At 34.7% G+C, this 72,089-nt stretch overlaps 4 protein-coding genes and 1 pseudogene across 16 annotated transcripts; 2 read left to right on the top strand and 3 right to left on the bottom strand.

Moving 5' to 3' along the window:
* Window positions 1–22,292: 22,292 nt before the first annotated feature.
* Window positions 22,293–22,646, bottom strand: LOC138337474 (uncharacterized). The gene has a single exon (XM_069287387.1). It carries the CDS (start codon window positions 22,644–22,646, stop codon window positions 22,293–22,295), a length of 354 nt encoding a protein of 117 aa, XP_069143488.1.
* A 3,273-nt stretch (window positions 22,647–25,919) lies between these two features.
* Window positions 25,920–26,699, bottom strand: LOC109120699 (uncharacterized). The gene is made up of 2 exons (XM_019214714.1): window positions 26,329–26,699; window positions 25,920–26,259 (listed from the first exon to the last, which is right to left on the bottom strand). Exons 1-2 carry the CDS (start codon window positions 26,697–26,699, stop codon window positions 25,920–25,922), a joined length of 711 nt encoding a protein of 236 aa, XP_019070259.1.
* A 22,194-nt stretch (window positions 26,700–48,893) lies between these two features.
* On the top strand, window positions 48,894–56,619 carry LOC101267625 (uncharacterized). 11 transcript variants are annotated; one of them, XM_026031960.2, is made up of 8 exons: window positions 48,894–49,774; window positions 50,607–50,676; window positions 51,183–51,301; window positions 52,768–52,850; window positions 53,495–53,616; window positions 54,125–54,289; window positions 54,867–54,960; window positions 56,032–56,619. In XM_026031960.2, exons 2-8 carry the CDS (start codon window positions 50,661–50,663, stop codon window positions 56,213–56,215), a joined length of 783 nt encoding a protein of 260 aa, XP_025887745.1. In that variant the 5' UTR covers window positions 48,894–49,774; window positions 50,607–50,660; the 3' UTR covers window positions 56,216–56,619. The 11 variants fall into 11 exon arrangements, with proteins under 11 accessions (XP_025887745.1, XP_025887747.1, XP_069142973.1 ...); XM_026031962.2 differs by having other exon boundaries at window positions 49,395–49,774; window positions 51,186–51,301; XM_069286872.1 differs by having other exon boundaries at window positions 49,523–49,774; window positions 51,186–51,301; window positions 53,534–53,616.
* LOC112941906 (5S ribosomal RNA) lies at window positions 53,756–53,874 on the top strand (annotated as a pseudogene).
* A 462-nt stretch (window positions 56,620–57,081) lies between the features above and the next one.
* LOC101267912 (CRM-domain containing factor CFM3, chloroplastic/mitochondrial) lies at window positions 57,082–67,258 on the bottom strand. Of its 3 annotated transcripts, none has more exons than XM_069286868.1 (12): window positions 66,251–67,258; window positions 65,606–66,062; window positions 65,377–65,507; window positions 64,622–64,972; window positions 64,374–64,530; window positions 64,001–64,293; window positions 63,837–63,896; window positions 63,649–63,735; window positions 62,646–62,728; window positions 62,017–62,510; window positions 57,400–57,450; window positions 57,082–57,307 (listed from the first exon to the last, which is right to left on the bottom strand). In XM_069286868.1, the coding sequence occupies exons 1-9, from the start codon at window positions 67,124–67,126 to the stop codon at window positions 62,702–62,704; spliced, it is 2,439 nt and encodes an 812-aa protein (XP_069142969.1). In that variant the 5' UTR covers window positions 67,127–67,258; the 3' UTR covers window positions 57,082–57,307; window positions 57,400–57,450; window positions 62,017–62,510; window positions 62,646–62,701. The 3 variants fall into 3 exon arrangements, with proteins under 3 accessions (XP_069142969.1, XP_019070437.1, XP_010324059.1); XM_019214892.3 differs by having other exon boundaries at window positions 62,374–62,510; XM_010325757.4 differs by lacking the exon at window positions 62,017–62,510.
* Between the last annotated feature and the right edge of the window lie 4,831 nt (window positions 67,259–72,089).

The following is a 72,089-nucleotide window of genomic DNA, read 5'->3' as shown; positions in this document are numbered from 1 at the left end:
ACCCTATATTTGTCAATCACTGTAAGCTCCAATCCCTTAAAATAACAATTTCCTACACTATATTTTATAATCATTAACTTCTAATTCTTGGCCAAATTTCATGCCATAAATATTCCTACCATTAATTAACAATAACTAGGAGAATTGGTTTCACGCTCTTTCAATTCAATATCGTACTTATAATAATATTATCCCTACCAATATACTCAGTACATGATATATGCTTTGTTACCTAATGCAGCCTGATGTTTTTCACATTACTCCTACGCAAGTTGAGTTTCTTTCGTGCGACTAGAGATTAATTATACCCTAATTATTATATATAACAAATTATAGAAACAGGAAAAGTGACCCACTATCAATTTTAGTATTATCTTTTTTAACCACCAACGAATTCAAATATTATAACTACCCCACTAATTTCATAATTATAATTATGAATAGTTCAAAATACTCATTTAAAATCTATCGAAAAATACTTTATCAAAGAAAAATTTCTAGTGCTCAAACCGACTAAATGGGTTGTTACAATAGATACCAATTTATCCGTCGTTCGTCCTCAAACGATCAAAAGAAAGGCGAGGGCGATAAAGAGTAACTGAATCGGTAAAAAGATGTGGATATCTTTCATGCATATCAGCCTCACTCTCCCAAGTGGACTTTTCAATTGGATGATTCTTCCACTGAACCTTGATAGAGGCAATCTCTTTTGATCTCAATTTGTGGACCTCCTATCTATAATAGCAATAAATTCCTCCTTATAAGACAGATTCTCATCAAGAAGAACTGAATCCCAACGAATAATGTAGTTTCCATCACCATGATATTTTTTTAGCATGGACACATGAAATAGTGGGTGTACTCCTGCCAACCCTGGAGGCAAGGCCAATTCATAAGCCACCTCCCCCATGCGCTTCAGAACTTCAAATGGGACAATATACCTCGTACTAAGCTTACCTCGCTTGCCAAACCGCATCACACCTTTCATGGGTGAAACCTTCAGCAAAACTTGCTCATCCTCCATAAACTCCAAGTCCCTAACCTTCCGATCTGCATACTCCTTATGCCAGCAGCTTCTCTTAAATGAATTTCACTTTCTCTAATGATACCCTCAAAAGATCAGTACCCCAAAGTCTCACCTCAAATGCATCAAACCAACATATAGGAGACCTGCATCTCCTCCCATATAATGCCTCAAATTGGTCCATATCAATACTCGAATGATAGCTATTGTTGTACGAAAACTCTGCTAAGGGTAAGAATTTATTCCAATGACCACCAAAACCTATCATACACGCACGAAGCATATCCTCCATCACTTGAATTGTTCGCTCTGACTGCCCATCGGTCTGAGGGTGAAATGCAGTACTAAGATCCAGTTTAGTACCTAATTCAGCATGTAATGTCCTCCAAAACATAGAAGTAATCATTAACTTCTAATGGCCAAATTTCATTCCATAATTATTCCTACCATTAATTAACAATAACTAGGAGAATTGGTTTCATGCTCTTTAAATTCAATATCATACTTATAATAATAATATCCCTACCAATATACTCAGTACATGATATACGCTTAGTTACCCGATGCCCCTTGATGTTTTTCACGTTGCTCCTCCGCATGTGAGTTTCTTCCTTTCCACTAGAGATTAATTATACCTTAATTATTATATATAACAAATTATAGAAATAGGAAAAGTGACCCACTATCAATTTTATTATTATCTTTTTTAACCAACAACAAATTCAAATATTAAAACTACCCCACTAATTTCATAATTATAATTATGAATAATTCAAAACATCCATTTAAAATCTATCGGAAAGTACTTTATCTAAGAAAAAGTTCTAGTGCTGAAACCGACTAAATGGGTTGTTACAGAACTATTCCCCTTTTACTATGGTTCTTTTGCTTCAAACCTGATCAATTGCTTCTACTAATGTCATCTAGTTCAATGTTGCTGACATAAGTTTCAGAAAGGAAATTGTATGTAGTGCTACTTTGACATAACTGACGTTATTTTCACCAATGCTCTTGAGCAAAAATAGTATGTGTCTGAAATCATCCAAACAAAATAAGTGAATAAAACAGTTGATGTCAGTTATTAATTAATTGAAGAGTTACATAGTACACGTTGTTGGTGGAAGGTGGTAGGTTTTATCATCACTTAGTAGAGATAGTTTCAACATTTGGCGTGCAAATAGGGAATGGGGACATCATTTGCTGTGATAAATTTGCCGGAATCTTCAAATTCTATTGCCAGGTTTTATCATCACTCAGGATTATTATCCTTTTGCACTTGGAGGGACTGATTTCATTTTTGGTTTCAAATGGTTAGCTTCTCTCAATATTATTCAAGCTAATTGGAAGTATATGTTCATAATTTTCAATTAGAAATGGAAACATTACGAACTGCAAGGAATGAGATCAGCAAATTCCACCACGAGTTCCCTCCAATCTTTTAGTTTTGGTAATTTGTAATTCATGGTGGAACCTAAAAAGTTTTATTACATCAATGGGACAAAGAAGCTGGTCTTCTTCTTTGGAACTGCTAGTTCAATGGGTTGACTATTGAAGAAGCTAGCTGGGAGAACTATGATCTCATTGCAGATCAATTTCTTTCTTTTTGCCTTGAGGATAAGGTGAATTTTTAGAGGGGATGCACTGATACGACTTCTCCTTTATCTTAGTTTCTTTGTTTTAAATTTGGATAAAATATATAAGCAGTCGTTATCTATACTAGTTATAAGCAACAATTATTATCTGCAGTTATCTTACTATAGTGACTATTTCTATGTGTTAGGAGTTATCTTTATGTTAAGTATAAATATATATGTATCTAGGAGAATTCGATAGGAAGAAAAAAATTATTATCATTATCTTTGTATCTAGATATTTGTCCACTGTATACAGACATAGTTATTGTTTAATGCAGTGTTTAAGATTCTTATACTTTATTTAACTAGTAAAGTTTCATTCTCATCTCGTTTCATCTTAGTTTCCATCTGAGATCTACTCTCTCCTTTCCTCTTTGTCCTAGCCATGGAGGCTATAATAGTATGATGAGAGTAGCTATCCAAAACATTTGACTACAAGGCTTCAATGTCAGCAACTCATTCAGAGAGGAAATGCAGATTTGTCATCTGCACTATGCAGATGACACAATTATTTTCTGTGAAGCCAGGATTGATCAGGTCAAGAGTCACTTAGGTGGTTTTAAGCAGTTTCTAGCTTATCAGTAAATTGGAGGAAATACATCTTTCCTATTAAAGAAGTCCCTCAACTTTGGCAAGGATATTGGGCTGTAGAATAGAACAATCCAGAACTTACTTGGGCATGCCATTGGGACATAAAAAAAACATAAGGATTTAGAAATTTTGTATGACATAATTGAAAACACAGAAAAATTGACCAATTGAAAAGCTCAGTATATCCTAGATATATCTCTAGTAGAAAGAGTCACTTTGATAAGATGAGTGTTGGACTCGCTTCCAACTTATGTTAGGTCTCTATTCTTTATACGACTATACCTGCCAAAGTGGATGAAAGACTTGACAAACCGACAAGAGATTTCTTGTGGTTAGGGAATAAAGAAGGGAAGGGTTTTCATTATGCCAAATGGTAGACTGCACATTACATAAACAAGCTAGTGGACTTGGAATCAGAAACTTGGGGTTACAGAACAAATACCTCTTGTCAAAATGACTATGGAGGTTCAACACTGAGGAACAGGTCTCGTGGAGGGAGGTGATAGTCAACAAGTATGGGTTGAATTGAAACTGGGTCTCCAACTATGTGCATATCACTTAGGGGATGTCAACTTGGAGAACAATAAGGAATTTTTGGCCTGATCTAAGTAGAAACATAGTGTACAAGGTAGAAAATTGGACTAAATCCTATTATGGAAGGAGAATTGGAATGGAAATGAGACACTGATAGTCTTATTTCCAATCCTATTTTCCTTTAGCACCAATCCGGAGGAATTAGTGGTTGAGTTATGGTCTACTCATGGTCTATGAATAGAATAGTTCGGAATGCATTGAAATGACTGGGAGACTGTGAAAGGGGTTGATCTATTACAAGTTCTAACTGCAGATTGGAGAAAAAAGATCCCAACCAAAATAAAGTGTTTCTTGGTTTGTTGCCAGAGAAATAGAAAACCATCATGCATTTGGTAGTCTAGCTAGAAAAAAAATAAATAGCAAACGCTTTGAAAACAAGGCTAAATCAATAGGGAAAGTCAAATTGAAGTTCTTGACTAATTTTTGTTTTTGGTATAATTATAAAGAAGGGACATAAAAAGCTACACAAATTTTAGATTTTATAGGCACTTCATAAGCCATTAGCCTTTTTTGTTTTTTCTCTTGTTCGAAATCAATTTTTGGAGATATCCAGCATATCCTTAATGCAGAGAAATACAACATTATCTTTCTCAAATAGTATTTGCAATTGATGGTCTAGAAAACTATAGTGAAGTTACAACTGTGATGTCGTTATAGTTAAAACTGAACTCTGAACTATTTCATTGAGCAAATTATCTTTCTTGACTTTTCGATACTGTAAAACCCTGTAGCCAAAACAGACCAAAAACTAGCTTTATAGAAAAAATCTGCAGGTGCAACCAATGATGGCATCGACGTTCCGTCCTACACAACCTTCGATGTGATCAGAAATTCCTAAAAATTTCAGCCTAGAAAAATGGTTAAGTCTAGGACGATGGACGGAATAACGGTCCGTAGATCAGATGACGGTCCGTCCTGCACAACCGTCGATGGGATCAGAAACTAACAAAAATTTCAGTATAGAAAATTGATCAAGTCTTGGACAACGGATGGACATACAGTCTATAGGTAAGACGATGGTCCATAATCCATGACCGTCGATCGATACTCCCATTTACCCACTCTCTGACAAGAGATACAGATGACCAGCACGACCCGTAGGTGGATAATTTGCAGACGGTTAAGGGGGAACGCAATTGGGTCAACTTAAAATGTTCATAACTCTTAGCTTAAAATGAATTAGGTGTCCTATGACCTACCCACAGATAGATAATTGAATCAGCTTGTCATAGCTACAAACCTTGCAAAAACTGACCCCCGAGTAAAGAGTTATACCCATTTTAGTAAAGGTCTGTCGAACAGGCCCAGTCGACGGACCCAACAACGGGGTGTCGGTCATACGATGGACCATTAGTCCTGGCCGTCGTTTGATCCAACAATAACTTATCCAGGGGTCTTTTCCCATATCATTTAAACCTTAAGTTACGTCATTTTGACCCTAAATAATCAGATTTTAGTCAATTTTAGCCTAGAAACATAATTAAAACATATCTAAGTCAAATCATTAAATCAAAAGTTAGCAAAAATTAGAAGAAAGAAAGGAGAAAAAGCTCAAGAACCCTAGTTCAAGAACGCAACAATCTCCAGAAGTTCCAACATCGAAACCTAAGTATTTTTTCGTTGATTTCATCACCAGGCATGTGGGATTTCACTAGTGGGTTCCTTTCACCCATTGCGTCACTAGTTTTTAGTCAGATTCTTGATTCTATTATCTTGATTAAACCTAGGGATTCTAGAACTTTGATAGAACTTCATGAACCTATTAAATACATGTTCCAAATTAGATTATCATATTATTACACATATTATCTCTTGAATTTTAGAACCCTAGCTTTGTAATTCTTTAGTTCTTGAATTACACATGCTAGGTCAGATATTTTAGATACTTCAGATATACATGTCTCAATTATAAATGCATAATTACCAGATTAATTGTTGCATTCTCAGTTTGCATGTTTAGTTTCGAGCTATCCGGTATTTACATAAACTCAGACATACTCAGTAAATTTAAAAAATCCATGGGAGTAGCATAATACCAAGTTGGACTAGGGTTTAGCGTACCCAATAGTCCCAGAACTACTAGCCAAGTAGTTTTTAAGTCTTTTCTATAGGCAATTAGTTTAGAAGCTCCCACAGATCAGTAAGACTCTCTGCATTGACCATTTATCAGTATATTCAGTATTCAGTTTTAGCATGTTATAAATTGGTCATTGCATTTAGTTAGCTTAGAATTCAGTTTATTATGTCACATTATTATATTTGCTTTTATGCTTGTTCAGTTATGTTTTATTTCAGCTTTACTCTATCCTACATGCTCAGTACCTTTAAAGTACTGACACATACGTGCACTACATCTTCACGTGACATATGTTTAAGTTCTCAGCATCCAGATCACGCATAGATTGATTTTCCGATCACCAGTTCAGCAGATTCAGTAGTGAGTCCTCATTATCCGAGGACAATAGTCATGAGTTCATTTCCATCTTCTTTTAGTTATTTAGTTTCAAATTTCTCTAGATTTAGCTGGGGGCTTGTCCCAGTATTTCAAGTCCAGTTTAGAGGCTTATTTCAAAATAGTTAGTTTCAGCTTAATGTTGAGTTAGTAACTTCATTGTATTAAACTCATTAGTTTTCTTATATATCAGTTTTAGCATATGGGTATTCCCCATCTTTTCAGATTTAATTATTTAGCTTCTGCATCAATTTATTATCTTTAGTATTCTCATGATCATGCTAGCAGGGTTAGCTTGGGATCACTTGTGGTATTAGGTTCCGTGTCCGCATCTCAGGGGTAACTCGGGGCGTGACAAAACTCTATATCTGAGCACTAGGTTTAAGTGTCCTTGGATGTCTGAAAAGCCGCACTAAGTAGAGTCTTTTTTATGGGTGTGAAGCGCACCACATCTAATGAGAGGGAGGCTATGAAGTGTTTTAGGAAAAACTTCATTTTCTTGGTATTCTTATTGTGCGTGATGTATGATCTTACTCCATTCTAACTTAATGTTCTATGTTTTAGATCATGCCTCCTTGTAGAGCTAATGCTAGGAATGTGAACGCCAGGGATGCAAACGCAGCTCCTCCAGTCCCAGTCCCAGAACAATCGGGTTCATGCTCATGTGAATGCAAATGGTGGATCAGTAGCAGTAAGGGTCCGTGACTTTGTTAGGATGAATCCACCTGAGTTCTTAGGATCACAGACTAATGAGGATCCTCTGAGGTAATGCAAGTCACTGGGAATGATCGGGTCGAGTTGGAATCATATCAGTTGAAAGATGTTGCTCATATTTGGTACACTCAGTGGAAGGATGTTCCTCGACATATTTTTCCCAATAGAGTTGAGAGAAGCAAAAGCCTAAGAATTCATGAACTTAAGGCAGGGTAACATGATAGTCCAAGTGTATGGACTCAAATTTAATCAACTCTCCAAGTATGCTCCTCACATGGTTGTTGACTCTAGGGCTCAGATGAATAAGTTTTTGTATGGAGTGTCAGATTTGGTGAAAACTGAGTGCAAAAATGCAATGTTACTTGGAGATATGAACATCTCTAGGCTTATGACTTATGCTCAGCAGGTTGAGGGTGATAAGCTTAGGGAACAGGCTAAGGAAAATAAGAAGGCTAGGACTGGGAATTATGACTATTCTCAGCAGAAATCGGGTGGTGGAAATCGCTCGCAGGGTCAGTAGAAGTTTTCGGCTCCAGCCTCTTCACCAGCTAGTGTTCCATCCTCCAAGAACATGTACGACTAGAAGGGTAGAGCACCAGGCTCTAAATCTCAAGGAAGTGTTTCAGCACCAAGACTTACCCCACTTGCCCTAAGTGTGGTAAGAACTATACGGGCGAGTGTCTTGCAGGAAAAGAAAGATGTTTTGGGTGCGGTCGGTCTGGTCACAGGTTGGGGATTGTCCTTCTAGACAAGGTCAAAGAGGTGGTAATGGTAGAGCTCAGTCTACAACTTCAGCAGCACCGGCAAGTCGCCAAACTAAGTAGGGTAACTCATCTGGTACAGGTGGCGGTCAGCACCAGAATAGGTTGTATGCTTTTCAGGCTCGCCAGGATCAGGAAGGTTCTCCTGATGTCGTCACTGGTACGTTACGTGTCTTTGACCTAGATGTTTATGCATTGTTAGATCCAGGGGCTACTCTTTCTCTTGTAACTCCTTACATAACAGTCCGATTCAATATCAGTCTAGAAACTCTCTCAAAACCTTTCTCAGTCTCTACTCTAGTCGGTGACCCAGTTATAGCTAAACAGGTATACAGAAATGTCCCTGTCACAGTCTCTCAGAAAGTCACATCAACAGATCTATAAAAGTTAGAAATGGTATACTTCAATGTCATTCTAGGCGTGTATTGGTTACATTCATGTTATGCCTCAGTCGATTGTAGAACTAGGATTGTTCTTTTTCAGTTTCCAGATGAACCAATCTTAGAATGGAAGGGTAGTAGCTTAGCGCCTATGGGTCGATTTATTTCTTACCTTAAGTCCAGAAAGATGAAATCTAAGGGTTATCTCTATCATATAGTTCGGGTTAAGGATTCTATCCTTGAAACCCCAACATTTGAGTCAGCTCCAATTGTTTGTGAATTTCTAGAAGTGTTTCCAAAAGATCTTCCCAGAGTCTTTCCGGAAAGGGAAATCAACTTTGGAATTGATCTCCTTCTAGATACCCAACCTATTTCTATTCCTCCTAACAGAATGGCTCCAGCAGAGCTTAAGGAATTGAAAGAGCAGTTGAAAGTCCTTCTAGATAAGGGTTTCATCATACCTAGTATTTCACCATGGGGTGCACCAAAGTTGTTCATAATAAAGAAAGATGGTTCTCTTAGAATGTGCATTAACTATAGACATTTGAACAAGGTCACAATCAAGAGTAAGTATTCTATCCCCAGGATTGATGATTTATTTGACCAACTTCAGGGTGCTAGCCATTTCTCAAAGATAGACCTCACATCGGGTTATCATCAGCTCAGAGTCAGAGATAGTGACATTCCGAAAACAGCCTTCAAAACTCGATATGGTCATTATGAATTTGTAGTTATGTCGTTTGGACTGACTAATGCTCCTGCAGCTTTCATGGATTTGATGAACAGAGTGTTCAAATAGTACTTGGACTTGTTCGTTATCATCTTCATTGATGATATGTCATTTACTCTAGGAATGAGGAAGAATATGCAAGTCATTTGAAAATTATTTTACATACTCTTAAGATCGCTAGTTATTCGCTAAGTTCAGCAAATGTGAGTTCTGGTTGCAATCCGTTGCTTTCCTTTGTCACATTGTATCTAGGGAAGGGATCCAAGTGGATTCACAAAAGATAGAAGCAGAGAAATAGTGGCCCAGACCTACCTCTGCTACAGATATCAGGAGTTTCTTAGGTCAAGTGGGTTATTACAGAAGGTTCGTGGAAGGATTTTTATCCATAGCATCACCATTGACTAGGTTGACTTAGAAAATGGTCAAGTTTCAATGGTCAGATGATTGTGAGAAAAGCTTTTGCAGAATTAAAAACATGATTTACTACAGCTCCTGTCTTGACTCTACCAAAGGGTTCAGATGGTTATGTGATCCATTGTGATGAATCCAGAGTTGGCCTAGGTTGTGTGTTGATGCAGCGAGGTAAGGTGATAGTTATGCCTCTAGACAACTTAAGGTTCATGAGAAGAACTATCTAACTCATGACCTCGAGCTTGTAGCAGTAGTGTTTGCACTCAAGATCTGGAGACACTACTTGTATGGTGTTCACGTAGATGTGTCCACTGACCATAAGAGTCTTCAGTATGTGTTCACCCAAAAGGAGTTAAATCTTCGTCAAAGGAGATGGCTTGAGTTCTTAAGGATTATGATATGAGTGTGAATTACCATCCTAGTAAGGCAAATGTAGTAGCAAATGCTCTTATTAGATTATCTATGGGTAGTGTAGCCCATGTTGAGGAAGAAAATAAGGAGCTTGTGAAGGATGTCCACAGGCTTGCTCGCTTGGGAGTTTGCCTTATGAGCATATCAGACAATGCTGTAACAGTTTAGAATGGGGCAGAATCTTCTTTGGTGGTGGAGGTTGAGGAAAAGCAAGACAGTGATCCAATCTTGCTGAACTTAAGGGTGCAGTCCATAATCAGAGAGTGGAGGTTTTCTCCCAAGGGGAAGATGGTGTAATTTGCTACCAGGGTAGATTTTGTGTTCCTGATGTGGGTGAGTTGAGAAAACATATTCTTGCAGAAGCCCATAAATCTAGGTATTCTATTCATCCAGGTGCCACTAAGATGTACCGCGATCTGCGAGAAGTCTATTAGTGGAATGTCATGAAGAGGCATAGCAGATTTTGTGCGTAAGTGCCCCTATTGCCAGCAAGTCAAGGTAGAACACCAGAAAATATGAGGTATGACTTAAGAGATTGATATTTCTACTTGGAAGTGGAATGTGATCAACATGGACTTCATCACAGGATTACCGCATACTCGCAGACAGCATGACTCTATTTGTGTGATAGATGATAGGATGACTAAGTCTTCTCGCTTCTTGGCGGTCAAGACTATATATTCGGCAGAAGACTATGCAGGGCTTTACATTAATGAGATTGTGAGGCTAGATGGGGTTCCTTTGTCTATCATCTCACATAGAGGTCCTCAATTTACCTCTAATTTCTGGAAGTCATTTCAGAAAGGTCTTGGTACTCAAGTTAACCTTAGTACATCATTTCATCCACAGAAGGATGGGCAGGCAGAGCGTACCATTCATACATTAGAGGATATGTTGAGAGCTTGTGTGATCGATTTCAAAGGTAGTTGGGATGATCACCTTTCTCTTATTGAGTTTTCCTACAATAATAGCTACCATTCCAACATTCAGATTGACCCTTATGAGGCTTTATATGGGCGTAGATGTAGATCTTCTGTTGGTTTGTTTGAAGTAGGTGAAGTAGCTTTGATAGGGCCAAACTCAGTCCTTTATGTTATGGAGAAAGTGCAACTCATTAGAGATAGACTTAAGATAGCCCAAAGTCGTCAGAAATCTTATGCAGCTGTAAGGATAATGGAACTAGAATTCCAAGTTGATGATTGGGTTTTTCTGAAAGTCTCACCTATAAAAGGGGTGATGAGATTTTTAAAGAAAGGGAAACGAAGTCATAAATATGTAGTCCCTTACAAGATCTTGAAAAGGATTGGCAAGGTGGCATATGCATTAGAGTTGCCAGCAGAATTTGCAGCAGTGCATCCAGTCTTCCACATCTCACTCTTGAAGAAGTGTGTGGGTGACCCGGCCTGTATAGTGTCATTAGAGAGTGTGGTGGTGAAAGATAGTCTTTCTTCTGAGGATGTACCAGTTGAGATTTTTGACCATCAGGTTAGAAGGTTGAGAAATAAAGAAGTCGCTTCAGTCAAGGTTTTGTGGAGGAGTCAGTCGTAAAGGAGCTACTTGGAAAGCAGAAGCAACCATGAAAACCAAGTATCGTTACCTCTTTCCTTCCTATTCGACTCCAGATTGAGGTAATAGTTCCTCCTCAATTTTCTAGTCATTCATGTGTGAATTCAGTCTTAGAATCATGTTCCCTCAATTTGTACATGCATTTTCAGCGTATTTGCATGTTATCGAAACTCAATTCAGTCAGAAACTCAGTTCTTAGTGTTTATTAGTAGGGTTTGCAGCTCTCTCCCTCTAGTTCAGCTAGTTTAGTCTTCATTCGAAGACGAATGTTCCCAAGGGGGGAGATAATGTAACACCCCGTAGCCAAAACAAACCAACAACCAGCTTTACAGAAAAAAATCTGCACGTGCAACTAATGGTGGCATCGACGGTCCGTAGGTCAGACGACGGTCCGTCCTGCACAACCGTCGATGGGATCAGAAACTCCCAAAAATTTCAGCCCAGAAAATTGGTTAAGTCTTGGAAGACAGACGAAATTACGATCCATAAGTCAGATAATGTTCCGTCTTGCACAACCGCCAATGTGATCAGAAACTCCCAAAAATTTCAGCCCAGAAAATTGGTTAAGTCGTGGACAACAGACGAACTTATGGTCCGTCGGTCAGACGACGGTCCGTAGTCCGTGTTTGTCAATCAAAACCCCCATTCACCCACTCTCTGACGAGAGTTATGGATGACCAGCACGGTCTGTAGGTGGACCTAACGTAGGTTTGACCGTAGGTAGAAAATTTGCAGACAGTTAAGGGGATATGCAGTAGGGTCAACTTCAAATGGTCATAACTCTTAAAACAAAATGCATTATGTGTCCCATGACCTACCCACAAATAGATAATTGAATTATCTTACCATAACCACCAACCTTGCTAAAATCAGACCCCCGAGTAAAGAGTTATGCCCATTTTAGTAAAGGCCTATCGAACAGGCCCAGTCGACGGACCCAACAACAGGGCATCGGTCAGACGACGGACCGTCAGTCCTGGCCGTCGTTTTGTCCGACAGCAACTTACCTAGGGGTCTTTTGGTCTTTTCCCACATCATTTAAACCTTAAGTTACGTCGTTTTGACCCTAAATAATCATACTTTAGTCAGTTTAAGCCTAGGACCATAATTAAAACATATCTAAGTCAAATCATTAAATCAAAAGTTAGAAAAAATTAGAGGCAAGAAAGGAGAAAAAGCTCAAGAACCCTAGTTCAAGAACGCAACAATCTCCAGCAGTTCCAACATCGAAACCTAAGTATTTTTTCTAGCATTACATCACCAGGCATGTGGAATTTCACTAGTGGGTTCCTTTCACCCATTGGGTCACTAGTTTTCAGTCAGATTTTTAATTCTATTATCTTGATTAAACCTAGGGTTTCTAGAACTTTGATAGAACTTCATGAACCTATTAAATACATGTTCCAAATCAGATTATCATGTTTTTACTCATATTATCTCTTGAATTTCAGAACCCTAGCTCTGTATTTCTTTAGTTCTTGAATTACACATGCTAGGTCAGATATTTCAGATACTTCAGATATACATGTCTTAGTTATAAATGCATAATTACCAGATTAATTGTTGCATTCTAAGTTTGCATATTCAGTTTTTAGCTATCCAATATTTACAGAAACTTAGACATAATCAGTAAATTTAAAAAATCCATGGGAGTAGCATAATACCGAGTTGGACTAGGGTTTAGCGTATCCAATAGTCCCAAAACTACTAGCGAAGTAGTTTTTAAGTCCACTCAGTGGGCAATCAGTTTAGTGATCAAGCCAGCATGCCTTTATACCTTTGGCAGAGTATATTGGGTCCTCTCGGTGGGGCGTACACATCAGAATCCACATTTAGCTCATGTGGTTTTATTATCAGTTTTTAGAAGCTACCACAGATCAGCCAGACTCTCTGCATTGACCATTTATCAGTATATTCAGTATTCAGTTTTAGCATATTATAAATTGGTTATTGCATTTAGTTAGCTTAGAATTCAGTTTATCATGTCAGATTATTATATTTGCTTTTATGCTTGTTCAGTTATGTTTTATTTCAAGTTTACTCTATCCTACATGCTCAGTATCTTTCAAGTACTGACGCATACATGCAACTACATTTTCTTGTGATATATGTTTAGGTTCTCAGCATCCAGATCACGCATAGATTGATTTTTTCGATCTCCTGTTCAGCAGATTCAGTGGTGAGTCCTCATTATTTGAGGACAATAGTCATGAGTTCATTTCAGTTTTGCTTTAGTCATTTAGTTTCAGTTTTTGCTAGATTTAGTTGGGGGCTTGTCCCAGTATTTCTAGTCCAGTTTAGAGGCTTATTTCAAACAGAGTTAGTTTCAGCTTAGTGTTGAGTTAGTAACATCATTAGATTAAACTCATCGGTTTTCTTATATATCAGGTTTAGCATATAGGTATTCCCCATCTTTTCATATTTAATTATAATTTAGTTTCCGCATCAGTTTATTGTTTTTAGTATGCTCATGATCATGTCAGCAGGGTTAGCTTGGGATCACTTGTGGTCTTAGGTTCCGTGTCCGCGTGTCATGGGTAGCTCGGTGTTGGGTTTTATTTGCCCTGATTTCTTACTATAAATAAGTTTTCCTTTTAGGAAAAGGTTTTGAATTGACTAATCTTTTTTTTGGTAGGAAAAGGTTTAGGACTCTATAAATAGAGGCATGTTCCTTCTAACTTAATTAGCATTCACAATGTAGTTTTAAGGGTTTTGAGAGTTTTTGTCAGGGGAAGAAATTGTGGGTCACAAGCTTGATACGTTATCACTTGTGTGAACCTCCCATGTATTCCGAGTGAATTGGTTGAGGTTGTTTCTCTCTGTATTTTGTACTCTCATATTTATAGTGGATTGCTCATCTCCTTTGTGGACGTAGGTCGATTGACCGAACCACGTTAAATCTCTGTGTCTTTTGGTATATTTCTCGTTGTCTTCTTACTCGTGATCTTTCGAGGTTTGCTTTGCTAGCTTCCACGTTTACACCTGCTTATTTTCGGTCCTAACACTCGGGGCGTGAAAGATACGTATAGAGGAAAGTGCCTTAAGTTTACGATTGAAGCAATTACTGGCTCATTGACTTTCTTGCATAATTTAATAAGTTAAAATATTTGAATAAGTTCCACAATAGATGATTTTTATCTTTGTGCAATTTATTAGTGTATGTGTAGTCTGTTTGATGGTGGGAGAGTTGTTGATGAAGCATCTAATTTTTCATTGTGTTTCGGTTGCTAGGACTTCAACACTTTGGTGAACCTTGTTGTTGCCCTGGAGAAAGAAGGAACCAGTGTATTTCGCTTTGATTTCCCGGAAATGGGTAAGCTCTTGGTATTAAAAGAACCTCTAGATAAAGAGGGAGCTTTTTCATTGACTGTCGTGAATGTTGTTTCAGTAGCTTACTGTGATTGGTGTGAACAGTATCATCTTCTTATTCAAGTGCAATTTTTTCTAGATATAGGAGCTACTATTCAGTTTGTATTTAATCTATGGCTTCTATTTCTCCCTTATCATTGGTTAATAGTATTTACTGCAACTACCTAAAACTATAGAGGCTTCTAACTTCGAAATAAATAATAGTTGTGAGCCAACATTTTTCCCCAAGGGAATAAATCATTATTCCAACAATGTGAGCAGGGGTTGGTCATAACTATAAAGTGTCTACATTCTAATGATTTTCTTTATTGACTTTCTTGTAAAAGTAGGAAATTACAATGGGATACAAACGTAACTTGAGGTCAATGCAATGGTTCAAAAAGCAAATTCATACATCATTTCTATTCCATAATTCTCTTTGGTTTACTTCCGTTCTCATCATCTTAGCTTTCAGAAATTTGTCGTCCCATATTTCTGTATACGGTGACTAACATTAGTTCTTTCACAATTTTTGGTTGTACATTATCTACTGCTTTCCAGTGATTTCAGTATGGTAACTACCGTAGAGAGGCGAATGACTTGCATTCTGTGGTTGAATATTTCAATGGAGCAAACCGCAAAGTAGCAGCAGTCCTTGGACATAGTAAAGGTGCATCAACTTTTTGCCAAGAGTTGTATAGTATATTAAGAGTATTTTGTGCGCTATGGTGAAGAAAGAGGTTTTTCCTGCAGCATTATTATGCTTTAGGTTTTTATTTAGTTTTTGGTGAGATCTAGATGCGACAATAGGATGCGATTATACCACGGCTCACACACCAGGATCTCATCAAAACTCCAAAGCTAAAGTGTGCTTGGGTGAGAGTAGTACTAGGACGGGTGACCCTTGGGAAGTCCTTGTGTTGTATCCCTCCTTTTTCTTGAACCGAGAGTACATGGGAAATGGCCTCTCTACCTGTCATAGGGTAAGGGTAAGGTCTGCATATAGTCCACCCTTCCAGACCTCACCTATGGGATTATACTATAATCTTTTCCCACATAATCACATTGTGGCTCTTCCTTCATGCAGGGCAGAGGCATAGTGGTATTTATGGGTTCAGCAGAATCACTTTGGCTCAAACCTTATGTTTGTGTTAAAAAATCATTTCTTATGTACAAATTATCTATCCAGAACTCAATAAGCAAAAAGAATGGTGGTCTAGAACCCATAAACAAAAGATCCTAACTCCGTCTCTGTCTTCATGGAATCTTGTTAAGGTGTAACTGCAAATTCAAATATGTGCCAAAGTCCCTTGTTCCTTTTAGATTATGTCAGCTAGTTGTCTTTATTAAAGAAAGATATTAGATAGTTGTTGTTGTACCCCTTGTTAATTTTGAAACTAGTTGTTCCAAGTACAGACAAGATTTTGTTAATGGTGGTTTCTGGGCCAGCTTGAGCAGCCCATGACTATTCTACTAGGAACCTGCTACCTCCCACCAACTAAGATATTGGGTAATGCTGTCAGCTTAATTAGCCAGATGAGAAGAAGAGAACAGACGGAAGGCTAGGTTGTATATTCATTGCTAGGGCCATAAACGAGAAATATCAGCTATGAGAACTCCTTGTGGTTGAATTCATTGCTCCAAACTCATGTGCCAAAAGAGAAAAAGGACCAACAAGAAGGATATATATACTTAGGTTTGAGAAATTATTTTACCTCAATAAAAAATAAAATTCAAAGAGTTCGTCAACTCAATGCAAATAATGGAAATTATACCTGAATATTAATCACTGGGGCTCAATAGGGATGTACTTTGTTTTGTGCTCTCATTTTCCTCTATAAATGACATTAAGTATTATCATTTTGTCATGTTCATGCATGTTGACTAATTATGAGAAATGAACTGTTGCAGGAGGGGAATGATGTGCTTCTATATGCTTCTAAGTATCATGATGTTCACACAGTCATCAATTTGTCTGGCCGTTATAATCTAGAGAAAGGTATTACAAGGCGCTTGGGGAAGGACTTTCTGGAAGTAATCAAGAAGGATAGCTTCATTGATGTTAAAAATATAGCAGGTAATGACAGCAAATCTTTATCCTGCTTATGCATATAAACATTTTCCCCTTTTGCCAGTAGAGAAAAGAATTCTTGGTTTCGTTATTTATATAGTTAATGTTAATTCAGATAATAGATAATATGTGAATTTGATAGAAGACTAATCTCAATTTGGTGTTTGATTTCTCTATCATGCGAATGTTTTAACAAGTTTGACATCTCAAGAGCAAGAAGAGTCAAAACACACAATATCTACTAGTTTATCCCCATTTATTTGTTTTGTTTACTTTTAGGACTTTTAGGACTAATAGCTGAGGAAACTAAGAATGTATCTACCCCCAGCCATGATGCTTTATATCTAGTATTACCTTGGTCTCTCTTTGGCTCTTGAGACCAAGATGCCTATGAACTGTGGTACTTAGACTAAGGCTCCATTGACAAAGTAAGAACCTCTTGCTCAGTATGTTAAATGATAATTTAGGCTTCCATAGCCATTTTCTTCTCCATCTATGGAGTTGGTTAAGCCAATGACAATGCATTGGATTTTCATTTCTTTGGAGAGCTAAATATATGATTTCTCTGTTTGTCGGAAATGTTGATTACCGTGTTACCGAGGAAAGTTTAATGGATCGACTTAATACAAACATGCATGATGCATGCCTTCAAATTGATAAAGGATGCAGGTTGGACTGATCTTATTCCATTATGTCTATACCGTCTCTTTCCCATTGGCATCTCTATAGGTATAACAGACTCGCTGCAAAAACAAAAAAAGGAAAAGGAAAATAAAGCCACTGCTGTACTTTGTGGCATTTACAGTTTCATTTGCACTCGTGCAAATGGTTTTTCTTACAGTGAATTCTATTCAATGCAACTTTAGCAAGAAATACTCAGAAAACTTTGCTCTCAATACCAAGACAACCTCATCAAAGAGAATACTAATAGAACAGTTGTCTTGCTTTCAGCAAGTTGTTACATTCATGAACAGTTAATCCATCTTAAGATGTTATCTCAGAATCCTAGTGCTCATCTGCATCTATTGTTCTGGTTTTTAACTACAAAATAATGAGAGACATGACTTTCTTCTGGAAGATGGAGATGTCAATGGAAATTAGGAACCACAAGAAGAAAGAGATCTGTTAAACTATTGAACTTGAAAAGCTTGAAGCTTCCCTTAATGTTAACTTGTTTCTTGGTACAACCAGATTTACCCCTGAAGTTAATATCATTTTGTTCATGCAATTTTTCTAATTTTGTTTCACTCCCTTTCAGTCATTTCTTTGAGTATAGGGAGTAAGTTCTAGGAAAAGAACAAGCCTGCTTAAGCTTTGGAGTCGAGATGCTTAGATCTATGTTACCAAATAGGTTAAATTCTTTAGTTTGCAGAATGGAAACAATGTTGACATTCACTACATACATGGAATGCAGATTCCTTGGAATAGACTATTTTAGGTCATATAGTCAACAGACTTTAAGAAACTATAAAAAAGCTAATTTCCTTAAGTCATAGAAGCTACAGAAGATTGACATAGTGAAAATAGTTTAGATATTAATAATATATATTAGGATTGTATTTTTATTATATTGAGTTGAAAAAGCTGAAGGTGATGGTTCTAACTCACAATTGAGGTTGTTGTAACATAGCAGTCTAACCTCGCTTTGATCTTGTCGGTTGGCACTATATTTCTGGACTGATCTATTCACCTTTAATGCATCAATGACTTGATCATATATAGGGTACAAACTGATGAAATTGCATTTTGTATAGGGTATTGACAGTTCATGGGTCTGCGGATGAAATTATTCCAGTGGAGGATGCGTTAGAGTTTGATGAAATCATACCGAACCACAAATTGCATATCAGCGAAGGAGCCAATCATTGCTATACATCACACCAAGCTGAGTTAACGCCTGTGATCTTGCCATTCATAAAGGAAGGTCTGCAACACTGAGAAATAGAACTAGGACACCAGATAGGTACTTTGGAATTTTCAAATGTTTTGAAATGTTCGAAAATGGATGTCAGAAAAATTGGGATAGTAGTAAAAACAACAAAATCAATACAAAGTCTGAACCAAAACAGGAAAGAAACGCTAGTGGAACATGCTCCACTAGCTCAACTCAAAAACTACGCTAGAATGTAAAAGAGTAGCATCCTCGAAAGCATGAGAACCTACCAAAAAGTATATGTTTGTATGGAATTAGTACACACTTGTACTAAGTACATGTATATGCAAGCACACACCAGGGACATGCATGAGAAAGAATATCTCTTTCCTAACAACATGAATTTTGGAAGTCAAGTCAGTAGACTTGTTAAATTGAGATTGGGAAAATTATGCCATGAGAGTGACATGCATCATTATAATTATCAAATTGCACACAACACATAACATCTACATATAGCACATAACATATGACACATAGCTTCTTTCATATTATTCATTCATATGACATGAGACCTTATTATCATGGACTTGACCTTAAGACTTTCCAAAATGAGGGCTCAACATATGGGACCTCAAGTAAGGAGCCTTATTTAGCAAACAAAGAGTCTGCTTCATTCATTCATTCATATGTACCTCATTCAAGTTCATTCATAGGCCAGTGTGAACACCAGTTATACCTAGGATGTAGTTTAAGACTTTCATCAGGTTTGCTGTGCAATGATCAGGATTAACCTAATGTCATTAGCTGAATCTAGATCACCTCTTGATTATCCTATCCTAACACCTTCGGTATCATTCATTTCTTTATATGATTCACTTGAGGCTGGCCTCATTCATTCATTGGGAACTTTAACTTTAATCGACATAGATCATGTGAGCATCATGAAATCCAGTGTCTCTCCCACACTGAAAAGAGGTGGAATCACCAGCCAAAGTTACTCAATAACATGCTAGTGTATATGGGAATTTAACCCCGCCAGATCCCTATAGTGGCAATATATGTTTAAAGACTAAATTTATGGAGACCCATACCCGGCAAGACGGACAGACTCATCTCATGAGAGTTACCTGAACCTCTGCCCTTCCTGAAAGAAGGCATCACCGCTCATAGCTAGCCTATCGATGCTCAGTATAAAGTTCCATTACATTCAACTCATACATCATGGAAGTTGTCTTCTAGTATTAGGACATCATAGCTCAATAGATGATTTTTCAGCTCATCATTAGTATTAAGTGTTTTAAACTCAATATTTTCATTAGAGTGTTCATAGAGACAGGTCTCTTCATTATCTTACACTCTCTTTGGTGAGTACGTATTGGTAACATTTACTTAGGCTCATTTGAGATTGCTCTCATCATATACATTAGTCATACATCATGATTGTCACCACATTCTTCATTATTAGCACCTTTATTTTTTATAGTTACTCACCTCTTATTACGTGGATGTTCATTTCTTCATTTCATTACGTATATCTTAGGTTCACATATTTTTTAACGTATGTTAAACTTATGTGTCTATACATATAAGTCATGGGGCTTCATTTATAGTTCGTTAAGTGATTCTTACTTTCCTAAGAATATGCATTACAAGACTTATGTATCTTGTATATACGTCATGATCTTGATTTTTGATCTAAGTAGATGGCATTATTCTTGAATATTTTACTCACGTATGACTTATGTATCAATACGGAGGTTTGGGAACGGGAACCAAATCTTGAATCACTTGGATATCATTTATATTTTTCATTGATTTTATTTCTAATATTCATAACTTTAGAACTCTAAATTAAATCTCAACATCTTCATGAAATAATCAATTTTCTATTTTAATTAGAATTCTAACTTAAATCTCAACATTTACATGAAATAATTAATTTTCTATTTTAATTAGAATTCTAAATTAAATCTCAACATTTGCATGAAGTAATAAATTTCTATTTTAATTAGAATTCTAAATTAAATCTCAACAATTACATGGAAGGATTACTTTTCTATTTTTAATTAGAATTCTAAATTAAATCTCTATATTTACATGAGAGAATTAATTTTCTATTTTGATTAGAATTCTAAATTAAATCTCAATATTTACATCAAAGGATTAATTTTCTATTTTAATTTTACGACAAATTAACCGAAAGGTTGGGGGTTCGAGCCCCAACAACCCCTTTGAGTTTTAGAATTAAATTTGCTACAGTAGGGAGGTTGTGGGTTCGAATTCCTGCAACCCCCCTTATTTTCATTTAATTTTCGCTGAAGAGGAGGAGGTTGTGAGGTGGTGGGTTCGAATCCCCACAGCCTCACTTTTATTTCCTTAATATTCCCCCCCCCCCCTTCAGCGCTAAGTAGTGGGTTCGATCCCCACGCCTCGCATCCCCTTTTTCTTTCCGAGAATTGGGGGTCATGGGTTCGATTCTTGGCCCCAACCCTTTTTTTTCTTTTTCGCGAATTGGGGGTCGTGGATTCGATCCCCACCCACAGCCCCTTTTTTTTTCTTTTTTTGCGAACTGGCAGTTACACGGGTGAGGTCACAGGTATGTTATTTCCAAATTCTTTCATTAAACTTTAGTCTAAATTAGCAATGCATTGTTGCTTGAATTTTTTGTCCTTCTCCAACCATTATTAGGTGCAATTTTTTTCATAAGTTTGAATAGCTATAAAATGGTTATTCAATTCAATATACTTCATCATAATGAACATCACATTGTACACCCATTACACACATAAAATACAAAATAAATACACAATTTATACACCCCAAAACAGTGCCTAAAACACTGCCCTATACACGCCTATTCATCAACTTTTCCGGTCATATTTTGATGATCATTATCGTAATTTTCCGCACATAAACACATTCATATTTAATTTAAACACATCATTCATGCAAAAATCTAGCAGCACAACATACCCATCCTACAAATTCGTTAGGGAACTAAGTACAAGGACATACGAAGGGGAACAACCTTAGTTTCAAGAGTTTTAGAAACCTTCGAAAGAAAGTACTCTTGGAGGAAGAATTCCATGAGAGAAACCCATACCTTTATTGATCTTCAAATGAAGAATTTTCTGCCCAAAACTCTCTCCAAAAATCAGTTCAAGTTTCCTCAACGTCCACACCACTCAACGAACAACTTCTCTTCGCCTTAATGTTTTTGGTTGCTTTGTTTTTCTTAAAATTTCATGTGAGTTCTTCAAGTGTGAAAAACTCTCAAGTGTGAAGAATTCTTGATGTATTCTCTGGTTTTTGTTGTGCTTGACAGAATAATGTGAGTGAGATGGAGAACGTGAGAGAGAGAGAGAGTTAAGAAGCGTGAGAGAGAGAGAGCTATTAGGATTAGGAGACTAAATTCAAGAATTAGTCAAATAGAATATAAATTAATACAAATCTGATTTATTTTAATTAGTATGTGAAAGGACCATTATGCCCTTAAAATATTAGATTTTTAATTAATAATTAAATCACCTTAAGTACCTATTTATTCGATTTTTTTGAATCGTTACATTATCCCTCCCCCCCCCTTAGGAACATTCATCCTCGAATGACAGTACCATTATTCATCGTAATGCCAATCAGATCATAACTTAATCTCTATGTACAATCAGCCAATAGCGACAAAATACAAAGAGATAAGGAACTATAGCCTTACGAGTAGGAAGTCTAACCTCAAGAGCTGAAAAGATGGGGATAGAGGGATCTCATGTCGGCCTCAGCCTCCCACATCGCACCCTCCACAAGATGATTTCTCCACAATACCTTCACTGTGGCAATCTCCTTGTTCCTCAGCCGCTTGACTAGTCTGTCTAAGACCTCAACAGGTACCTCCTCATAAGACAAGTCCTCACCAACCACCAAACCTGCAACAAGTAGGATTGATGCTGGATCACCTAGGCACTTCTTCAACATAGAGACATGAAAGACTGGATGAACAGAAGCTAGCTCCGCAGGCAATGCTAACTCATAGGCCACCTCACCCACACGTTGTAAGATCTCATATGGCCCCACATACCTCAGACTCATCTTCCCTTTTCTACCAAATCACATCACCCCTTTCATAGGAGATATCTTCAAGTAAACCTGGTCACCAACGTTAAATTATAAGGGCCGCTTTTTGTTGTCTGCATATGATTTTTGTCGGATGTAAGCAGTAACCAACCTGTCCCTAATCACTCTAACTTTCTCCAAAGCCTCATGAATGATTTCTGACCCAAAATGGATGATTCTCCTACCTCGAACCACCCAACTGGATATCCACACCTCCTACCATACAATGCCTCAAGCGGTGTCATCCCAATGGTGGAGTGATAACTATTATTATACGAGAACTCTATCAAAGGTAGATGGTCATCCCAGTTACCTCTAAAGTCAATCATACACGCTCTCAACATGTCCTCCAATGTCTGAATGGTGTGCTCTGCCTGCCCGTCTGTCTGAGGATGAAAGGCAGTGCTAAGTTTCACCTGCGTGCCCAAGCTTTTCTGGAAAGATCTCCAGAAATGCGATGTAAACTGAGCTCCTCTATCTGAAATGATAGGCAAAGGAATCCCTACCATCTCACGATCTCATCAATGTAGAGTCTCGCGTAATCTTCGGCTCTATAAGTAGACTTCACAGGGATAAAGTGGGCAGACTTAGTCAATCTGTCCATAATAACCCATATGGAGTCATGCTGCCTCCTAGTCCTCGGAAGACCAACCACAAAGTCCATATTAATGGCCTCCCATTTCCAAGTCGGAACCTCAATAATTTGAGTCAGACCACCAGGCTTAAGATGCTCTGCCTTAACCTGCTGACAATTAGGACATTTAGCCACATAGTCTGCAATATCTTTCTTCATGCTATCCCACTAATAAATCTGCTTAAGATCATGATACATTTTGGTGGAACCTGGATGTATGGAATATCTGGAACCATGGGCCTTTGCCACAATTCTTTCCCGTAAATCATCTACATCTGGTACAGAAAATTGGTTCTGGTATCTAATTATTCCATCATCTCCCAAAGCAAAAGACTCGTTCATTCTTAACAACACTGAGTCCTTCAGCTCCATCAACACAGGATCAAGATGCTGACCCTTTTTGACTTCAACTATCAGGGATGATTCAGAACTAGGGTAAACTGAAATACCTCCACTAGTAGAGTCAACCAACAGCACACCCAATCTGTCCAGTCTGTATACCTCTTTCACTAGCTCCTTCTTATCATCCTCAACGTGGGCAGTACTCCCCATGATCATCCTACTCAAAGCATCATCCACAACATTAGCCTTACCTGGATGGTAGTGCACATTCATGTCATAATCCTTCAAAAGCTCCAGCCATTTGCGTTGACAGAGATTCAACTCCCTCTGTGTGAACACGTACTGGAGACTCTTATGATCCGTGAACACATCCACACGCACTCCATACATATAATGCCTCCACAGCTTCAATGCAAACACCACAACTACTAACTTCAAGTCATGAGTGGGATAATTCTTTTCATGAACCTTGAGCTGTCTGGAAGCATAGGCTATCACCTTACCAGCTGCATAAGAACACATCCCAAACCAACCCTAGATGAATCATAATAGACAGTTTAATTCTTGTCACTCTTAGGCAGAGTAAGCACCGGAGCTTAAGTGAGTCTGTCCTTGAGCTCCTGGAAACTCTTCTCACAAGTCTCCATCCATTCAAACTTGGATTTCTTCTTTGTCAAGGTTGTAAGTAGGGCAGGAATGGAAGAAAGGCCCTCCACAAGCCTGCGGTAGTAACCAGCCAATCCAAGAAAGCTACAGATATCAGTGGGAGTAAGAGGCTTTGGATAGTTCTTAACAGCTTCAGTCTTCCTGAGGTCCACTTCTACACCTTGATCGAACACAACATGGCCCAGGAAGGTCACTGATCTCAGCTAGAATTCACGCTTGCTGAATTTAGCATACAACTGATGTTGTCTAAGTACCTGCAAGGTTAGTCTCAAATGTTGTTCATGCTCTTCCTTGGTCTTAGAGTAGATGAGAATGTCATCAATGAATACTATGACGAAAGAGTCAAGGTATTCACGGAAGACTCTGTTCATGAGATCCATAAATGCAGCAGGTGCATTCGTGAGACAAAATGACATAACCAAAAACTCATAATGACCATAACGGGTACGAAAATCTATTTTGGGACATTCCTATCACTAACCCTAAGCTGATGATACCCTGAACGAAGATCAATCTTAGAGAAGAAACTAGACCCTTGGAGCTGATCGAACAAATCATCAATTCTGGGAAGTGGATACTTATTCTTTACAGTGACTTTGTTGAGCTGCCGATAATCGATACACATTCTAAGGGTCCCATCTTTCTTCTTTACAAACAACACTGGAGCGCCCCAAGGGGATATGCTCGGCTGAATGAAACCCTTATCAGTGAGATCTTTTAACTGCAGCTTCAACTCTTTGAGTTCTGCTTGAGCCATTCAATAAGGAGGAATTGAGATTGGTTTAGTATCATGTTCTAAGTCGATATCAAAGTCAATCTCTCGAAGGGGAGTGACTCCAGGCATATCTTCAGGAAACACATCTAGAAATTCATTTACTACAGGAACCGAGTCTATGGAAGGAACGTCATGATCTAAATCATTAACACTCACAAGATGACATAGTAACCCCTTGGCCATCATTTTATTGGCCTTAAGATTTGAAATCAAGGGGTTAGGACGATTCGAATTGTAACCCTCCTAGACTAACTCTTCTTCATTAGGGAAGCGAAACCTCACCACTCTACTACGACAGTCCAAGCAAGCATAATAGTTGTGAAGCCAGTCCATGCCAAGAATAATGTCAAAATCATGCATGGGTAACTCAATCAAGTTTGCACACATAGTCTTGACACTTACAACTTTTGGGTAATTCTTGTATACCCTATCAGTTCTTACATTTTCTCCTAAAAGCATACTAACCACTATAGGATCATGCAGAACTTCAAGTAGTATTTCAAAAGTAAGAGCATAAACAGAAGTTGAGAATACTTGCAGCATACTTGTGACCACATCAGCGGACTTCTATTGCTCCTCCCTGCCTTTTCAGGGCGTAGAATTTGTTCCTCTTGGGAGGCTCGCCTGCTGCTACACTCTGTGGGGTAGGCCTGGGATGAGCATTACCTCCACCCTAACCTCTATTCTGGGGACAGTCTATGACCATGTGTCCACTCTTACCACAACCGAAGCAGGCATTAGTGCCCTGTCTGCATTCTCCACTGTGAGCTCGGCCACACTTAGCATAGGTCTTCTTTGGACGCTGCATATCACATCCATTGCCCCTCTTGAGTTAGAATCTTCCTCCTCTAGGTGTTGTATTTCTTTGAGGGTTAGAATTCCCATAACTCTGTTGCCCCTTCTTGAATTTGGGCTGCTCACGGACGCCAAAATTATTTCTATGGACTCTATGGCTGGAACCTGCCTGATCTTGAGGTGTAGGCCTCTTAATATCACGAATACCTCTCCTCTTGCGGTTGTCCTCTACCTGCTGGACATGTACCATTAACTTAGAAAGGTCTATATTATCATAGATCATCGCAGACCGACACTCCTCCTCCAGGTCTTCATTGATTCCTGTGAGGAACCTACTCATCTCATCCCTACTGTTCGAAACTAGGGAAGTAGCATACCTAAATAATTTCAACAAATCTAAGTACTCTCCTCATTCTTGCTATTAAATATCAAGGGAAGTAACATACCTTGATAGCTTCACAAACTTCAGGGAATGCTCCCTGACCGTCAAAGATTCTTGTTTAAGGTTGATGAACTCCTCAACCTTTGACTCCTTCATCTCTCTGGGGAAGAATCTTTCCAAAAATATTGTCTTGAACAGCTCCCATGTGACTGGCACTCCACCTAGGACACAACTATCTTGCCACATCTTGCACCAAGTTTGTGCAACATCCTTGAGCTGGTAGGAATCCAGTTCAGCCTTCTTAATATCAGTGGCCCCCATGGCCACCAGGATCTTATGCACCTCATTTATAAACTCTTGAGGATCCTCTGAAGTCTTAGCCCCTGTGAATATAAGAGGATTTATCCTCGGGAAATCTCGCAGTCTGTCAACCATGCTGCGAACCGGTGGGTTCTCCCTCTGAACATCCTACCGGTTGACTTCGGCAGTCATAACCTGGGCCTGCATCATGATAGACTATGCCATCTGGGCTAGATATGCCCTCATCTCCGCATCAGTCAACCCAGCTGGGTTAACCGCATGGCCACTTCTTCAGCTGGAGCCTAGGGTGGATTCTGATTACCCCTAGTTGCTGCTCCTCCCGTCCTCAGACCCTTAGTCCTCCAAGTGTTCATTCTATGAAAACAACAAGGATTGATGTTAGACATGTTCATAACACCAAGAATTCAAACATTAGGAAAAGCACGATAAGATCAGGATAAGGAAAATTTTTCCTACGCATCATGCAGTCTCTAATCCAGGATAGTGGTGCACTTCACTACCATGACTTAGAAAGTACTCAATGTGGTTGATGTGAACTCATTATTCTCGGAATTTAGCATAGCGCTCTGATACCAACTTTGTAACGACTGAAATCTAGACCCCAGACGAGACCGGCGTCGTTGACCTCTCAAAGGTCGCAAACAATCCTACTTACGTCATTCTTACTTAATTAGATTAATTTTAGCGAAAAATTTGAATTTTTTTTTATTCTTTAAACATACTTGCTAAACATTCTTAATATTTCGTAACCGTTCAGCATCAACCATCTAACATTTAAGAGATAAGCAATTGAAAGAAATAATTCATTTAAGTATTAATTGTATATCGGCCAAAATAGCACCAATACAAAGTCTAAACCAAAACAGGAAAGAAACGCTAGTAGAACATGCTCCACTAGCTCAACTAAACCAAAACAGTAAAGATACGCTAGTGGAACATGCTCCACTAGCTCAACTCTAAAACTATGCTAGAATGTAAAACCGTAGCATCCTCAAAAGCATTAGGACCTACCAAACTCCGAATGAATGCTGACGTCCGGATAGCTGCAACAAAGAATCTGTAGCTCTACCGTCCACTTGTGCCTGCACCTAAAAGTAGATGTTTGTATGGAATTAGTACATACTTGTACTAAGTACGAGTATATGAAAACACACACCAGGGACATGCATGAGAAAGAATAGTTCTTTCCTAACAACATGATTTTTGGAAGTCAAGTCAGTAGACTTCCCAAATTGAGATTGGGAAAGTTATGCCATGAGAGTGACATGCATCATTATAATTATCAAATTGCACACAACACATAACATCTACATATAGCACATAACATATGACACATAGCTTCTTTCATATTATTCATTCATAAGACATGAGACCTTATTATCATGGACTTGACCGTAAGACATTCCAAAATGAGGGCTCAACATATGGGACCTCAAGTAGGGAGCCTTCTTTAGCAAACACAGAGTCTGCTTCATTCATCCATACGTACCTAATTTCAGTTCATTCATAGTCCAGTGTGAACACCAGCTATACCTAGGATGTAATTTAAGACTTTCATCGGGTTTGCTGTGCAATGATCAGGAATAACCTAATGTCATTACCTGAATCTAGCTCACCTTTTGATTATCCTATCCTAACAACTTCGGTATTATTCATTTCTTTAAATGATTCATTTGAGGCTGGCCTTATTCATTCATTGGGAACTTTAACTTTAACCGACATAGATCATGTGAGCATCATGAAATCCAGTGTCTCCCCCACACCGAAAAGAGGTTGAATCACCAGCCAAAGTGACTCAATAACATGCTAGCGTATATGGGAATTTAACCCCGCCAGATCCCTACAGTGGAAATATAGGTTCAAAGACTAGGAGATGTATGGAGACCCATACCCGGCAAGCCGGACAGTCTCATCTCATGAGAGTTACGTGAACCTCCGCCTTTCCCGAAAGAAGGCATCATCGCTCATAGCTAGCCTATCGGTGCTCAGTATAAAGTTTCATTACATTCAACTCATACATCATCAAAGTTGGCTTCTAATATTAGGACATCATATCTCAATAGATGATTTCTCATCTCATCATTAGTATTAAGTGTTTTAAACTCAATATTTTCATTAGAGTGTTCATAGAGACTGGTCTTTTTATTATCTTACACTCTCCTTGGTGAGTACGTATTGGTAACATTTACTTATGCTCATTTGAGATTGCTCTCATCATATACATTAGCCTCACATCATGATTGTCACCACATTCTTCATTATTAACACATTTATTTTTCATAGTTACTCACCTCTTATTACGTGAATGTTCATTTCTTCATTTCATTACGTATATCTTAGGTTCACTTATTTTTGCACGTATGTTAAAGTTATGTGTATATACATACAAGCCATGGGGCTTCATTTATAGTTCGTTAAGTGATTCTTATTTTCCTAAGATTATGCATTACAAGACTTATGTATCTTGTATATATGCCAAGATATTGATTTTTGATCCAAGTAGATGGCATTATTCTTGAATATATTACTCACGTATGATTTATGTATCAATATGGAGGTTTGGGCACGAGAACCCACATCTTGAATCACTTGGATATCATTTATATTTTATATTGATTTTATTTCTAATATTCATAACATTAGAACTCTAAATTAAATCTCAACATCTTCATGAAATAATTAATTTTCTATTTTAATTAGAATTCTAACTTAAATCTCAACATTTATATGAAGTAATAAATTTCTATTTTAATTAGAATTCTAAATTAAATCTCAACAATTACATGAAAGGATTAATTTTTTATTTTTAATTAAAATTCTAAATTAAATCTTAATATTTACATGAGAGAATTAATTTTCTATTTTTAATTAGAGTTCTAAATTAAATCTCAATATTTACATGAAAGGATAAATTTTCTATTTTAATTTTACTACTAATTAATCGAAAGGTTGGGGGTTCGAGCCCCAACAACCCCTTTGAGTTTTAGAATTAAATTTGGTTGTGGGTTCGAACCCCCGCAACCCCCCTTATTTTCTTTTAATTTTCGCTGAAGAGGAGGAGGCTGTGAGGTGGTGGGTTCGAACCCCCACAACCTCACTTTTATTTCCTTAATATTTTGCCCCCCCCCCCTTCAGCGTTGAGGTCGTGGGTTCGATTCCCACGCCTCGCATCCCCTTTTTTTTTCTTTTTTGCGAACTGGGGGTCGTGGGTTCGATCCCCACCCCTAGCTCCTTTTTTTTCGCGAATTTGGGGTCGTGGATTCGATCCCTACCCCAGCCCTTTTTTTTTCTTTTTCGCGAACTGGGGGTCGTGGGTTCGATCCCCGCCCCCAATCCCTTTTTTTTCTTTTTTTTGGGAACTGGCAGGTACGCGGGTGAGGTCACAGGTTCGAATTCTGGTGGCCTCACCCCTTTAAAATTTTATTAAATTTCCAAATTCTTTTATTAAACTTTAGTCTAAATTAACAATGCATTGTTGCTGGAAATTTTTGTCCTTCTCCAACCATTTTTAGGTGCAATTTTTTTCATAAGTTTAAATAGCTATAAAATGGTTATTTCATCCTAATGAACATCACATTGTACACTCATTACACACATAAAATACACAATAAATACACAATTTATACACCCAAAACAGTGCCTAAAACACTGCCCTATACACGTCCATCCATCAACTTTTCCGGTCATATTTTGATGATTCTTATCGTTATTTCCCGCACATAAGCATATTCATATTTAATTTAAACACATCATTCATGCAAAAATCTAGCAGCACAACATATCTATCCTACAAATTCGTTAGGGAACTAAGGGCAAGGACATACAAAGGGGAACAACCTTAGTTTCAAGAGTTTAAGAAACGTTCGAAAAAAGTACTCTTGGAGGAAGAATTTCATGAGAGAAACCTATACCATTATTGATGTTCAAACGAAGAATTTTCTACCCAAAACTCTCTCCAAAAATCAGTTCAAGTTACCTCAACGTCCACACCACTCAACGAACAACTTCTCTTCACCTTAATGTTTTTGGTTGCTTTGTTTTTCTTAAAATGTCATGTGAGTTCTTCAAGTGTGAAGAACTCTTGATGTATTTTTTTGTTTTTTTGTGCTTGGCAAAATAACGTGAGAGAGATGGAGAATGTGAGAGAGAGTTAAGAAGCGTGAGAGAGCTATTAGGATTAGGAGATAAATTCAAGACTTAGTCAAATAGAATTTAAATTAAATTAATACAAATCTGATTTATTTTGATTAATACGTGAAAGGATCATTATGCCCTTAAAATTTCAGATTTTTAATTAATAATTAAATCACTTTAAGTACCTATTTATTCGATTTCTTTTTTGAATAGTTACAGTTTTCACTCCATTTCAGTCATTTCTTTGAGTATATAGGGAGTAAGTTCTGGGAAAAGAACAGGTCTGCTTAAGCTTTGGAGTCGGTTTGTTTTGATATCCGGTAGGAATAAAAAAAAAGTCCAGGTTGGTGAGATGCTTAGATCTATGTTACCAAATAGGTGAAATTCTTTAGTTTGCAGAATGGAAACAATGTTGACATTCACTACAAACATGGAGTGCAGATTCTTTGGAATAGACTATTTTAGGTCATATAATCAATAGACTTCAAGAAAATATAAAAAAGCTAATTTCCGTAAGTCGTAGAAGCTTCAGAATATTGACATAGTAAAAATAATGTAAATACTAATAATGTATATTAAGATTGTATTTTTATTGAATTGAATTGAATAGGCTGGTGGCGATGGTTCTAACTCACAATTGAGATTGTTGTAACATAGCATTCTAACCTCGCTTTCATCTTGTCTGTTGGCACTATATTTTGGTCTGATCTATTCACCTTTCATACATCATAGACCTGATCAGATCTAAGGTACAAACTGATGAAATTGCATTTGTACAGGGTACTGACAGTGTATGGGTCTGCTGATGAAGTTATTCCATTGGAGGATGCTTTAGAGTTTGATAAGATCATACCAAACCACAAGTTGGTTAACATCGAAGCAGCCAATCATTGCTATACATCACACCAAGCTGAGTTAACGCCTGTGGTCTTGCCATTCATAATGGAAGGTCTGCAACACTCAGCAGCAGAACTAGGACGCTAGATAGGTACTTTGGAATGCTACTATTGTTGAAATTCTGTGCTTAGGTAACTATGGGTACAGTCTGTTACATTGTGCAAATGGAACTACAGGCAGAGTTTTGGCAGAACTTGTCTGTGTAATTCAGAATTTGTTTCGCCTCACTACCAGGGGATTGATTCTTCATACTAGATGTTGAACTTCAGTATGAGATGAAAATCTGTTGCACTTCAATGAAATTTGGATTTGTATCTTGTGCTTGTAAAATAAAGGATTGCAGACCCCCACATTTTACATTTTTTATGTTGACTGTTTCTCATTCTGAATTTATATCGCTAATACTTGTTTCACTTTTTATGACAGTATTTGAACTAACATAGAGTTGAGCTTGTTTATTTAATTACACGGTGTATTAGTAAAAACGCTTTGAAATATCATATGACTCGAACAACTCCAGATTAGTTGCTCAGTCCAAAACTCTACCGCTAAAAACATCCTCCTTAAACATAAATAATACCTGCTTTCTTTTGGAGTGGATAAATTGGATACTTGCATTTCTCTCACTAGCTTCACACACAACACTTTTCCATACTTCTGATATGCAAAAACAAGGAAGAAACACAACTATTTTACAAGTGTAGTAGGGAATTCTTCCATAGATTAAATAACAAAATAGTGAGATAATAATATTATAGAACATCGGTCGGTGGTTGTAAAATTTGATTTTCAGTGGATAATTAATGGTAAATCGTGACATTAGTAGGTGCAGGAGTTGTACCAAAAATAGTTATCACTTACCATTTTATTATATCAATATCTATATTAGCTTAAAAGCATGAACTCTTAAGTTGAATGTTAAATTACCATGATATTTCTAATTTAGCTTGTGACTTTTTTTTTTATGAATTGTGACTTTTCAAAAGATTGTGAATTTTTGAAAAGGTCATGACTTTTCAAATAAAACACAACAAAACATTTGCTCACACTATCCTTTATTGACTATATATAGAGGGATTTCCTTTCATTTTTCAACTACAATTTTTCTTCTCCTTCTCCTTTTATTCTAAAATTTTTGTGTGAAATTCATTGTCGTTGAGTGAGTTCGAAGTTTAGAAGATATGAGGTACCACTATTTTGATGAAATGAGTTGTTCTATCATAAGAATGTATAGTCCTTAATATACACAAGCAATATGTAATGTTCCATTAATATGAGGTTAACATGATTTAGTCTAAATTCATTTGTTTTTATTAAGAATTTCTCTTGTGATGTAGATATATGTTTCTGAATATCGTTTTTTAAAATTATTAAATTTCTCAAGATTTAGAGAATTGCCACGATTTGTTTTTTGATGTTCAAGACAAAAGAATATCTTTATTTATTAATGCTACTTATGTGATTTAGACTATCAGACGGTTCGCTTCAAAATAATTATTACTATATAAATATTCTCCTCTTTGTATTGATTCGCTATTTCTTAATATTTTAAGTATTTTCGATGAAAAAAGGTTTATATGACTTGTAATAACGCCAATTGAAGTTTGTATTATAATTTTTGTTGTAGTCTAATTTTATTTGCGTGTTCACAATTTCTCATGTGATGTAGATATATGCTTCTGAATATCATTTTCCAAAATTATTCAACTTGTCAAGAGTAAGAAAATTGTCTTTTTCTAATGCCCAAGACAAGAGAATGACTTTATTTATCATTGCTACTTATGTGAATTAAATTTTCAGGAAGTTTGCTTCAAAATCGTATCACTATATAGACATAACTTTTTATTTTACTGATTTACTATTTATTAATAGTTCAGCATTTTCAACAAATAAAAATTCATATGACTTATAGTAACGCCAGTTGAAGCTTTTATTAGTTTAATTTTACTATAGTATAAATTCATATATCCCGAACTTAGGTGGTGACTTTTTCTATGAGTTGTGACTTTTTTGCTAAGTTGTGACTTCTTTCAAAGGTTTGTGATTTTTTCATGAGTTGTGACTTTTCCAAATAGTTTTTACTTTTTTAATAAATTGTGACTTTTCCAAAGGGTTGTGACTTCATTGAAAGTGCATGACTTTTCAGGTAAGACACACAAAACGCTTGCTCATACTACGCTTTGTTGACTATAAATAGAGGGGTTTCCTCTCATTTTTTCAATAACATTTTTTTAATCTTTTACCATCCTTCTTCGGCTTGGATTTTAAATATTTCTTGTGATTTATTGTCGTTGAGTGAGTTCGAAGTTTAGCGGAATATAAAGTACAAACTATCCTCATGAAGCAAATTATTAATACATTCCTTAATCTTTAGTACTTGTGGAAAATAATTCTGGTGATATAATAATTATTTTTTGCGTATTATATACAATAATGTGTAATGTTCTAATATATGAAGTTAACATGATGTAGTCTAAATTCATTTATTTTATGATCAATTTCTCTTCTGATGTAGATATATTCTTCTTAATATCTTTTACTTAAAACTATTTAACTTCTCAAGAGATAGAAAATTGTCACGATTTGATTTTTGATGCTCAAGACAAAAGAATGACTTTATTTATCAATACTACTTGTGTGATTTTGCAAAGCACACTAGTAAGATGATAAGAAAAATACACAACAAATATCGTCTTTAAGGTAATATTAGTGAGATAAGATTAATTATATAATTTAATCTCATATTATTGAAATAAATATATTCATTATTGCATTTAACTAATAAATTTTTGATTGACCATCTTCATAGGTTCGTGTGAATAAGCAATATATATGATTGATCCACATTTAACATTCACAAAAGAAATTGCAACATTATTTTGTGCAAAGTTTATTTTTCAAATCTTCACTTAAATTTTCTTAATTGATAATCACATGCAACACACGTGTCAAAAAAACTAGTCATATTATACTATAAGCGAGAAGAGCTCAAGTCAAAAGTTGAATTACGATTTTATCCTCCCATAATTAAAATGTTTTAATAAGTTTAATGAAAATAGTAATGACTTTTGGATTTTCTTAGATTAATTCTTTTATATATATATATATATTCAGCTAGAAGAAGGTAGACGTTCACCTATTCCTTCATTATCAAAAATAGACATCTGTTATAAATACATTGAATTAAGTGGATAGTCCATAAGGTTGGTACATGAACAACCATTCATATTCACTAGGTGACATGAACCTTTTTGGATAAGAATGTATCTATTTATTATGATACTTAATATGGTAACCTTTGGAGTGATTTCTCACTCTATAAATAGGGTTGTTCATTCACTATTGTAATACAGATACATATGAGATTTACATACACTTGAATAAAAGAAAGTCTTATCTTCCATCTTACTCCTCTTGTCTTCATCTCTTTATATTTATATTGTCATGAGCTTGATTTTATAACACGTTATCAGCACGAGTCTCTAGCCAATTAAGATTGAGTTTTACTTTTTCTTTAACTCATATTTTGGTTGATCTCGTTATGAAGATCAAAGTATTATATGCATAAAATCAGGTATGTATTTTCTAGAATATTTTTATGATTTAGAATAAAATAGTATTCAGACACTAACAATTATCAGGAACCGAAGACATATACTACTATTGGTTGAATATGACATGCTATACAAAATTTCTTAAATAGAAGAAGGTATAAAATTTTAACAGCATGAATTTGAATGTTATTTTGATTGTTTTGAAAGACTCAAAAGATGAGTCATGTTGTACTTCGATTTATTATACCGTTGGTTAAGGGTAAGACATCAGGTAAAAGTCCGGATGCATCATAATAAAAATATTTGAGGATAAGACGATAGATTCAAGTTCTATCGCCCCAAAAGGGTAAGACATCAATTTGAGTTTTGATGCACCGTGATTGGGTTCAAGTCCCATAGAATTATGGCGTAAAACGCCTTATATGGATAAGACATTGAGTTTGAGTCAATACACCATAATGATGATATAATGATGACTAGGCTTTGATGAAAAGTCTTGAAATTCGTTCTATTGAATTTGCTTCATTCCTTGAAAAGAATGTGGTAGCAACATGTAATAACTCTGAAATCCGCCTGTTAACTTGCTCCATTCAATCATATGAATGTGGTAGCAGTGAATGTTAGTCTGAAAGATGACAAATGATTAATGATATGAATAAGGGCGTGGAGGGACATAATTATAATAGTCATCATTGTGGTAATGATAAAAGGAAGAACACTATAAGTTCTTCAAATAGTCCTTCAAAATGTGAAGGCAATTTAAATAAATATGTGAACTTAAAGTTCAAGGGATAATTCAGTTGCATAATGTTGCAAATCAGTTGCCAGAGGAATGCACTGACCCTATGATATAATTCAGCTGCGAATGCTTCAATGTGAAGTCCTTGAAGGACAGAGTCTATGATACGCCGAAAGCGTAATAGACCAATTGATTCCAAATATAAAATTCCTTAAAGAAGGAAGGAGCAAATGATCAATATGGTCATGATAATGAGGCAAGTGCTATAAAGGAGCACATTGACATAACACTTCATAAAATCTTGAAAAAGGTTCAGGTACCTGAAATAATAAAAAATGAAGAGATCTCGATAAGTTATGTCTTGTTGGAATCGATATCAAATAACCGTCGACGGTATCTTTGATATGAGGTAGCGCTCAATGATATAAATTGTGATGAGGATCTTGAATTCAAATCTGTCATATAGTGTGAACAGATAAATGGTTGGCCAAGTAAAATGCACAATTCAAGTATATTTTGTTTCACTTAGAAAAGTGACATTTTGGACTGGTAGTCCATAAATCAAGGTATAATGTCAGTGGGGTACAAATAAATTATTATGCGATAGTATAACCGTAAGATATCAAATACGGTTTGTGCCTTGGGGCATAAAGGTTTATCGCAAAAATCCTGACATTATTGGAGATGTTTTCTCCTTTGGTGGATGCAATGAGGTTTGTTTTGATCTGGCAACATATGAAAACTTGAATGCATGTAAATGAATAATTGTAATGTCTAGCTAGACAATGAAGGTTATATGAAAATTCTTGAAACAATCGAGGTGTCTGAAGCATATAAGAGTTTGAAAGAAACTTTTCCAATAAAGCTTCAAGAATCTTTATATGGATTGAAATAGTCAAGGAAGAAAAAGGGTACAAAAGAATGACCCTAATTGTCCTTGTATTTTTATGAAAAGGTCTTAGTAAGACAAAATTTTGTCTTGACCTACAGATTGTTAATTTGACAAATAAAAAATTTGTCTAACGGTGCACATACACTGAAAAATTTTGATGCAATTTTATGTGGATATATCACATTCATTGAGTACCCCAATGATTATGAGATCACTTGAGATAAATGATGATTCAGTTTGATCTCAAAAGAAGGATAAGAGTTTCTTGGTGATGAAACTCTATCTTGGTGCAATCAGGGCACTAGTGCATCTTACTAACAATATTATTCCAGATATTTGTTTTGCAGTAAATTTACTGGCAAGATTCAGTTTCTCCCCGATAAAAGGACATTGAAATGGTGTTGAGCACATGATTGAATATCCTCGAAGGACCATAGTTATGGGTTTATTCTATTCCGAGGAATCCAAGACAAAATTGATTGGTTATGCAAATGCAGAATATTTATCTGTCCGCATAAAGCTCTATCTCAAGCACGCTATGTGTTTGCATGTGGAGGCACAATAATATCCTGGTGATCAATGAAGCAAACAAATGTTGCTATGCAGAAATAAAAGTCCTCCATGAAGCAAGTCGAAAGTGTGTTTGGTTGAGATAAATTACACACCATATTCAAGAAATGTGTGGTTTTTCTTTAAAAAAGAATATACCAACCACAATGTACGAAGATTGGAGACATCATCACAAGAAATCAAGTGATGTTTTAATCAGGGGGAGTACAATACGCGTTGCACTCTTTTTCCCTTGATCGAGGTTTTTTTCCACTGGGTTTTCCTGGCAAGGTTTTTAATGAGGCAACAAATGGTGCGTATCAAAAGATATGTGTACTCTTTTTCCTTCACTAGAATTTTTTCCCACAGGGTTTTTCCTAGTAAGGTTTTAACGAGGCACATTATCTATGGACATCCAAGGGGGAGTGTTATAAATACATTGAATTAAGTGGATAGTCCATAAGGTTGGTACATGAACAACCATTCATATTCACTAGGTGACATGAACCTTTTTGGATAAGAATGTATCTATTTATTATGATACTTAATATGGTAACCTTTGGAGTGATTTCTCACTCTATAAACAGGGTTGTTCATTCACCATTGTAATACAGATACATATGAGATTTACATACACTTGAATAAAAGAAAGTCTTATCTTCCATCTTACTCCTCTTGTCTTCATCTCTTTATATTTATATTGTCATGAGCTTGATTTTATAACAACATCTTAATTCTTAATAAAGGTAAATAATAACTTCCCTTTTCTTCTCTTATCTTTAGTTTTTGCTCATTTATCTTCTACCTTTATAGCCTTTTGATATTCTTTTATCACCTTATAATCTACAAAAAAAAAAAATTATATCATTTCATTATCCATCACTAATATTGTTTCTTCTCATGAAATTCACTGGTTGACGTAGCTACTTATTTACTTATACTAACTTTATCACTTTCTAATATAAATTTATAGCATTCTATAAGCTCTAAATTGGTACTATTTTTTTTTTCACAAGTTAGACAATTTAATTTGCTATTTCACAAATCCTAACATGTTTTTGGATTACCGAATCTTTTCTATTAGGTAATTTAAAATTGTTATGCATGAAGATAATCAATTCAATCACTATTAACAAACTCTATTATGAATTTTTACAATATTCTCAATAGAGTGTTCTTATTTCTTCTTTCTCCGGACTTTAATTATGGAAAAAGCTAGAAACCAAGAAGAAGATATCAACACTAACATGTTACTTGGATTACTAAATGATGAGAAAATAATTTACACTTTTACAATTAATTTTTTTAAATAAACTATTAACTAATACTTCCTCCATTTCATATTAATTTAATTTTGAGGTGTTTCACACCCTTTAAGCAAAGTAGATTAAGACATAAATTGAATATGTTCTCCATTTTTATCCTTATTAATTATTTTAAATTTATGATTAAAATAATTATATATTAATTAATCACTAATTCCAATACTAACTAATGAAGGGTAAATTGAAAAAACACTCTAAAAATAGTCTTGAAAATTGTAACAATTGAATTAATTTGAAAAATAAAAAATGCCTCAAAATAAAATTAATAAGGAATAGAGGGGGTACAGTATAAATATATGAAGTTTCCTCTCTTTTCAATCATATACGCAAACAAAAAATATTATCAACTAATATAATGATAAACATTATCAGCTGAAGTTACTTATCTTTTCAATCGCATACACACAAACAAAAAACTAACAACATATATCAACCATATTGGATTACAAAAGGTGCAAACATAATTTGAATTGCTCATCTTCACATTCAATTATGTGTTAAAATATCATAAACAAGAAAAATGGCAAGGTGAACAATGCATATCATGAAAAGTAAAATATAAATAGATGAAAATATTTTTAAAGATATTGTTGGACTTTTATATCCTCCTAAAATTTAACATTTATCTATATATATTCTTTATTACCATAAAATATCCCTAACTTAGGTTGTGTTTCTTTCGACGAGATGTGACTTTTCTGCGTTGCTAATATTTATTTTACAACTCAAAACTTTTACTCCCTTGGTTTTTTTTTTAATATGTCATCCTTCTTATAAGTAGTTGATCTATAATACTTGTTATTTCATAAAATAAACACATATATCACAATTCTGTTTCTATTTTACCCTTATGAGTTATTAGCCTTGAAAATATATATTTGACAAACATAGAAAAATCAAGTGAATAATTCATGTTCATTTGTGAAATTAATTAATCAAAATAAATTAATTCATATTCATTGATTGAAAAGTTGACTTCAAAATTAAATAAATAAGGTTAGAATAGTAAATTTACTTAATTTCTTAATGCACCAAAATAAAAAATGACAACTTATAAATAAAAACAAAGAGAATAAAATATAATATGTGAAATTTATAATTATAATAATGATAGGGTAGAAATGTGCAATGCACTTTCTCAGAACTAGTACCCCACTAAAAGCATAGACTTCTAATCTAATATTAAATGCACATAACTCCAGCATGTTATATTAGTGATAGCAGAAGAAAATATTGATGTTAAATCTAAATGCTTCCATGAATTTGAATTTTTGAAAGTTACGAAAGTCATATAAACATGGAAGTTGTCAAAAAAATTGGAATAGTACTAACAACAACAAAATCAATGTTGAGGCATCGTACCCGTGAGCAAGTGTTACTTAACGTTCGTTGACAACTTAGTATTTATACTAGTTTTTTATTTCGGGTCTTATTTTGTATTTCATGATAGTATGGTTGTTAGATGTCATATTTAGATGCATTATTTATCTTTGAGGTTTCATTCTCTAAGTTTTTTATGATAGACACAACAACATATGATCTCTCATCTTTTTTATGTTTTACCATTGTCTTCACATAAAATATTAATAAATATTTTCATTTTTAATTTTTTTAAAATTGTTTTATGATAATCACTTTCCCTTTCGTTTAATTGAAAAGGTTAGTGTGCCTTTAACTATCAAGGCGGGTGGATCCTGATTATTTAAGTTATTTTTTAAAAAAAAATTGTTCTAACTCATGTGGGGATGATATAATACAAATTTCTCTTATATATATACCTTTGTTTAGAATAAACTAAACAATTAGTAAGGTGAAACAATTTGCTATGGATAGGACCCTCTAATAGATATTATTCTGTTAATAGTGATTCAAGAATTAAAACACTGCAAATTGCATGGTCTATATGCAGTCTAGTGTGCTTCAACTTCAACTGTTTGCTATTAAGAAGGGTGAGTATGTTATCCCAGGTTTTAACATCACTCAATTTAACGAACCTTGACTTATAAAAATAGTCACAGATGATGAATCAAGGAAGGAAAAGGAGGATGGAATTGAACCTCCAGCTAATGATTACAATAGCAATGAGTTAAAAGATTTTAGAAGGAAAAAGCAACTAAAGAACTAGATTATTTTTTGAAATCGAGCAAAGATATGAGCTTTAAGAATATTGATGAAACTCAAAGAATTGTGGACAAATTACTCAATTGCTAGAAAAAGGACCTTAGAGTTGTTAAGAGTGAATTTACTAGACTTAGATATAAATGTTATATTGGTTCTTTTACTAAGAAGTTGTAATGACTCTAAGGTGATTATTGAAAAATTATTATTTTACCCCTTTAGATAGTTATTTGAAGTCTTATTTGATCAATGTATGAAGTTGATTTTGAAATTTGATTGTAAAGTTGTGATTTTTGGAAGTTTTAGAGTTTTGGAGGGATAAATTTGTTAAAAGTGACTGTTGGTAACCGGGGCTACGAGTCTCGAAATGGATTTCTATCAGATTAGTTAGCTCTGTAATATGATTTTCGGTCTAGACATATTGTTGGTTTGGGTCCTAAGGCTTTCGGTTTGATTTTGATTCATTAGAAGAAATGCGGGAAAAGTTAAGGCTAAAGTTACGGTACAAATTCTAAAAAAAAAAGAGTTAAGCTAAAGTTTGACTTTAGTAAACGTTTGAGGTTAGAAAGGTTATTTTTGAGTTTTGATAATTTCACTAAATGGTGAGATTTGGCCTACTTGAAGGTTTGGTTCAGTTCCGAAGCTTTTAGATGAGTTTCATGTTCTTATTTCAAAATTTGGAGATTCTTAAGTTAAAGTTGACTTTGTTCAACATCGGGTTAAGGTGACCTTGTCTGGGTGTTTTGATGATTCCATTGAGTTTAAACTATCATTTTCAATCTAAAAGCATATTTGATTTGTGTTCGGGAGGTTCCAGATGAGTAATGTGTGAGTTTCTAAACTTTTTGGGTTCCTTGACATTGTTTCACCAATATGTGTCAAGTAAAAAGTTCGTTATTAGTTTTAAAGATCAAAAAATTATTTCAAAACTGTGAAAAGTTTGAGCATGAATTATAAGACTGATCTACAAAGTTTGATGCATTTTCGCTAAGTCGAGATTAAACTTTTATCGTGATACATAAAATAATTGTTTATCAGAAAAAAATGATATTTGACTAGACAAATGAGTACGAAGTTGAGTTTTGATTGAACGAGCAGATCCGTATTATTATTTAAGGCATTTAGGAAAAAGAATTGGATCATTTGGCTATTGTATGAGAAATTTACGACAGTTTTAGTGAAACAAAAGTTTCTGATTTGCTGGTGCAACTATCACTATAAATGTATTAAAAAATTTAGACTGTGTTCATTTGATAATTTAAGCATATTGGGAGTTCTACAGCTCGATGGAATGATTCTTGCGGCAATTTTCTTAATTTAATATGAGGGTTAATATTCAATCCTTATTTCGTCATTTTCTCATGATTTCATCTTGTTTTCTTTCCTTATCCGTGTAATTCTTGGAGGAAATTAGGATTTCATCGATCTTGAACTTAATTTTTGATGAAAAATATATATTTTGATTCTTATGTTATGGTAAACTGATATTGACATGAACTTGTTAATTCATCAATTATTTTTATTATGATAATCGTATATAAGCTTGAGAATTTGCCTTGATAAAATAAAATTTGATATTTGAGGATTTTGAGGTCAATTTTAACTCCATTTTTGATGAAATTTCGTACTTGAACTTTTCTAAGCACGGTAAGATATTTTTCATAAAAATATTCAAGTTCGCATTGGATTCGAAATCGAGTGTTGAGAGTTTTTCTCATGAACTTGTGTTTTAAGTAAACTAGTATATGTACCCGCGCTTTCAGTGGATACAATAATTTTTTATCATTTTAATTTCATAAAACATCAATAGTTTAAATGTATTTACATATTTTCACCTTTTCTTTAACAATTCCTAATTGCTTATTTGTAATATCTAAGTAATTAAATATCCTCTTATTTATTTCACTTTTAATAAAATAATTTTCAATTCTCTGGAACCTTATAATATATGAAATCTCTTTTATACCATTTTAATTTAAATCTCTATATATTTTTATAGGTTTTTGGGTTTTAAAAGTAAAATACAGTTCATTTATTTTAGGGATAATAAACAAGTATCTCGTCAACATATGCCCGAAATTACAGAGACACATTTATACTATATTAAGGTCCTATATACCCCCTGAACTTATTTTATTAATAATTTTGTACCTTTTTTCAACCTATGTGACACTATCTTGTGGGTCCAACGCTAGTTGACTTTTTTTTCAAGCTAGTGCCACTAAGACTGAAAAGGTGTAGAAAATTACTTATAAAATAAGGTCACGGGGTAATAGGACCTTAATATAGTATAAGTGTGTCTCTGAGATTTCGGGCATAGGTTGAGGTGGTACTTGTATATTTTCCCTTTATTTTAAGTATAGTATATCAACATAATTTTTATATAAATAAACTTGTAATATAAGAAATCACTTTTGTACCACTTTATTTTTAAAATCTTTGTACATTTTATAGGTTTCTAAATTCTAAAAGTAAAAAATAATCTGTTTATTTTAAGTAAAGTATATCAACATAATTTATATAAATAAATGGGAAAATGCACAAGTACCCCATCAACCTATGCCCGAAATCACAGAGGCACACTTATACTATACTAAGGTCTTATTACCCCCTGAACTTATTTTATAAATAATTTTCTACTCCTTTTCGGCGTACGTGGCACTAGCTTGAAAAAAAAAAGTCAACCAGCATTAGACCCACAAGATAGTGCCACATGAGCTAAAAAGGGGTAGGGAATTACTAATAAAATAAGTTCAGGGGGTAATGAGACCTTAGTATAGTATAAGTGTGTCTCTAAGATTTCGGGCATAAGTAGAGGGGGTACTTGTGCATTATCCCTAAATAAATTAAAGTTTCCAATTACTTTATGTATACTCTAATCATTTGTCATTTTCATTTTTTTATTATTATTTTAAATAGTTAAATTAAAATTTATATTTTAGAATATTATTTTTAAAATGTCGACTTCATCAATCTTGTTTTTGAAATATTTTATTATGGATCCGGCTCCTCTCCATTTTCATTGTCTCCATTTTCCCCAAGTTCTAGTCTTGATTAATTACATGTGACATAAGTTAGATTTAATGGCAATAATTTAATTAATTAAAATTATATCCCTAACAATGATTTAGATAATAAATATATTATTATATCAATCAAGTCTTATTATTTCTCTTTTTCTTTTTCTCCTCATTCCCTCCAAGACCCGATTGTTTTTCTCTTTATGCTTCCCACCTATTAATTTCAACCCTTTCTTCTTCCTCCTCTCACCTTCTTCGTCATTCTTCGGTTGCACATCATTAATTTAAATAGTTATAAAGATAATAATATTATTTCCCATGTCGTGGAAAGGAAGGGGATGGAAATGTGACGAGATCATTTCATTTATTTTGAGAAAATTATATTTAATGAAAAATATACACCATCGGGTCGATATGGACCTTTATAAAATACTCATCATAAAAATTATAAGTGTATGCTACACAAATTCTAATTATTCGAGTGTTAAAATTTCTTAATGCATAATATATAAAAGAGAAGTTCAATTATCAAATTGAATTGATCAATGAATAGCATTGAAAATCTTAATTATATGAAAGAATACATCCATTTGTGACACAATTATCAAAATTGAATAATATTTGAGTACTTCAATTTAAAAGTTCTAAATTCTCATATGAAATACACAATCTATTTAATGTCATTTCGATGATTCTGAATTTGTATGCCACATCCAAAGCATCAAAGTTAGGAATCAACCTCATGCAAGAATTTTTTGTTCCATTAGGCCTAAATCAAGATAATGAACATATTAGTTTAGCCATAGTGAAAAGTAAGACATACAATTCAAGTACTTCAAATAAGAATCATCCAAAAGCATATGCATAATTTAAAGTGTCTACCTTTATCTGTAAAGAAATTGAGGCTAAAAGTAGTAGAGAACAATTAAAGTGTAGCAATTCATGACATTGACGATCCACCTTGAGAGTAATTGTTTAAGTCCATGAAATGGAATATCCTGAAAATAATAAATTAAGTCATATATAGTAGTAGTTAATGAGTAATGCAAATGAAATAATTCATATAAAAGTATTACTTATAAAATTATACCAACTCTTAGTAGTTGAGATAGACTCCCATGAGATGTAACTTGAGAGAGTTCTGAAGAATGTCATGGTAAAAAATTTATGTTTCCCAATACCTATCATGTAAATAAAAAAGTAACATTTAACATAATACTGCACAAATAATAAAGGGATAATGCATAAGTATCCCCTCAACCTATGTACGGAATTTCAGAGACACACTTATACTATACTAAGGTCCTATTACCCTCCCCCGAACTTATTTTATTAATAATTTTCTACTCCTTTTCGGCCTACATGAAACTATCTTGTGGGCCCAACGCTGGTTGACTTTTTTTTCAAGCTAGAGCCACGTAGGCCGAAAAGGGTAGAAAATTACTTATCAAATAAGTTCAAAGGGTAATAGGACCCTAGTATAGTATAAGTGTGTCTCTGAAATTTCGGGCATAGGTTGAGGGGGTACTTGTGCATTTTCCCAATAATAAAATACATTTGTTATGATATACCGTGGTCGTCATAAAAGCTGAGAATGATGGACATAGTGCTTGAAGACCTGCAAGATGACTTACATCATGCTGAATTTTTCGTGATGGAGGCGATTGAATATTGTTCTTCTTTCTGGCCTTTTCCAGAAAACTCTTTGGACGACTATTGGAGTGACGAGTTGGTTGCTTCTTCTTTAATCCTGTCACTTTTGTGACATTTAGACTGTCAACAAATATTGTCTCATCCTAAATAACTTCAATGGAGCTGATGGATTTTCATAATGTTCGTGTCTGTTTTTTATTTCCTTCAACTTCACAATTATTTCATTGGCATACTTAACAATCAATTCGTATTCTTCTTTGAACTCAGAAGCTTCACTAGCGATATGGATAAATGTTTTGCATAAATGCATGTTCCTTGTAATAACTTCAACTTTTGAATTACTTCCCTCTGTAAAATCTTTAATTTTCATTTCAATCAAGTTAGTAACATCTTTTGTCCACCATTTTAATATATAATGATCGGAAATATTATCCTTGATATTTAAAGTGTCCAAAATCTTTAGAGCATGACCACACAACACACCTAAAAATTCAAATAATTTGCAACTACAAGAAAGTATGTTGACTAGTTCACAACTACCGCATGTTCCCTGCCACTTGCATGTGTGCTAACATTGTATTTATAGAAATCTCCATCATCCTGAAAGCTTTTTATTGAAACAAGTAATGACTTTTTCCATTACTTCTGGAACAAATTAAATATGGTTGCAGTATATATATCTCTGGCATGAATCAACAAAGGAATCTTAACCTTTAACACAGAAATTCATTGGGTCATGTCAAAATTGGACTTGCTTTCATTACACGCTTATCATCAACATCTCTTTGAAAATGCTTAAAGAATTGTACAATATCTAAATCAGATTTCAAGTAGCCCTTAGTGATCCATTGAAATTTCACTCAATTGCGTGCTTTGCATACCAGCTGAAAATATATTTCTACCATATGTCATGGACCATTTCTCCCTTGGAGCAAAGGTGTTCTTCAACCAACTATTATCCTTAAGATCGTATTTTTCAAGCATTTCTTTCCATGCATTAAGAAAATCTGCTTTATACTCATAATCAAAAAGCAATTTGCTAAAATCACTCGAAAATGATTTATGAGTTTTAAAGATATGGTTAAAATGTTTACATGTGTTTTGTCACAAGTGCCATATACAAAGACGGTGTTATGTTTGTGGTATCACAAATGAGACTGCTAAACTAATTGCGGGATCTTGATCTGTGATGAATGTTTGTGGCTTACCCGCTGACATAGCTCTAAAAAATACATTAAAAAGTCATTTAAATGCTTCAGATGTTTCTTCATATAAAAGAGCAGCACCAAATACCACCATCTCCTATGATTATTTAATCCAACAAACAACGCCAATGGCCGATACCCCTTATTTGCTCTATATGTTGTGTCAAACGATACCACTTCTCCATAAATCTGAAAATCCCTTATCATTTTAGCATCAGCCCAGAAAATATTTGTTATCAAACCATCGACATTTAAATAAAAATAAAATCGAAAAGGAGGATCTTTTATTACTCTTTCTTCAAAATAATTTACCAAACTATGAGCCACTCCATACTGTAGACTTTATTTTCTTTTATCTTGAAGATAATTTTTGTGATCTCTTTTGTAAAACCTAAAGAAGCTTTCTCCCCCTGCTTGACGATCAACATATTCAAAAGAAGACTTAGGACATATTCCCAAATCATCCAATAAATCAATTTCATGTGCTTGAGAGTGTTTAATATTTCTTTGTGATGGTAACAAATGAGCTAGAGATTGATGAACAAGTGGATGATTGTGCTTCTCTTCAAATGAAATGACAGAAAACTTTTCATTTGACGACTTATGACCATATGAGCTAAACAATCCGTCCTTGTTTCCTTTCTAGGTTTCTTGACCAACATATATCGCTTATCTAGTCCTCTTTAACCTTCTTATAACATGTAATTTTTTTCTTGAAGTCACGTATCCGTAAATTTTACTTTTGTTGACGTATTCCTTTCTAACACTAAAGCCAATTCTAGTAGCACATTCATTGTAATATTCAAATCCATGCTCGTCTGAATCAAATTTCATTCCTAATTTTATTGGCTCAAATAAATAATAATTATTCATATTCTCATTTTGAGGCACAATCTCCTAGGATCTACCACCAAAAAGAATAAAGTAAAAAATATATTTCATTGCGTTAGACAAACTGATACACTATATTAATTGTCATTGTGTTTCACAGATTTATAAGACTTCAAATCTCATTTCAATTACTAGCCAACTAAACTGGGCAGTCTATATTTAACTGTAATTAATGTCAAAATAGAAATTTTAATATTTTCAACCAAAAAAAATAATCAAAGTTAAGCTTTTCTAGCCCAAAAAGTTCATTCAAGAATTTTCACAAACACATAGTGTGTAGTTATTCTACCCGTCAATTATCACAATGGAAAACATACAAATAATAAGTTTGATCTCTACATAAACGAAAATAGATGAAAAAGAACCTAGCGATGATAGTTAGTTTAAATCGGTAAAAAAAAAAGCTCTGCGCCTTTTTTTCTTGCTCTCTGATTTTTTCTTCTTCCTTGTGTTCTTTCTATTGATTTTCAGCAAATTGATTTTCTTGCTAAAAATAATAAAGATATTTTGTGCATCCATAATTTTAGGTGTTGGAAAATGGCAGAAAACAAAATTTTGGAGGAAATAGGGAGAAACGAGGGAAACAATCGGGTCTTGGAGGGAATGAGGAGAAAAAAAAGAGAAATCATAAGACTATTTTTAATTGATATAATAATATATTTATTATCTAAACCATGGTTAGAAATATGTTTTAATTAATTAAATCATAGTGATTAAATCTAATTTATGCCACATGTTATTAATCAAGACTAGAACATGGAGAAAATGGAGAGAATGGAAATGGAGAAGAGTCGGATCCTTTTATTATATACTTTTCAATTGATATACGAGTACAATTGCCTTATATTCCAACAAAATGTAGACTTTAATTATTAATAAGTTGAAATAAGGCCTAATCCATCAATGACCCCTTAAACTTGGTACGAAGTTTCACATAGGCATTTTAAGTGGGCGATGTTCATTTTAGACACCTCATGTATGGTTTCATTGTGTCATTTTAACATTCTTTTACCACTCAACCAAAATATATGAGGTGTGTGTGTTAAACTTGTGAATGACGTGTAAAATGACGAATTAAATCACGACAATTGTCAAAAATAATTTGTAGATAATGAATTTTGAGTATAAATATAAAGCAATCAATGATTCAATGACACGTGGACTTTTGCCTAAATAATTTTCTTAAAACAAATTAAATCAATAAAATTCCACATGACCCCCCTCCAACCCACCCACCCACCCACCATTGTCTTCTCCAAAAATCCATACCCCTCCCCCCATCTCCCACCAACTTTTCCAAATACCCCTACTCATTTGAAGAAAATATGCACATACCCATTTTCCCACTCATTGTCTTCTCCAAATACCTCTTGATAAAACATCTGGGTCAAGCTACATACTCTTTCTTTTATTATTAGTGTCTTTTTTTTAAAAAAATAATTCTTTTTTACCCGAATTAGTAGATTTATAATTCATCAAAAATTAAGCTCTCTCCTTTTTAAATATTAAATTCTTTCAAGAAAGAATCTCATGAGTAATTTAAAATTTAATCTTGAAATGGGTCTATTTCTAAATTTCTAAAATAATTTCCATCATTTTTCATTATTTTACTGTATCTATTTTTATTCACCATATTTAAGTTTGCAAAAAATAATTAAAAATTTGACTAAAAAAGTTTTTCACGCGCGCTGAGTAAGTGTATTACACTCACTAAGTTATGTAAGCAAAAAGTGTCAAAATGACACAACGAGCCCTTTTATGAGATATTTAAAATAAACATCACCTACTTGAGGTTTCTAAATGAAATTTCTTGCCAAGTTTAAGGGGTCATCAATGAGTTAGGCCTTGAAATAATGAATAACTTTAAAATCAACAATATTATTATAGTTGTGGTCCTGAAACATAAACCTTTTATTCTCTCTTATTATATATAGATAGATTAGAGTTTAATTTGAGCATGATTTCAAACTTGTTTTCAATAGAATTTTCACTATTGAGTTTCAAAACCTTTGCGCAACATAATTTTATACAAATTTTCAGAATTATTTTCGTGTTCAAAAATAGACTTTTGGGGCCCGATTCTCAAAATCATTGATGAGTGTGGTTAGTTCCAAAATATTATTGTGGTTACTTATTTGGTAGATCACATTGATTTGGAATCCCAACTAAAGGAGAAGATTCAAGTCTTGGAGTGATTGTTCGATTATTTGAGGCAAGTGAATTTCTTTGCCCTTGTTAAGGTTAAAAAATCATTTATTTCCTTGTGGTATGTATTGTGGAGTCATGATTCTTGATAAGGAGTTGACTTGTTGATATAGAATGATCTACATGCTGAACAACAGAGATTATTGATTCATTCTTGATATTGTATCACAATGGTGTTAGTGTTAATTATGCATTGATTTAAAAATAATTATCTCCTCATTATTTGCGTGAATATGCTTATTTACATTCATTTCGAGATACAGTTGTGATAAGTATACAAATAATTATAAAATTTATATATCTAATTTATTAGTTCAATTTGATTATTTTTTACCATTGTTCTTTCAATGAAATCAAGACCAAACCAAAAAAGTATCGATTTTGAGAATTTAAAATCAAATCTAACCAAATATTGATTTTCTCAATGGATTTGATTTGATTTTTTAACCATACCATGAACAACCATAAATATCAATATTGGTTATCACGTTAGAAATTGTTTCTACTCTCTACGAAAAAATAAATAATATATTTTCAGAAAATATTTTTAATTCATCAACCAAACATAAATAAAAAATAAAAAATTCTACTCACCAACCAAATAAAAAATGAATTATTTTGCAAGAAAACATTTTCCCAAACACAGAAAAGTAAAGCTGGTGTGTAATTTTTGACCTCCATCTAGAGCTTGTGTGGATTGGGTGAAGGAACAATCAATATTGTGCAGACTCAGGTAAGAAGCAGCCATGGGAATTTTGGCCTATAATGTCAATGTGGTATCCCCAAATTTTGTTCTACCCAAAAGATCACTTTTTATCTCAGAATTTCCTCTTCCACAGATTCGCTTTAATCCCTCAAGCAGGCGCAGCATCAAACTTCAAGTAGCTTTCAGAATGACACAAAACCCAGGTGACAATTTTTTTTTTAGCAGAAAGACGAGTGATTTACACAAAAATGGCTTTATTAAGTTGTAAACTAACTCATGTTCACTCTAGACTTTCTCTGCCTTAGTGCTTCAATCGTGTAACCACTACTGCTTACACTCACTTATGGTCATAGTGCCTCAAAGTTGTGTAGCTAGTGCCAATTTAACAACAGCTACTTTGTTAAATATAGCAGACACTTTGTTTCCAGGAGTCATCTAATGCTGGATTAGTCCATAAATAATGCTTGGAATGAATAAAAAAGGAGTCAACCCGATTGAGTCACTAAACATAATTCCGGAATTTTTGACAACTTTTGGTGGAAGTCTGAGGCTCTTCTTCATATTCAATATGGAAGCCTATACCAATTAAAAATGCAACAATAAAATCATCAATCTGGTTATACCGGAGAAAGAGGCAATGCCGATCAGCTAATAACATATTCTGTGACATTCTTCTGTCTACTTACCTATGCACGTGTGCTGATGTCAGCAGCTGTGCAGAAGAAAATTTCAGTGCTGAACCAACACAATGAGAAACTAGCCGGAGTGTTGCATGATACTGGATCTATGGAGATCGTGGTCTTGTGTCATGGATTTAGATCGTCAAAGGTCTGAACTATTCCCCTTTTACTATGATTCTTGTGCTTCACTAGCTGTTCTATTGCTTCCTTGAATTTTCTACTAATGTCATCAAGTTCAGTGGCGCTGACATAAGTTTCAGAAAGTAAGTTGTATCAAGTGCTGTAGTGTCCCACCACTATGACATACCTGTCTTTATTTTCACCGATGCTCTTAAGCAACAATAGTGTGAGTCTGAAATCATCCAAACAAAATAAGTGAATAAACCAGATGATGTCAGTTATTAATTAGTTGAAGAGTTACATAATACATGTTGGTGGGAGGTGGGAGGCATCCCATGGAATTAGTTGACGTGCCTTGCAAGCTGGCCCGGACACCATGGTTATTACAAACAATTAACTGAAGAATGAATTCTTAAAAAAAAGTCTTGCTCAAAAAGATAACTGAATAATGAATATATTGGTGGATGGGTTGAGGAATCAAACTAAACCAGCTTTATTTGCTTAGTTGCATTTTGATGCAGAAATGTGAGGGCTATGAATGATGTCAGATTCCCAAGTAGTAGGCTTTACTTAGATTCTCTTAGATAAGATTTTTAGTCTTTATTGTTTTCAGCATCCGTTGCTGCTTCACATTTCTGTTATAACAAAGCTCCTGTTGATTTTTAGTTGACTGGTGATTTTCCACGTTGACTTGACCCTGAATGGGGTTTATTGATATCAAGATTTACTGGTTCTTTTTGTGTAAAATAGATCTAGTTGATCAATGCCCTTGGCTAGGCACATTGGGTTATACCACTCAAGCACCAGAATTTGGCTAGTGCTCAACCTCATGAAGATTGAGCAGCATCGGGTCATACAAGTACAAATATGAGCAGCATCTAGTAATACAAGTACAAGTTTGAGACTATTTGTGTCAATATAATGCAAGTACTTGCTGATTCACCTTCCACTCTATCAAAAACAATTTTTATGGGATTTTGAGGATAAATGGTTGAAGTGGATTGACTATTGTATAAAAACTGTTCGGTTCTTGCATAATTTAATAAGTTGAAATTTTTGGTTAAGTTCCACAATAGATGATTTTTACCTCAATTGGTAAGAGGCGATCTCCTTGGGAGGGATGTAAAGGAGCCACAGGTCACGGGTTCGATTCTCCCTTGAGGCTGCGAGCCAATAAGAGGGGATTAAAAGAGCGAATGGCCGCCCATGGCAGAGACAATACCTGAGTATGTGGATCCCGAGGGGGTTGTCACAAAAAAGGCGCCTTTTTTGTGACAACCCCCTCGGGATCCACATACTCAGGTATTGTCTCTGCCATGGGCGGCCATTCGCTCTTTTAATCCCCTCTTATTGGCTCGCAGCCTCAAGGGAGAATCGAACCCGTGACCTGTGGCTCCTTTACATCCCTCCCAAGGAGATCGCCTGTGTAGTCTGTTTGATGGTGGGAGAGTTGTTGATGAAGCATCTAAATTTTCATTGTGTTTCTGTTGCTAGGACTTCAACACTATGGTGAACCTTGCTGTTGCCCTGGAGAAAGAAGGAATCAGTGTATTTCGCTTTGATTTCCCTGGAAATGGGTAAGCTCTTGGTACTAAAAGGAACATCTATATTATTCAGGCAATCTCTAGATTAAGAGGGAGATTTTTCATTTACTGTTGTGAATGCTCTTTCGGTAGACTACTGTTATTGGTGTGAACAGAATCTTCTTCTTATTCATTTTCTTTTTATGAGAAAAATGTGCAATTATGTCTAGTTATAGGAGCTACTATTCAGTCTGTATTAAATCTATGTCTTCTATTAGCTTCTATTTCTCCCTCATCATTGGTTCATAGTATTTATTGTAACTGCCTAAAAAACAATAGAGGCTTTTAACTTCCAAATAAATAATAGTTGTGAGCCAACCCTTTTCCCTAAGGGAATAAATCATTATTCCAACAATGTGAGCAGGGTTGGTCACAACTCTAAAGGGTCTACATTCTAATGCTTTTCTTTCTTGATTTTCTTGTAAAGGTAGTAAAGTAAGAGGAATACAGACCTAACTTGAGGTCACTGCAATGGGTCAAAAAGCAAAATCTTACATCATTTCTATTCCATAATTCTCTTAATACTTCCACAATCATCATCTTAGCTTTCAGAAATTTGCTGTCCCAAATTTCTGTATGCAGTGACTAACATTAGTTCTTTCACAATTTTTGGTTGTACATTATCAACTGCTTTCCAGTGAAAGTGAAGGTTCATTTCAGTATGGTAACTACTGTAGAGAGGCGGATGACTTGCATTCTGTGGTTGAATATTTCAAAGGAGCAAACCGCAAAGTAACAGCAGTCCTTGGACATAGTAAAGGTGTGTCAACTTTTGCCAAGAGTTATATAGTATATTAAGAGTATTTTTGTGCACTATGGTAAAGAAAGAGATTTTGCCCGCGAAATTATTATGCTTTAGGTTTTTATTTATTTTTTGGTGATATCTAGATGCGACAATAGGATGCGATTATACCAGCATTAACACATCAGGATCTCATCAGAACTCCGAAGCCAAGTGTGCTTGGGTGAGAGTAATACTACGACGGGTGACCCCTGGGAAGTCCTGGTGTTGTATCCCTCCTTTTTCCTTGAATCGTGGGTCTATCGGAAATGGCCTCTCTACCTGTAAGGGTAGGGGTAAGGTCTGCATATAGTCTACCCTTCCCAGACCTCACCTGTGGGATTACACTGGTTATGTTGTTGTATCTGGATGTGATAATCTTCTCCCACATAATCACATTGTGGCTCTTCCTTCATGAAGGGTTTAAGTATTATCATTTTGTCATGTTCATGTATGTTGACTAATTATCAGAAATAAACTGTTGCAGGAGGGGATGTTGTGCTTCTATATGCTTCTAAGTATCATGATGTTCACACAGTCATCAATTTGTCAGGCCGTTATAATCTTGAGAAAGGCATAGCAGAGCGCTTGGGGAAGGACTTTCTGGAAATAATCAAGAAGGAAAGCTTCATTGATGTTAAAAATAGAGCAGGTAATGACAGTAAATATTTATCCTGCTTATGGATATAAACATTTTCCCCTTTCGCCAGTAGAGAGTGAAATTCTTCGTTTCGTCATTTATATAGTTAATGTTAATTCAGATTATAGAGAATATGTGAAATTGATAGAAAACTAATCTCAATTTGGGAATGCCACAGCTGCCCCTGATTTTCTTGATTTCTCTATCATGCCAATGTTTTAACAAGTTTGACATCTCAAGAGCGATAAGAGTCAAAACGCACAATATCTACTGGTTTATCCCCCATTGTCTGTTCTTGTTTACTTTTAGGACTAAATAGCTGATGAAAGTAAGAATGTATCTATCCTCAGCCATGATGCTTTATATTACCTTGGTCTCTCTTTGGCTCTTGAGACCAAGATGCCTATGAACTGTGGTACTTAGACTAAGGCTCCATTGACAAGTAAGAACCTCTTGCTCAGTATGTTAAATGATTATTTAGGCTTCCATAGCCATTTTCTTCTCCATCTATGGAGTTGGTTTAGCCAATGACAATGCATTGGATTTTCATTTCTTTGGAGAGCTAAATATATGATTTCTCTGTTTGTAGGAAATGTTGATTACCGTGTTACCGAGGAAAGTTTAATGGATCGACTTAATACAAACATGCATGATGCATGCCTTCAAATTGACAAAGGATGCAGGTTGGACTGATCTTATTCCATTATGTCTATACCATCTCTTTGCCATTGGCATCTCTCTAGGTATAATAGACTCGCTGCAAAAACAAAAAAAGGAAAAGGAAAATAACGCCACTGCTGTACTTTGTGGCATTTACAGTTTCATTTGCACTCGTGCAAATGGTTTTTCTTACAGTGAATTCTATTCAATACAACTTTAGCAAGAAATGCTCTCAATAGCAAGACAACCTCATCAAAGAGAATACTAATAGAACAGCTGTCTTGCTTTCAGCAAGTTGTTACATTCATGAACAGTTAATCCATCTTAAGATGTTATCTCAGAATCCTAGTGCTCATCTGCATCTATTGTTCTCGTTCTTAACTACAAAATAATGAGAGACATGACTTTCTTCTGGAAGATGGAGATGTCAATGGAAATTAGGAAACACAAGAAGAAAGAGATCTGTTAAACTATTGAACTTGAAAAGCTTGAAGCTTTGCTTAATGTTAACTTGTTTCTTGGTACAACCAGATTTACCCCTGAAGTTTATATCATTTTGTTCATGCAATTTTTCCCATTTTGTTTCACTCCATTTCAGTCATTTCTTTGAGTATAGGGAGTAAGTTCTGGGAAAAGAACAGGTCTGCTTAAGCTTTGGAGTCGAGATGCTTAGATCTATGTTACCAAATAGGTGAAATTCTTTAGTTTGCAGAATGGAAACAATGTTGACATTCACTACATACATGGAATGCAGATTCCTTGGAATAGACTATTTTAGGTCATATAGTGAATAGACTTTAAGAAACTATAAAAAAGCTAATTTCCTTAAGTCATAGAAGCTTCAGAAGATTGACATAGTCAAAATAGTGTAAATACTAATAATATATATTAGGATTGTATTTTTATTGAATTGAGTTGAAAAAGCTGAAGGTGATGGTTCTAACTCACAATTGAGGTTGTTGTAACATAGCATTCTAACCTCGCTTTGATCTTGTCGGTTGGCACTATATTTCTGGACTGATCTATTCACCTTTAATGCATCAATGACTTGATCATATATAGGGTACAAACTGATGAAATTGCATTTTGTACAGGGTATTGACAGTTCATGGGTCTGCGGATGAAATTATTCCAGTGGAGGATGCGTTAGAGTTTGATGAAATCATACCGAACCACAAATTGCATATCATCGAAGGAGCCAATCATTGCTATACATCACACCAAGCTGAGTTAATGCCTGTGATCTTGCCATTCATAAAGGAAGGTCTGCAACACTGAGAAACAGAACTAAGACACCAGATAGGTGCTTTGGAATGCTACTATTGTTGAAATTCTGGGTTTAGGTGACCATGGGAACAGTCTGTTACAATCTAACTTGTGCAAATGAAACTACAGGCAGGGTTTTTGCTGAATTTGTCTGTGTAATTCAGAATTTGTTTCGCCTCACTACCAGGGGATTGATTCTTCATACTAGATGTTGAACTTCAGTATGAGATGAACATCTGTTGCACTTCAATGACATTTGGATTTGTATCTTGAGCTTGTAAAATAAAGCATTGCAGAACTGCAGACCCCCACATTTTACCTTATCTATGTTCACTATTTCTCATGTATAACAATACTACTTGTTTCACTTTTTATGACGGTATTTGAACCAATATAAAGTTGAACTTGTTTATCTACCTACACGGTATATTAGTGAAAATCCCAAAATACAGTTGAACAACACTTTATCATGCTTAGGATATACAAAAACAAGAAAGGAACACCACTATTTATAAATGTAGTAACTTCTTCCATAGATTAGAGAACATTGGTTGGTGGTTGTAAAATTTGATTTTGAGTGGATAATTAGTGGTAAATTGTGACATTACTAGTTTGCAGGAGTTATACCAAAATATAATTACCACCGTCTTACAAATTTATACCCACTAAATCATAGACTTCTAATATTAAAATGCACAACTCCAGCACGGTATAGTAGTGATACCAGAAGAATATATCGAAGTTTAAAATCTAAAAGGTTTAAGGAATTTGAACTTTTGGAAGTTATGAAAGTCATATAAACATGGAAATTTTCAAATGTTTTGAAATGTTCGAAAATGGATGTCAGAAAAATTGGGATAGTAGTAAGAACAACAAAATCAATAACAAATTTTACTTTCAAGCTTAGTACATATTCACATTTCAGGATTGTTGTACTGTACACAGCAGATAAAAATATTTAATCTACACAAGTCAGGCTCTTGCAAGAAATCTGTGGGCAGACAAAGCAACAAGTTGTCTGTCAGACGTGCGCGCGGGACGAGCTCACATTCAAAAATTAGTAGATACCATCAGGTATTATGCGCCTCGCAGCTAAAAAGGGAACTGCAGAATTCACACATGATAGATAACATGTCATTTGGTGATGCCATCGAAAATACATGTTTATGTAATGAGACATCAACGTGAATATTCACCTCGACTCTACTCTATACTCTACTGCCTCCGAAGGTACAACTTCGCTTCGCCTGGATGGAAGAAACATTGTTAGTCAGGAGAAGCAACCACAAAATTATACTTCATACTTAAATGATAAGTTGGCACCGTTTTGGAGGTCACAGTTAGTTAAAGAGTGTCCAAGAAACTAGCACAAAGGGAACCCGCAAGGGTGAACAGGTAGGTTGAACAAGGGGTCTCAAGTTTGGTCGAGCTCATCGCATGAGGCTTGCCTAGTGTGGTTTACTTCTCCTATGTGTTTGTGGGCCATTACGCTGAAGCGAGGTTTATCTATGTGCACTCGAAGGGTAGCGGTTGTGGATTCCCTTGTCATAAAAAAACAAGAAGAAAAACTAGCATAAAGAAAAGGTTAAGGTGAAATAAAAAACTATACTCATCGGAGAGTAGGAAATGATTGTTCACATAGCAGAGCATGCAAAAGAAACACTTCACAAAACAATAAATGAAAGCAACATAACTCATCATGAGTTGCTATGAAATAAGGGGTTGTTTGGTACAAAGATGCATAATACGGGGATTACTACTGCATGGATTAGTAATGCATGGATTAGTAATGCAGGGTTTAGTTTTTATCAAGTGTTTGGTTCATTATTTCCCACCTATCTTGTGTTTGGTTTAAAATTCTAGAAAAAAATTATTTTCTATTATATCCTTGAGTTATTATGAGATTTTATATTTCATTTAACTAGTCAAGTTAAATACTAAAATATATATTAAGAAAATATTATTAATTTTGAGGTGTGATATGTCACTATAGAGATCCTTGATGGCACGGTATATTTCTAATTTTTTGTTGGTAAAATATATACCTTAAACTTAACATGAATTCAAGGCTACTTAAATTGTTCAAATACACGAAGCTTATTTTAAAAATAAAAAAAATAGTTCAAGTGATCAATCGATGAACTATATTCTAAAAAAAAACCAATATGACAACTCAAACATGGAGAAAAAAATATTATTTTGTTAAATCATCAAATTACATGGAAAAAATTTGGAGAATTTAAATGAATATTTATAAATATTCTCATATAAATTAAAAAAGAACATTAATTACAAAAAAAGAAAATAGAAAAAAAGATTTGGGGATAATTTAGTCATTTAGGGGTCTTATCCAAGGATTGTTAAACCTTGGATTAGCTATCCCTCCCTTTCCTACGGGATAAAATAAGAGCTTGTATGAGGTATAACTAATCCATGGATTGGGTTAAATAAAGAAACCAAACAATGTTTTTGTTGAACTAACTTTTAATCCATGAACTATTTTGATTAATACCTCCTACCAAACGGGTCCTAAATGAACAATGTAGTCATTCTAGTTCTCACTTCAAACACAAAAATGAAACTAGCCAGTCCCTAGTTTATTGTGTAACGTCACTTACTAGGACAGGTCAAATTTCACCAGCAGATCCTTTTTCTTTTGGGAAAAAGGACAGATTTACCGCCAAACTTTAATAAATGGTACGTCTATGTCCTCCGTTATACTTTCCATTCACATAAGCCCTTGCCGTCCAATTATCAGTACACACATGCCTCTCTCACTAACGGACCCTCATATTTTACACGTATCTTAATCCTAATCAACTACCCGTTTGACCTTCTCTTTAACCAACAACCCGCCCCAATAAACCCATACCTATCCAATTCCCTCTAAGATATACCCTAATTAAAAGACCCAAATCTAACAGGTCCCGTTCCTATCACACAAAACCCTAGCCTTCATCAAGTTCGTCGATTTCATCGCGTGTTCTTCCGCCACGTCTTGGTCGATTCATCGCATCTTCTCAATTCAATTTTTTTCGTCAAAGGTACCCAAATATCCCATTCGATTTCATAGTTTTCTTGTTTTCGATTTGCTTTAATATGTAGTAAATTTGTTGTTGCGTAGTGTTCTTCTTTATTTATTGTGTAAAATATGTGTTTTATAGTGAAAATGAAGTACACTTTATAGGGTTTCACGTTCCAAAAAATGAAGTTCGCGTTCTAGTTATTGTGTTAAGAAATGTTTTTTTTTTTTTGTATTCATGTCTTGTTTGTTTGGTAGTCATTTTCTATGATATCCTTGACTTTGTTTACTTTATTCCACTACTTTATTTTTTGTTTGTATTCATGTTGTTAATTGTGGACCACTTTTAAGTTTCTATGATATTTTTTCATATTCCCTTAACTTTGTCTACTTTATTCCATATGAAATAATACTTGTTTATTGTGGACCAATTTGAGTTTCTGTGATTTACTCATTTTTGCTTACAACTTAACCGACTTAAACTCAATGTCACTTAATGACTAATGAACTTACTTATACTAATGTGACTGACTTATTGTCAATATCACTTAATGACTAATTAACTTCCTTTAATCCTAATGTGACTACTAAACTATGTCAATGCCTTCTGTTTTCATTTGTGACCGTCTTACTTAACTCAGTTATACTAATGTGACTCAGTAATTACTTTAGTCCTAATGTGACTAATAAGTTATGTCAATGTCTTATACTTACATTTGTGACTGTCTTACTTAACTCACTTATACTAATGTGACTATCTTATGCTTACTAAATGTGACTTATTTTACTAACTAACTTACTTTAAATCTAATGTGACTAACTTACTTCAATCATAATGTGACTTATTTACTATTGTTACTTAGCTATGTATAACTCTTTGTAGGTTATTATCATGGTTGAAGGTACCATATACTTTCATCATGGTGGTGAGTGGCTAACCACTGGACCACATTATGATAGAGGATGAGTTCATTATTGGAAAGTGGATGATCATGACCTATTATCTTTTATTGACTTAGGGAATGAGTACACTAATAAGTTAGGTTTTGTAGGTGTGCAAGAACTTATTGTACTTGCTTCAACTAGGAAATATTTTGAAATAATAGGTGATGAGGGAGTTAGGACCTTAACATCTTTTATCTCTACTGAGTATAAATCTATTTACTTGTTTGCTACTGAAGATTGTGAACTGTCTATTGGCATAATTGATATTGTCATGCACGATAGATCATTTTTACTTTCACCAATTATTAATGAGGGCAAAGAGTGACGATAACAGTAATAATAGTATGGTGTTTAGCTGTTCAGATTATGATATAAACGAATTAGAAAATCTTGTTACTAAAAAAAGAGGAATATAATTGATAGTTTGCAAGATTAAGGAGTTTAGCTATACAAAACTATCACTTATATTCCTCTTTATTTTTAGTAACAAAATTTTCTAATTCATTTGTATCACAATATGAACTAAACACTATATCGTTATTATTTTCATCTTCACTTTAACTACAGTCAGTGCAGTCATTAACAGTTGGTGAAAGTAGAAATGACCCATCATGCATGACAATATCAGTTACATCAAGAGACAATTCACAATCTTCTATAGCAAACAAGTGAATAGATAATACTCGGCAGAGATAAAAAATATTAAGGTCCTAACTCCCTCATCACCTATTATTTCAAAATGTTTTCCAGTTGGAGCAAGTAAAATACATTCTTGCACACCAACAAAACCTAACTTATTGGTGTACTCATTCACAACGTCAATAAAAGATATTAGGTCAAGATCATTACCCTTTCCAATAATGAACCCATCCTCGATCATAATGTGGTTATGGACCAGTTAGCCACTCACCACCATGATGTAAGTATATGGTTACTTGAACCATGTTAATGACCTACAAAGAGTTATGAAATAACATATGCAAGTAAAACTAGGAAAATAGGAAATAAGTAAGTTAAGTTAGTAAATTAGTAAATAACTCACATTTAGTAAGTTAGTCACATTTAGTAAGACAGTTAAGAAAGTCAATTAGTAAGCATAAGACAATAAGTTAATAAGTAAATAAGTCACATTCAACCGGTGAGTTAAGTAAGACAGTCACAAATATAAACACGAGGCATTGACATAGCTTAGTAGTCACATTAGGATCAAAGTAAGTTAATTAATCATTGTCACATTGAGTTAAGTCAGTTAAGAAAGTCAGTCACATTAGTATATGTGAGTTAAGTAATACAGTCACAAATGAAAACATAAGGCATAGTTAAGTAGTTACATTAGGATTAAAGTAAGTTAATTAGTCATTAAGTGACATTGAGTATAAGTCAGTTAAGTTGTAAGCATAAATTAGTAAATTACAGAAACTCAAAATGGTCCACAATAAACAATTAAACAAGTACTATTTCTTATGGAATAAAGTACAGGCAATCAGAAAAAATCACAGAAACTCAAAGTGGTCCACAATTAACAAGATATGAAACCAAACAAAAAATAAAGTAGTAGAATAAAGTAGACAAAGTCAAGGGAATATAAAAAAATGATTTTACCAAACAAACAAGGCATGAATACAAACAAAAAAAAACATTGCACAATAACTAGAGCATGAACTTCATTTTCCGGAATGTGAAAACCTATAAAGTGTTTCATTTTCACTATAAAATGCATATTTTAACACAATAAATAAATAAACAACAAGAAAAATACTACGCAACAACAGATTTACTACATATGAAAACAAATCAAAAACAGCAACACAAGAAAACTATGACATCGACTGGGATATTTGGGTACCTTTGATGAACACAAGTTGAATTGAAGAAGACGCGATGAATCGACCAAGACACAACGGAAGAACACGCGATGAAATTGACGAACTTGATGAAGGCTAGGGTTTTGTGTGATAGGAACAGGACCTGTTAGATTTGGGTCTTTTAATTAGGATATATCTTAGAGGAAATTCAGTGGGTATTGGGTTTAGAGGGCGGGTTGTGGGTTCATGGGTTAAAAAGAAGGTCAAACGGGTAGTTGATTAGGATTAAGACACATGTAAAAAATGAGGGGCCGTTAGTGAGAGGAGCATGTGTGTACTGATAATTGGACGGCAGGGGCTTATGTGGACGCAAAGTATAACGTAGGGCATAGGCGTACCATTTATTAAAGTTCGGGGGTAAATCCATCCTTTTTCCCTTTGCTTTTTAATCGTTAACCAACAGATCATTTTCTTTTTTGTGGATAAATGACAAATGATTTCACAAACAGATTCTTCATTGGAGGATATTCTGCACCTGAATAATATAGATGGATATGATGTTTACTCACACTGAAATCAAAGTTTAGCAATCAACCAGCAATACCAGTACCAGAGTGTGCAAACAAACATTTTCAACTTCAGATGTGCTGACAATATGTTCATATCTTACCTGCAGCCTCAGTTGAGCAACAGTTCAACACCATCTTTAAAAGCATTCGACTATTACTAGTTGTGATCCTCCGCATCAAATTGCTGCAAATGGATCAAAAATCAATATTGGTGCAGTGCTAATTAAGAATACAAATGGCCTGCTACAGTAATGTGAGCGACACAATTCATGAAATATTTCCAATTATAGTCTAAACTGAATAGAGATATCAATATTGATCAGGTCTAAAGAGGAGATCAGGATAAATTCTTTTCCAAATTCCAAGACATGGAAGAATAAATATTTTCTAAATACCAGAATATTAAAGCAAACCAAGTAATTTCAATATGGAACATTCAGCACGAACGTAATTTCATTCAGTATGACGTCCTCAACTGCCAACTGAGTACCACTCGCATCAATTTTGGAAAACCTGCACTTTGACCCATAACTATGCAGCTTTTTATGATTTTGTAGTGTGTTTTCCAGTTTCAGCAAACAAAGAGGGCTGAGGGGTGGGGAAGATCAATTAGTGGTTTCGATCTTCCTAGCCTACCTGCTGCAAGTGGATCAACATTTCATACTGGTCCAGGGAATTGATTCAAGAAAATTTTCCAACTACAGGCATCTTTATAGAAAAGGGTTCATAAGGAAGAAAGTTAAGTCAGTCAGCCAATTCGAAAGTGAAGATCATTCTAGTTTAAGAATGGATTAGCATAGGTTAATGCTAGTATAGCACAAATATCACTGGGGCACCCACATATTCTACAACTATTTGAATCAATAAAAGTACCAATGACTGACCCACTTCCATAAACTACACAGCAGAGGTTCAATGCATTCCTTAGGATGTCAAAAGTTCAAGGTTTCTAGTGTATCAGTGTCTTTTTTCTTTATCATTTTCTACTCTACTTGGAAAGAGGTGTCCCTCTGTTGAGGCTCCTCTTACCTCTAACGTGTTAGTCTTTTAGCTATGTCATTCCCTACTCTACTTTCAAAAGAGTACTTTAGACCCTCTTATTACCTTTTCCACATCATCCTCATCATCAGATGCATCTAATCTCGAGAATAAGGTTTCCTCATCAATCTCCTCAACCATCTCCGTATCTTCCTGCAGATTTTTCAGAAGGACAAAATAAACATGAAAGCAAGAGGGGATTTGCAAGTCTAATGGTTTCAAAAATTTATTTCCAAAGAACAGGAATCTCATACTAGCTCAGACTTCAAGTTTTGAATCTTATCCTGCAACTCTGTTATGTGATGCTTTAGTGCCTGGAAGAATTTCAGCAGACATCCATGAGGTGAATAATCTCAAGATACCAGAGACATAGAAAAACATCTACCTGTGAACGAAAAATGATATTAGAATATATTACCTCACGTCTTTGGAGTTCAATTGAACGGGCCAATGCTTGTCTCTTAGTCAGAAGATTTTTGGGCCTGAATTCATTAGGACGCTGGTAATTTTTCCCACGATAGAGTATAATTGCATAGCCTTGGGTAGTCTTATCTATAGATACCAAAAGGCCACCACTTTCAGCCTCAAGAGTAATTGCAATGTGTTTTATTTGTGCTGCATTCCTCCTCTCCGCAATGATCTTCACAAGCTCCCGATATTTCCAATGTAAATGTATATTCTCTATAGTTCCATCAAAAACATCTCGCCTCCCTGAACCGAAATGTAGAAGTTATGACTAATGAGCTCTATCCTGATAGGATCTATCAGATTGAAGAAGTAGCACCGCGTACCTAGAAGCAGAAAGGGTTTCATGCTAAGACCCATTTTGCGGAAAAGAAATCTTTCCTCAGCAGATAAAATTTCCAAATCAGTAGGCAGCTCAGATGGTTCCCGATTTTCCTGCAATTTTCGTAACATATTTTCTGCCTTTTTTACCTTGCCTTTTGCCTGCAGATACCAGTCTAATATTATACATAGCAAATAGGGAGAAAGATCCATTTGCAAAACATTTTTTTCAGTTTTATTTACAACAACTTACAAGGGCTAGCTTCTCGTCAAGATACTTCACCAGCGAAGCATGCCTTGCTACAGCTGCATCTCTCAACATTTTCTCCCTCTCTTCAATACTAGGTTGGTTTCCCCAGCGTGAAGTGGCTGCCATAGTTTCAGAAAGTGTTCCAGCAACCAATGGTCTTTTAGGAGCTCTAGTATCAGAATCAATAGAGGTTGCTGCTCTTTGCCGTGCTTGTTCTTCTTGATCCTGCAAGAAATCACTTTTTCTCTCTGCTTCTTCAAGCGCTTCTGTGACACGAGGTGACAGGAAATCATTGCCCCTGTAAAAGACAATATAATCCTTATTCCTGGAGAGTAGTGTTCCTCCGGTCAATACCTGTTGAACAAAGAAGATCTATTGTTGGATTGATTTAAAACTTTTACTAAAACATACTTGATAAAGAAACAAATTTGAGAGTCACAATGGAACATACAACTCATGTACTCAACTGAAATTTGACTAAAAGATATGGACTACACCACAATACATATTCCAAAAACAAAATTGAGAAAATGATACCTTGCTAAAGCAGTTAACAATGTAATGGCTTGGAAACTAAGTGCCGGAACAATGTGCAAGTTCAAAGAAAAAGACAGTGAAATCTAACTTTTTTTCATAATCGTTTTTCTAATTATGCTTCCGGCTTATTTTCCTTCTTTTCAACACTTGCTAGTTCTGCTTGTACTTATCATGCAGTCTTAACTCTCTAAGAATATTTGTAGCGAGCTTAATCCATTCACCTTAAGTTCTTCTGCCATTCTTTCATTGCTTGTGTTAAGCACACCACGTTTTATGGCTATCTTGGCAATAGCGCTTCTTCTCCAGAGTTTAACCATGGCTGCAGCTAAACCTTGCAATTGTCTGTTCCTTCCTGAATGAAGCAGACAATAGTTTTGAGGTTAAAAAAATTGGAAGTTACTAATTCTTCAATAAGAGAACAAGGAAACATTAAAACCCCTGTCCATATACCTAAAGCAAAATGAGGGGGCATAATTCTTGCAGTTCTGCGTAGGTATGTCATTTCTTTATTTTTTAGGTTAAGTTTAGCTCCATAAGGAAGACGGCGAAAAGGAGGTCTATATCCAGGAACAACAGCAGGCAACAGATCAGCATCAACAGGCATTGGCCCACGACCCGACCAATCTTTAAATCGTGGACCAACTTCATCCAAAATCATGTTGAGCTCGCTTAAATCCACTATTTCTTCACCAGACAGATCAGTGGAACCATTTCTTGGCCTTTCAACAGCTTCATTTAAGCATTTGACTCCAAGGCTTTGACAACTATCATTATTTGGATACTCTGATTCATTAACATCATGGTTTTTTGAAGTAAATGATTGTACACAAGGAAGCTTGTATGATATTCCTCTGTATAACACTATGGAACTGCCTGATCTCCAAATCACCAATCCTCCAGTTCTATGCTAACAATGTGCAAAGTATAATACACATAAGAATTCACAATATTACAATTTACAAAACTGGAAAATATAACTGTTTATGGACAACATATTAGCACTAAAAACTTCAAAGTTGACATATTCTGAGAAGAGAAGTTTTTAACAATCTCGGTGACGAAAGGTTTTACAAGAATGAAGAGAAATGTATGTACCTCTAGAATATCATGTGTCCTCTTCATATTATGAGAAGGAGCACCTTCAAATCTCAATTTAACAATCTCATCCACTTTCCACTTTTTCTGAATGGAGTCAACAAGTTCCTGTGTTACACCACCTGACCCAACCTTTATTCTCTCCACCATCCTCAATGCTGCATTCCTAAGCCTCTTCAGTTGAGCCTCAGGTATCAATTTCTCTGCCAATTCTGCATTACTTTTTCTCAACTTGTCACCTTCCCATGGCAATCTTACTGACTCGTTAGCATAAGTAATCCCCTTGTCAACATGGGCTTCAACTTTTGATTCCAATTTGATATCTTTCTCAAAATCAGTCCCATCAACGTTTACTTGTTTGTTTAAAGATTTTTGCTCCCTACTTGACCCAATATCTTCACAATTCTCAAGAGATTTATCAAGACTGCTGCTTTCACCAAGCTGAGATATTTTGGGTTGTTTTCCATGAACCCAGGGAGCTAAATTAACCTTAACTCTTGAACCAGAACTTACTGAATCATTCACTACTGGATTTTCCAACTTAGAAATCTGCACTTGTGCTTCTACAACTTCTTCTACTGATACTGAATTCCCTTCTTGCCAAGGGAATTTCTCCCTCAATGAAGTGGGTTTTACAGACCATTTATCTTGAACTTGTTTAACAAAGCTTGGTCTGGGTTTCCTCTGCTTCTTTATCTCATTGATTTGCTTTTCTCTGTTCGAATGGATTGTTTGGGGAGAAGAACAATAAACTCTAACTACATTTTTAGCTCTACAGCTGTGCCAATCTTGAATTTTGGGTATGGGTATTGAAAATTGAAGCTGCTTCGAAGAAATGTAATCAAATGATAACGGCGTAGACGCCATAGCGGCCATGAGCAAACTGTATGTTCTTGAATTCTTATCGCCAAGTCGCCATAGCACTTGAACACACCAAAAATATAAATGTTAAATGAGCCTAATTTGTTTGGTAACCTCTTTTTTTTTTTTTTCCTACACACAACAAACTGCATAAATAAAAATATTAAATTGTGATGGAAAAAGCGTATAATATACCCTCAACTTTGTCATTTGGAGCTGATAAAAGTGGCTCATATATGCCCTTACCGTTATACAAACGGCTCACATATACCCCTGCCGTTACAAAATGGCTCACATATTGAATTTAAAAAATTAGTTTTAAATTTATATTATTAATTCTAATTTTTTTTAAAAAATTTAGTTAGGGGTATATATGATTCTTCTATCAAAGTTCAAGGTATATTTTAATTTTTTTCATACATAAATTATTTTTTGACTTCTTTTATTATAATTATTTGAATTTCTTATTCTTATTTTATTTTCTTCTTTCATTCCTTAGTTTAAAGAATAAAAAATTAAACTATTTTTTGTGTGTGTATTGTAATTTAATTTCGTATTCGAAGAAAAAAATTGATCTTCTACAATAAGTTTTACAAGAATATTAGTGAAACATAAATAAATTTGATTATCAAAATAATAATTATAAATTAGTCATTGAAACCAAAAAAAGTCAAAAAAAATATGTTTGACGAGGATTAAATTTACTCATATGGGATTATATTTTTTTAGAAAAAAATAATAAAAATTTAGATTAAAATTATTTTTTTTCATTTCGGTTAGAGAAAAAGGGTATATGTAAGCCATTTGTTTACAAATAGGGGTATATATGAGTCAGTTTCATAACAAGGGGTATATCAGCTCTAAATGACAAAGTTGAGGGGTATATCAAACCCTTTTCCCAATTGTGATTTGTTAAATCATAAAGTGAAGAAGACAAGAGAGATAGATAGAAGAAGGGAAATTTCTTCTTATTCAAGTGTATGTAAGTCTCATTTGTATGTTATACAATAGTGAATGAACAATCCTATTTATAGAATGAGAAATCACTCCAAAAGTCATCATATTAAGCATTATAATAAATAGATACATTCTTATCCAAAACGGTTCATGAATCTAGTGAATATGAATGGTTGTTCATGTACCAACCTTATGGACTATCCACTCATTCAATGAATTTATAATACTCCCCTTTGGATGTCCATAGATAATGTGTCTCGTTAAAACCTTACTAGAAAAAATCTTGTGGAAAAAATTCCAGTGAAGGAAAAAGAGTACACATATCTTTTGATACGCACTATTTGTTGCCTCATTAAAAATCTTGCCATGAAAACCCAATGGGAAAAAAACCTCGGTCAAGGGAAAAAGAGTGCAACGCGTATTATACTCCCCTGATTAAAACATCACTTAATTTCTTGTGATGATGTCTCCAATCTTCGTACATTGTGGTTGGTATATTCTTTTTCAAAGAAAAACCACACATTTCTTGAATATGGTGTGTCATTTATTTCAACCAAACGCTCTTTTGACTTGTTTCATGGAGGACTTTTATTTCTGCATAGCAACATTTGTTTCATTGATCGCCAGGATATTATTGTGCCTCCACATGAAAACAAATAGCGTGTTTGAGATTGTGCTTTATGCGGATCAGATAAATATTCTGCATCTGCATAAACAATCAATTTTGTCTTGAAATCCTCAAAATAGAATAAACCCATAATTATGGTCCTTCGAGGATATTCAATCATGTGCTCAACACCATTTCAATGTCCTTTTATCGGGGAGAAACTGAATCTTGCCAGTAAATTAACTGCAAAATAAATATCTGATCAAATATTGTTAGTAAGATGCACTAATGCCCTGATTGCACCAAGATATAGAGTTTCATCACCAAGAAACTCTTCATCCTTCTTTTGAGATCAAACTGAATCATCATTTATGTCAAGTGATCTCATAATCATTGGGGTACTCAATGAATGTGATTTATCCATATAAAATTGCATCAAAACTTTTCAGTGTATGTGCACTGTTTAGACAAATATTTCATTTGTCAAATTATTAATCTGTAGGTCAAGACAAAATTTTGTCTTACCAAGACCTTTTCATAAAAATACAAGGACAATTAGGGTCATTCTTTTGTACCCTTTTCTTCCTTGACTATTTCAATTCATATAAGGATTCTTGAAGCTTTATTGAAAAAGTTTCTTTCAAACTCTTATATGCTTCAGACACCTTGATTGTTTCAAGAATTTTCATATAACCTTCATTGTCTAGCTAGACATTACAATTATTCATTACATGCATTCAAGTTTTTCATATGTTGTCAAATCAAAACAAACCTCATTGCATCCACCAAAGGAGAAAACATCTCCAATAATGTCAGGATTTTTGCGATAAATCTTTATGCCCCAAGGCACAAATTGTATTTGATATCTTACGGTTATACTATACCCCACTGATATTATACCTTGATTTATGGACTACTAGTCCAAAATATCACTTTTCTTAGTGAAACAAAATATACTTGAATTGTGCATTTTATTTGGCCAACCATTTATCTGTCCACACTTTATGACAGATTTGAATTCAAGATCCTCGTCACAATTAATATCATTGAGCGCTACCTCATATCAAAGATATCGTTGACGGTTATTTGATATCGATTCTAACAAGACATAACTTATCGAGATCTCTTCTTTTTTTATTATTCAGGTATCTGAACCATTTTCAAGATTTTATGAAGTGTTAAGTCAATGTGCTCTTTTATAGCACTTGCCTCATTATCATGACCATATTGATCATTTGCTCCTTCCTTCTTCAAGGAATTTTATATTTGAAATCGATTGGTCTATTACGCTTCCGACGTATCATAGACTCTGTCCTTCAAGGACTTCACATTGGAGCATTTGCAGCTGAATTATATCATAGGGTCAGTGCATTCATCTGACAACTGATTTGCAACATTATGCAACTGAATTATCCCTTGAACTTTAAGTTCACATATTTATTTAACGGGGATCTAGATAATTCATAATTAACCTCACACATAATTTTCAGCTGTTAATCATCTCTCCTTTTTTAACATTCATTCCAACCTTATTTGGAAGTTCATCTTTGTGCGTGGTGGAGGAATTAAAATCATAACCGCACATTCAACATTTTAGATGAAAATTATATGGTTCCTGACCCTGAACCAATTTTAATGGAGAAACCTTGTTGGTTTGATGTATACATGCGTTGCTACATGTTAAATAAAATTATCTCATACCAAATCTTATCTGGGAGTTTTGTTCGCATAACCATGATTTAGCTATAATTGGAGGCATACAATTTCTGCTAAATCAACCAGCATTATCAATATAATTTCATAGTTTGAAACTGTGCTCTTAATTTTAACAATTTGAGCAAACAACCTTACAAAAATCAATTTGTAAGTTGACAACAAAATATATGTGACCATCGCATAGATGCATCAATCATATTGTTGCAAATGATCCACATGACAGGTGAACAGGCCCATATTCACCCTTTTATATGTTCCAAAAATTTTAGGGGATTACAATCCCAACCTTAACTGGTACAATGATCATTTTATCAAGAGAACAAACAACACAAGAGAATTCTTGAAGAATCTTTATTTCTTCATCATATAAATCACCTGAATTCTCAATCACGTTTGCTTCACATTTATGGTCAACCATTCATGCCAACTGATCTTTATTTTAGTACACTTATAATTTACTTTTACATGTGATTTCATCACCATGTACATGTTTGTATGGAACAAACAAGAGGAAAAGTGGGGTAATATTTTACATAAACATTTATAACCCTCTTTGATTGTAGTGATTTATAGTCTCAATATTTATTTTCAATTCATCTGAAACTTAAAAAGTTTCTTTCGAGACTTGCTACAACCCCAACATTATTCCTCTAATAATAGCACAACTCGTTAGAGCTTGCAATTAATTTTGTGTACTATCACATATTGCATGACACCATTCCTATGGTGAGCATCTCCTTCAAGGAGGAAATTATATTATTATTGTCATGGTCAAAATCATTACAAGCAAGACGTCTTTCTTGCTTTACTTTTGTTGTACCGTATGTACACAACCAATGACAAATTTGTATTGCCACACAATAATGACCACAACCCTTATAGGCAAGAACTATTTTTTTTCTTTTTCCCTTTCAGTAGTTCATAATAAACATACCATAGTGACATATAAAACGTACAATACAATTAGTCATTTCTGCCAAATAAAATTTATTTTCTCCCAAATCTTCCGTAGAGATGAGAAGTGACATATATCATTTTTTTTCAAACCTTCCATAGAGGTGAGTTGTGACATATATCCTACCTATAATGATTTTATCACATCTGGATCCATTCTCTTATAGAATGGTCGAGTATTCACGATACTCATCACAAGTCACATTTTCTTCCAGGAATGTGCTAATTATTTATGTGTACTTCATAAATTTGCATTATAAGCACATTGCCATGACTTTAAAATTCATCATATTTCCATGACACACCTCAACATCACTTTGAAAGATCAAATGTACCATCACTTTATCTTCTTGTATCATGATAGAGGATTTATAAACTTGTCAAATTATTGTGTTGACAACATTCACAAGTCTAATGACCTTCATACCATTTTGATAATAAAAATTGCCTTCACATTTTGAAGGATTGTTTGAAGAACTCATAGTGTTTTTCCTTTTATCATTACCACAATGATGACTATTATAATTCTGTCCCTCCACGCCCTTATTCATATAATTAATTATTTGTCATCTTTCAGACTAATCATTTACTGTTACCACATTCATATGATTGAATGGAGCAAGTCAACAGGCGGATTTCAGAGTTATCACATGTTGCTACCACATTCTTTTCAAGGAATGGAGCAAATTCAATATGATGAATTTCAAGACATTTCATCAAAAATATATTATTTTTCTTAGTCAT

This window comes from Solanum lycopersicum, chromosome 7 (genome assembly GCF_036512215.1).
Source record: "Solanum lycopersicum chromosome 7, SLM_r2.1".
In the NCBI taxonomy this organism is placed as follows: domain Eukaryota; kingdom Viridiplantae; phylum Streptophyta; class Magnoliopsida; order Solanales; family Solanaceae; genus Solanum; species Solanum lycopersicum.
Note: the sequence above shows the minus strand (reverse complement) of the source record. Positions and strands in the feature narration are given on the sequence as shown.

Excerpts from the sequence above, each read along its gene's own strand:
- LOC138337474 (XM_069287387.1), bottom strand. The coding sequence starts at position 22,646 with ATGAGTCTGAGGTATGTGGGGCCATATGAGATCTTACAACGTGTGGGT.
- LOC109120699 (XM_019214714.1), bottom strand. The coding sequence starts at position 26,699 with ATGGTTGACAGACTGCGAGATTTCCCGAGGATAAATCCTCTTATATTC. Across the intron at positions 26,260-26,328 it reads AAGTTTGTGAAGCTATCAAG|GTATGCTACTTCCCTAGTTT; the intron begins GTATGTTACTTC and ends GAAATTATTTAG.
- LOC101267625 (XM_019214959.3), top strand. The coding sequence starts at position 50,514 with ATGGGAATTTTGGCCTATAATGTCAATGTGGTATCCCCAAATTTTGTT. Across the intron at positions 50,677-51,182 it reads CAGAATGACACAAAACCCAG|CAGCTGTGCAGAAGAAAATT; the intron begins GTGACAATTTTT and ends TGCTGATGTCAG. Across the intron at positions 53,617-54,124 it reads AGTCCTTGGACATAGTAAAG|GAGGGGATGTTGTGCTTCTA; the intron begins GTGTGTCAACTT and ends AAACTGTTGCAG.
- LOC101267912 (XM_069286868.1), bottom strand. The coding sequence starts at position 67,126 with ATGGCCGCTATGGCGTCTACGCCGTTATCATTTGATTACATTTCTTCG. Across the intron at positions 63,897-64,000 it reads TTGAACTCCAAAGACGTGAG|GCACTAAAGCATCACATAAC; the intron begins GTAATATATTCT and ends AAATTCTTCCAG. Across the intron at positions 62,729-63,648 it reads ATGAGGATGATGTGGAAAAG|CAATTTGATGCGGAGGATCA; the intron begins GTAATAAGAGGG and ends ATCCATTTGCAG.